Consider the following 72,089-nt stretch of genomic DNA (forward strand, 5'->3'; position numbering starts at 1 on the left):
CCTTTTTTGTGAGAGCGAAAATATTAACAACATATCTATTACTTGAACGAGTCACAGTGTTATTACCCCCTCTTGTACCTTATTCAGAGCTTGAGCATATCTCTAGAATTTTCATTTCTTCATGCTATATACAGATTTCCTATAGTATAGTTTATTTTGTGTGTTACTATAATGTAAATTTTTGGTGTATACATTATAAATAGTCACTTAGTGTGTAGATATCTTCCCATAATTAGTACATTTTCTTTCCTTCCTTGTAAATATTTCCTTTCCATAGCTCTCTTTTCCTATGCACATAAGTCACATTAAACGCACCTCCTTACGGCGCCGGTGCTTAAACACCACTAGAATGCAAATTAAAGATGGATGCCACCATGGACATAAAAACAAGATAGGTGTCAGATTCAAGAAGCAGCTGTTGTAGAGTGACACCTAAGTCACAAACGACTTTTATTTTTGTAGTTTGTGTTGTGATAGTGGAAACTTTTATCCTTGAAAATATACTTTATTATCAGCATTTTGCAAAGAGTGAGCAACAACTTTTTTCAAAATCTCGAGTCCTGATGATGAAGTAGAACAAGAAGCAGTTGAAAAGGTGGTACAGTTTTTGTAAGAAAATGTAGATCAGGCAGATCATAATCAAGGTGAGCTAGGCTGAAGCGAAATCTATCTACAGGGGAATTAGCTAAGCATTTTAATGAAAATATGTCCAATATTAATGCTATTCACCAAACAATTATTCACATTACTACAGAACTTACCAAAAGTTTCACAAGATGATAACAGAGCCTCAGCTGATCTCAGTATTTAAACAAAGCAATCATAGATACAAATACCACAATTGAAACCACAAAGTTTAACATAGTTACTTAACTAGTCAGTCACATTAATAACTATAAAAGGTGTTATGTGACCATGTGGTAGCTGTTTGCAGCATTCTAGAGAAACTAGATGAGTAGGAAATGTCTCATAGAAAAGAAGGATGTCAGCTTAGATTCTAGACTGACAGTTGTAGAACAGTAAATGAAAACGGAAATGACTGACTTAATTGGGATGGATAAAGTTGAAATAGGTGCTGTATAAACCAAATGTAAGAGTGAGCTTCAAGGTCTTAGGCAGAAAAACATGGGATTCAGTGATAGACTTAATAATAAAATAGAAAAAGTTTCAAAAGAAGTCTCATAAAAAGAGAAAACAATTTTATAAGTAACTGATATCAAGATATCAAATTTGTGTGCAAATGTAAATATACAGAACAAGGTCACCAATTACAAAAACGAGCATGTTCCAAAACATTCTTCAATACTGTGTTTTCTACGTGTTCAAACATGGTGGTGAAAAGCTTTCCTGGTCATAAAGATTTCCATCTAGTAGATTTCATGCAGTATTGTAAAGACAACACATTTTGCTAACTCTTGTTATGTGATTAATCTGTCAAAAATGGTTCAAATGGCTCTGAGCACTATGGGACTTAACATCTGAGGTCATCAGTCCCCTAGACTTAGAGCTACTTAAACTTAATTAACCTAAGGACATCACACATATCCATGCCCAAGGCGGGGTTCGAACCTGCAACTGTAGCGGTCACGCGGTTCCAGACTGTAGCGCCTAGAACCGCTCGGCCACTCTGGCCAGCAATCTGTCACCACTGTCTAAGAGTATCAAGTCTGACGAACAATATTTAGACTGGATTACATTGGATGTACTATTTGTTCCAAATGATTCATATTGAGGAGGTTATCCAGGATGTGGAAAACAAGAATACAAAATATAGGTTTACAAAGAAAAACAGCTATTGTAATGCACCTTCAACATATCCTAAGTGAAGTGGTCCTCATGGACGTGAAATAGGTCAAAAAATCTTAAACGGGTTTTCACTTAAAAGGGAATGACAGTTTTCACAAAACATGTACCTGTTCAAAGCACTAAGCTGCATGTGATAATTCTAAGGCTATTGTAGCCACACATCACCAGATGAAAAAATCATTTTATAAAACCTATTTACAATGATCTCATTACTACACCGAATTTGTACAGCAGTCAGATTGTACATAATACTTGCATTAATTAGTATTATTAATAACATATACATATCAGTTAGTTCTGCTGAGAAATTCATCAGTGGAGCAGGAGCTGGCCACCAATAGATCCTTTAGGCTCTTTGTATAATGAAATTTGTTAGTAGTAAAAATATTTATGACTGCTGACAAACTATTGAAAATGAGTGCTCCTGAATAATTGACACCTTTCTGAACCAAAGTAAGTGACTTAAAATCTTTGTGGAAATTATTATTATTATTATTATTTCTAATACTAATTCTGTGGACTGAATTGTAGGTTTCAAAAATAGACATAATTTTAATGACAAATGTCATTAATGAATAAATATATTGGGAAGCAGTAGTTAGTATCTCCAGTTCCTTAAACAGGGTTCTGCAAGATGTTCTTGAGTTCGCAACATATGTAATTCGTATTATATGTTTTGGGCTCAGAAAATTTAGCTTGACTTTATGAGTTACCCAAAAAAGTAATTCAATATGACACTGTAGAATGGGAGTAAGCAAAGTATATTAATTTTTTAAAATTTTTATATCAGCTGTGTTAGATAACAGTCGCGCTAAAGGGAGAGATCGGTTAGGATTCTTCAGCAGTTCTGTGGCATGACTCTGACACTTGAATTTCTTACCAAGCTGTAATCCAAAGAATTTAACACTGACAGTTTCTTCTATTTGATTTTCACCATGTTTTAGGCCTATACAGGTGTGAAACCTCTTACAAGTTCTGAACTGCATATAGTGTGTTTTTCAAAGCTTTGTGACATAGAATTGGCAGGGCACCATTTATTATGGTGCATGACAATTTCATTGACCGATCTTTCTAAGGCTATACTTGATTTGCTATTTATTGCAATGTTTGTATCATCTGCAAACAATACAGTCTTGGCATCTGGTGATGATACTGATGAAGGGTCATTGATGTGCATGAGAAAAAGTAAGGACCATAAGATGGAACCTTGTGACACACAACACATGTAACTATTTCTCAATTGGACGATGCCTGATAGTTTAATACACTTTTTTCCCTAAAATGTGCCAATCGCTTCTATGTGGTGCAAACTCTGAGACCACTTACAGAAGAGTTGTCATGTCTTTAACTATGTTTCCACAATTTGTCTATTGGAGTGATAAGAAAATCCAAAAGTTGATATGTAGACCTCCCTGTCACTCAAGTCTGAGAAAAGATTATAAACTGTGTTCTGTTGACATATATGTGGCAATTGTTAACCTGGATTACAATGTATGTATTGTACATAAATTTTTGACCCTAAGGAGTAAGAGTAAGGAGATTTTGGTTTCAGACATCACACTACAGCAAAGGAGCAGAACTGCAGAAAATACACAAATATTCTTTTATGAGACTTCGAGGGCTTAAAAATTGCGATATCACTGGTAGCAACAGAGTCGCTAACACAGTCGCCGCCATCATCCTCAAAGAAAACATTTACGTACAAGAGAATATTATAAAAGGGTTCTACGGATTTCACTCTTTCACACACCAGATCACAGGCAGATCAGGAGAAGGAGTCTCCATCTTCCTCAAGTCATGCCTAGGGTTAGTAAAGGAAAGAAGAAGAGATGAAAACACTATTATTGTTAAAACAAATTGGGTCGATATAACGGGCAAATATGCTGATCCACGGAGGATGGCATTAGATAAAATCGAAAGAATAGCTGATGTACTACACAAACAAAAATCGACAGAACAGTAATCATTGCAGGCGACCTCAGTGCAAGAACGGACAAACCAAACATTATATAAGAACTGATCCTGGAAACGCTTGGAGAAGGAGGACACAGAATCATCAACCCAATCTGAAAACCCACATAGCATTCAATGGAACCAGCAAGATAAAATTTTTATTATTAAGAGGCGAAGGCATAAAGGTAGTTAACCAAAACGCACTCTGGACATCAGTGGTCGCACTGATAAGAAAACATGTGCCAGTCACAACAACTTCTGAGTTTAATCACCCATAACCAAAAATCTGGACAAAGTCAAACAGAATATCCTAGAAATTAGATATAGAGGAGTTAAAAGAAAGCCTGTGAAAATAGAAAAAATAAGACATCTAATAGACCCACACCAGGTAGTGGAAGAACTGGAACTATGCTCAGCGACTCTGCAGTCCTGTCAAACAAAAATAAAAGGTAAGAAATGGCAATTATGGTTCGACAAGGAGTGCTGTGATGAACGGCAGAAGACGCTGATAGCACTACGCCCAGCCAGAACAACAATGCAACAATATGACCTGTCACAATATACCATGCAGAGAAGGTCATACAAAACACCAATAAAGAAGAAGGAGGACCACGTAGAACAAGAGGTTACACATCGAGTAGAACACGCTCAGAGAGACCAATTCGCAACGTTCAAAAAACCAAGACCACGAGCAATAAAAGGAATCTTCATGGACACATGAGAAAACCATTTTGAAGTCATCATAAATCTCCATTACAAAGAAACAGCCTACGAATACAGTACAACGGAAACGATGTAAAGCCACACCGCTATAACAAGACAAGAAATAGCCAAGCAACAACAAAGGCAAAAAGCAAAAAGGCTTCAGGGCCAGATAGCATATACACTGAAGCGCCAAAGAGACTGGTATGGGCATGCTTATTCAAATACAGAGATATGTAAACAGTAGAATATGGCACTGCGGTCGGCAACGCCTGTATAAGACAACAAGAGTCTGGCACAGTTGTCAGATCGGTTACTGCTGCTACAATGGCAGGTTATCAAGCTTTAAGTGAGTTTGAACGTGATGTTATAGTCGGCGCATGAGCGATGGGATACAGCATCTCCGAGGTAGCGGTGAAGTGAGGATTTTCCAGTACAACAATTTCACAAGTATACCGTGAATTTCAGGAATTCGGTAAAACATCAACTCTCCCACATCGCTGCGATCGAAAAAGATCCTGCAAGAATGGGACCAACGACGACTGAAGAGAATCGATCAACGTGACAGAAGTGCAACCCTTCCGTAAATTGCTACAGATTTCCATGCTGGGCCATCAACAAGTGTCAGCGTGCGAACCATTCAACGAAACATGATCGATATGGGCTTCCGGAGCCGAAGGCCCACTCTTGTGCCCTTGATGACTGCACGACACAAAGCTTTACGCCTAGCCTGGGCAAGTCAACAACAGCAACATCGGACTGTTGACGACTGGAAACATGTTGCCTGGTCGGACGAGTCTCGTTTCGAACTGTATCGAGTAGATGGGCGTGTACGGGTATGGAGATAACCTCATGAATCCATGGACCCTGCATATCAGCAGGGGACTGTTCAAGCTGATGGGGCGTCTGCAGTTGGAGTGTATGGGACCCCCTGATACGTCTAGATACGACTCCGACAGGTGACACATACGTAAGCATCCTGCCTGATCACATGCATCCATTCATGTCCATTGTGCGTTCCGACGGCCTTGAGCAATTCCAGCAGGACAATGTGACACCCTACACGTCCAGAATTGCTAGAGAGTAGCTCCAGAAACACTCTTTTGAGTTTAAACACTTCCGCTGGCCAACAAATTCCCCGGACATGAACATTGTTGAGCATATCTGGCATGACTTGCAACGTGCTATTCAGAAGAGTACTGCAACGACTCGTACTCTTACGGATTTATGGACAGCCCTGCAGGATTCATGATGTCACGTCTTGTTGCGGCACCTTAGCGTGCTCGCGGGACCCTACACGATATTAGGCAGGTGTACCAGTTTCTTTGGCTCTTCATTTTATATAGAACACATTAAGGAATTCTATCGTGTGATGGAAGACTACTGGATGAAACTATTCAACAACTACACGAGCTCAGAAAAATATCAGAAGAATGGAGAATGTCGATGATGAAAATTCTTTTCAAAGGGAAAGCAGAAACCTGCAACACGGACTCAAATAGTGGCATAGCCCTCGAAAGCACATATTTCGACAGTTTAATGGAAATATCAGCCAGCAAGCTTACCGTTGAAGTAGATGCCCAGATACCAGTTCAACATCACGACAGCAGACACCACAAACATCATTATGGACATCTCAGCAACACTCATACTTTATGCAGATGATATTAGGCTCAGAAGACAAAGAAGAGCTACAAATGGTGCTAAACAGGCTCGCTTCACCGGTCTTGGAAAATGACCTACAAATAAACAACAGAAAAAGCAAACAGACGACTTTAAGAAGAGGTGGTAAACTCTCATCAAAAGACCTCCAAAATAAATCACTAGAACTAGTACCGGAATTACTCTGCAAGCAGCATTGACATCATTCTACGCCCATGTGAAAGAAAGGCAATAGCAGCAATATAAGCAAGTTACAACATCCTACAGCCTCAAAAATTCCCAATAAAAACGTCAATGACACTATTTAAAACGACCATAGCACCAACATCAACTTACGGCACCTTCATAATCTGCGATACACTAAAAGTCAATGGCATCGTTACATTAGAGAAAGACAAATCCCGCTATACGAAACGAACCATGGGCGCTAGGAAGACAGCGCCTTCAAGACTGGCTTACGTCTTACAAGTTAGTGAAAGAAACTTTCATAGAAGACACTAGACTGCAGATGCTACCGCCAACACCAATGCCTACGAAACCACACGCCAAATAATCGTAGCAAACCACAATTCTGTCTGCTCAACCGGTGACATAGTGCCGGAAGAGTGGAAACAAGCAAATAACTAAATCAGACATGTGATAGTACGATAAGCAAAAAATGAATTTCATCACTAGTTTTGCCAAAGCAAGAGATTCCACCAGACCAATGAAGACAGCATACGTGAAGCGCTTTTTCAATTTCTCCACGCGTATTTCATGACGAAATAAATCTCGGGTAAACAGCACATCACATCACTTCGGCAATCGACCTTGTTGCCATCATCAGGTGTGCTCATCAGCACACCTGATGATGGCAACAAGGTCGATTGCCGAAATATTGTGTCCTTTGTACACTCACACCAGGCTGTTCACCCGAGATTTATTTCGTCAGCATACGTGAACTTTGCAATGAAAACTGCATAAGATACCACACAAAAAACTGCAGAAAAAACAATGCCAGTAATAAAACTACGACTAGACTAATGTTCCTCAATTTTGTGATTGTATTTGCTTTTGTATTTATCTTGTATTTTCATTAATAATAAATAAGTGTTGTACTAAAGCTGGGGAACCATTTTATATAAAGAAATATCTGGATACCAGTGGGGAATACAAAACGACATAATTTAATACTGAAAAGGCACGGCCGACTTCCTTTCCCATCTTTCCCTAATCCTATGGGATCGATGAGCTAGCTGTTTGGTCCCCTCCACCGAAACAACCAACCAACAAAAGTCAGCAAATGGAGAGTAGTCATACATTTGGGTACTCGCAGAAAAACAATGGGTCCAAAGACGTTACTACATTGTGAAAAATCTATTTATAAACCTCCATTTCCATTTGGGTCCGCTTTAAAAAGGACGGTTAAATAGTATCTAAATGTATTTGCTTCGACATTCAGCATCTGTTAATACAAAATCCATTTGCAAAATTTAAAAATTTATGGAATAACTACATATAACAATCATTTGTTTGCTAAAGCAGTAAAAACTTAAAAAGTTCTATACGCAAATTCTGCTAGAATATGTGAAAACTAAGTGGAAAATGTGGACAGTTAAGTTACTGGTACTGGTATTGGTAACACCAGTAAATATTGTAATTGGCCTAAAAATTCTGTACTACGAAATAGGAATTTACACTCATACAGAAAAATGCTCAGAGGACATACTTAATGAACAAACAGAAATTAAACATAAAAAATCTCGAAAATTTTATTGACATTATAAAAGAACAGAAATTAAACATAAAAACATCTGGAAAATTTTAGTGACATTACAAAAGAAAAAGAATAAATTGTCAAGACAAACACAAAACAACAGAGCTTTCATTATTTACGTAAAATCCTGGTTAAACCTCAAAACACTCTCACTGAAAATTAAAGATAACCACTGACCTTCCGCGATATATAATTTCCTTTGTAAACATATAGCATCGCTTGAGCTGCAGCTGTCAAATAAACGTCAAATATAATTTTACCGAGACCACACAAGCAAAAGTGTACAGAAATGACGTGATCATATCATAACAGAAAGACAAATGATACTTCCGTTCCAAGATGCAATAGGGACCGCGTCGTACCAGCTAAGACGTAAGCATAACAAGCCATATGTAGACACAGAAAGTAACATAGACATGAGGAACAATTTACCTGCACAGGTACACTTGGTAATGGCAAAAACGCCCAAAACGACCTTTTCGTGTAACTTTGTAATCACTACGAGCAAATAAATCAATAGGGCAGCAGGAAACTGTACCAAAAATAAAATATGTCGTTCTTCGACCTCATGCATGCTGCGGGCCCATTAGAAATGAATTTAAATTTGTTTCCACAAATTACAGGACTGCTTTTGTGACTGTATTTCGGCGACTATAATTTATGACTTAGTGGAATACCAAGAACAATTATAGAAGGGACGATGTGCTACGAGATATGCCCTGTGAGTGGAATTTAAAATTTGTTTTGTGTGTACATAATGAACAAAAGGTAACTAAACCAATTTTGATTTTAGCGCATCAATTTTTCTTATTGTAATTAACACTCGTCCGACTTCAAATATAAATATGGCACAGTGCATATACGGTGGTTGGATGAGACAAATGGTTCAAATGGCTCTGAGCACTATGGGACTTAACTTCTTAGGTCATCAGTCCCCTAGAACTTAGAACTACTTAAACCTAACTAACCTAAGGACATCACACAAATCCATGCCCGAGGCAGGATTCGAACCTGCGACCGTAGCGGTCGCGTGGTTCCAGACTTTAGCGTCTAGAACCGCTCGGCCACCTCGGCCGGCTTGGATGAGAAATTATTAATGACCACACCATACTGTGTAGAATCTCCTCTGACAGATAGAATAGCCCACACTATCCTAAGGATCGATTAATACATATCTTGGACATACGTTAATGTGAAACTTCCTGGCAGGTTAAAACAGTATGCCGGACCGAGACTCGAACTCGGGACCTTTGGCTTTCACAGGCAAGTGCTCTACCAACTGAGCTACGCAACCATGACTCACGACCCGTCCTCACAGCTTCAATTCCGCCAGTACCTCGTCTCCTACCTTCCAAACTTCGCAGAAGCTCTTCTGCATACCTTGCAGAACTAGCACTCCTGGAAGAAAGGATATTCATCTACATCTACATTTATACTCCGCAGGCCACCCAACGGTGTGTGGCGGAGGGCACTTTATGTGCCACTGTCATTACCTTCCTTTTCTGTTCCAGTCGCGTATGGTTCGCGGGAAGAACGACTGTCTGAAAGCCTCCGTGCGCGCTCGAATCTCTCTAATTTTACATTCGTGATGTCCTCGGGAGGTATAAGTAGGGGGAAGCAATATATTCGATACCTCATCCAGAAACGCACCCTCTCGAAACCTGGCGAGCAAGCTACACCGCGATGCAGAGCGCCTCTCTTGCACAGAGTCTGCCACTTGAGTTTGCTAAACATCTCCGTAACACTGTCAAGGTTACCAAATAAACCTGTAACGAAACGTGCCGCTCTTCTTGGATCTTCTCTATCTCCTCCGTCAACCCGATCTGGTAGGGTCCCACACTGATGAGCAATACTCAAGTATAGGTCGAACGAGTGTTTTGTAAGCCACCACCTTTGTTGATGGACTACATTTTCTAAGGACACTCCCAATGAATCTCAACCTGGTACCCGCCTTACCAACAATTAATTTTATATGATCATTCCACTTCAAATCATTCCGCACACATACTCCCAGATATTTTACAGAAGTAACTGCTACCAATGTTTGTTCCACTATCATATAATCATACAATAAAGGATCCTTCTTTCTATGTATTCGCAATACAGTACATTTATCTATGTTAAGGGTCAGTAGCCACTCCCTGCACCAAGTGCCTATCCGCTGCAGATCTTCCTGCATTTCGATACAATTTTCTAATGCTGCAACTTCTCTGTATACTACAGCATCATCCGCGAAAAGCCGCATGGAACTTCCGACACCGACACCGGAGACATGGCTTAGCCATAGCCTAGGGGATGCTTCCAGAATGAAATTTTCACTCTGCAGCGGAGAGTGGGCTGATATGAAACTTCCTGGCAGATTAAAACTGTGTGCCAGACCGAGACTCGAACTCGGGACCTTTGCCTTTTGCGGGCAAGTGCTCTACCATCTGAGCTACCCAAGCATCACTCACGACCCGTCCTCACAGCTTGAATTCCGCCAGTACATCGTCTCCTACCTTCCAAACTTCGCAGAAGCTCTCCTGCATACCTTGCAGAACTAGGTGGGAGAACTAGTTCTTTTGCAGCTAACTTGTTCTGGTAATTTAATTTTCTGCTAGCTCTTAAATCGATTCAACAGAGTTCATCTTGACATTGCACACGAAAACCGATTCACTGTTTCGTGTCTGCACTTTCACCTACACAGTATCCAACCACCTACGACACAACACAGTCACCTAACTACAGGTAAATGAAACCAACTGCACTGGTGCACTCTCCTGTTGGGAATACAAAAGGATTACTGCATGTTAAAATCCAAGTTCATCAAACTATACCCGATTAGGAAAGCTACAGCCAAAGCGGTCTATAGCAAGCTTGTGAACGATTATTTTGTTCATATTGGTAAGCCCAAGGCGATTCTACCAGACAATGGGGCACTATTTACTTCTAAGTTGTGGAATGAAGGTATGGAAAGTAATGGGGTCGAGGTGATCCATATTTCAGCTTATTGTCTGGCTGCGAATCCCGCTGAGAGGTATATGCACGAGCTAGGCCGACTTTGCCGTACCTATTGCAATCACAACCATAGGGCATGGGGCAAATATGTAGCAGTATTTGAGAGAATTATGAACACTTTGAGACATGAATCTATGGGATTTTCTCCAGAGGAAATCGTGCTGGATGACAGAAGTAAAAGTTTACTGGAAGAGATAATCAAATTCCCTCCACGGATTGACATTAGTATTGGTGTGAAAGAAGATCGTTTGCGAGAAATAATGAAGCTAAAAGCCGATGCTCGCATACGTCGTCATGACGCTAAAGCGTGTTTTGCTAAGTTTGCAATCGGAGACTTAGTACTTGTAAAAGCTCATGAGAAATCGAGCGAGATAGACAATGAAATCTCTAAATTTAAGTTTGTTTACAATGGACCATATAAAGTCATTGGTATACCTCACACAAATGCTTATTGCTTAGAGTATCCAAGCTCTGGAAAACGATTAGGTACACGGAATATTGTAGACTTGAAATTGTACCAACCTAGGATTGATTAATACCACAGAATGGGTAATTTGTACAGTATGTAAATATAGAGTGTAAGATTTAAACGATTTGCTAGATTGCTATGCTTTTGCCTGATCAAGAGGACATTGAAGAAGTTGTAATTAATAACTAATTAAATTTTACTAAATGATTTAAGAGAGAGTGATTATTTATCAATTGAAAAATCCAAGCTGCTATTTTAAGTTTTCAGCTGAATCACAGTAGATTAAGGAATGTAAATATGATTTTGTAACTAGCTGTAAGATTTCATGAATGTGTGTTTTACTAGTCATTGCCGATGTACTTAGACGCAGTTTTAAGTTTCAGGCTAGTACATGCGTGTGATGATGGACAGTGTTGAGTTATCCACTGTGATAGTATTAATGGACTCCTTGAGATTACTCGGGAGTGAGTTTTTCCAAAAGAATTCAGTGAAACGGACGTTCTGGAAATGCCGTTACAAGGGCGAGTGAGATCAAGCGTGCCGCACAGGCGGGCGCAACAATACTGGCGAGGCGGAGCCGCTGTCGGCTCTTGTGTCGCTGTCGGCTCTTGTGCCACTGTCGGCATTCTTTGTACTTGCGGGTATGGAAGGCGGAGTTGTTTTTCTTCCCGGACAGCTGATGTGAAAGAATTCTGCTGTCAATATTTCTGTTTTTGTCGATCTGCTGTATATTATTTTGTTGTTTAGCGTTAAGTGGACTCTCATGGCGAGAGTATTAATTATGAAAAGGTTATATATAATGTGTATTCTATGTAATTAATTATTAATTTGCGTATTTTGATATATCTGTTTTTTATGGCCATGTACTCTGATTAATTTTGTAAATAGTATTCCATTTCTTGATACTAATATGAATTTTTCTGATTTTAGAATAGCTAAACCACTTTCTATGTTTTCTATGAGTTTTAATATGTTGTCAACCCGTTTTCTTTTGTGTAAGATGACAGAGTGGAATAAGATTAGGAGTGTCTCCACTCAATTATTATGGTCCAAAAATTGGTTTATGGTTAATTAGCCTAACGTTAAATTTTCTTGATGTTTTGAGCATGTTCATTTCCGCTGTTTTTTTTCCCTTTTAGGGACATTTTCTGAGTCTGGTTAGGGTACACGAACATCCTCAGACAATGTGGGGCACGTGTAACCCCGGAAATGCATATCCTCCTATTTCCATCTATTGCACTGCAAATTTTTTTCCTTATCTTGTAACCTGAAGATATGACATTTCTGTCTCATTATATATTGTAATTGTTTTACTATTTGTATATATATGCATTTATGTCGATGTATAATTGGTTTGTTTTGTGAATATTATTTGTATTTATACGCTGGGTCTGGCCTAGGGAAAACTATGCTATCGAACGAATACATCGATAGGTCGTGTGGCGAACCAAAGTGTTTAGGATCTTTGGTAGTGTAAACTCTGTCGCGTGGAGTGCAGGCAGAGGAGAGTCTGGCTGGGGTGGTGCAGTGGAGCAGGTGTGTTGAGTGACGCTCCCGCTAGTAGCCGCGCTTTCGGGGTTGGGCAGCATGTAATTGCGCTCGACTTGCTATGATAGTTTCTGACACGGTGTCGCGGACGGGAAGCATTAGCTGGCGCACATCAAGAGCCCGTTTCGCCTGTTGACCGTGTCGTGAAGAAGGCGCGCCAACATCCAGCTTCTGCAACAACGACGGCCGACAATGAGTGATTGTCGCCACCTCCTCGATCGACGGCTGCAAACCTTCAATCAACCAACAAGGAAGACTGGAAGCACGTAAAGTTTTAGAACTGTATGGCAGGCCTCAGCTTTTAAAATCGTTGCATCACAAAATTACAGCAACTTAGCATGAACCTCTGTTGCTCATTGTCCCAATTGCATTACCAAGCAGAGTCCCTTCCTTTTCCGGAATGAACCCGAGTGTCGTTGAAATTCAAACGCCAGCATTAAAGTAATATAATTCGATTTCACTGCTTTAATTTCAAAGTTCAGTTAAAGTATTCATAGCTGGCTACAATATTTAGATTACACAAGCACAAATTAAGAGTGCGAGTTTTGTTAGCGTATTTTAGCTTACCTGTGACTGCAGCTCAGCTTGGTACGTACTAAATTTTACTATTGTTAATTGTTCAGAATCATTTAATTCAAGTTCAAAGTTAAATCTCTTATTTCTAAATTGCGTAGATTCAAGTAGCTTTTGAAATGATTGTTGAGGTAGTCCAAGACTAACCGTATTTTACTGAATTTCGATGTGCTTCAGAAAGAAAGCTCACTATTAACTTCAGTCACTAAATTAACTTTCGATTTTCCTGTTTTATTCATTCTTTTGCTAAATTAAGTCAGAGTGTAGCGAAATTTATTACTTCTGACAAACTTTCAGTTTTCACACTACACGTGTCAACCTTCAGTTGCCACGCTTCTAGTGCTAATTATATGTGTAATAACCTTTCTTTTTCAGTTACTATAGTAATTGTCCTTAGGACTGGCGACCGTAATTTCCCCCAAATCTCAAATATCTAATTACCGCTAGTTAATTGTTAACGTAACGGCTGCACATTTACTTTCATTATTTACTTTACCCCTTTACAAAATTAATTTTCAGTTACTATAGTAATTGTCCTTAGGACTGGCGATCGTAATTTCCCCCAAATCTCAAATATCTAATTACCGCTAGTTAATCGTTAACGTAACGGCCGCACATTTACTTTCATTATTTACTTTACCCTTTTACAAAATTAATTTCCACCAGTTTCATTTGCATTCTTCCTTTCATTTAGATGTAACCCTTTCCTCCCTCTTTACCGACAGATTAACTTCGGTGACGATTGCTTTTCCCAAATTTCCATTAGGTACACGCAGTTTAATTTTTCACTGTCATTAAGGTCGATAAGTGAGGGGGAGGTTACAAAGGGACTTTGATCGATAGCCACTTGCTCCAGTGGAGCAATATATACATATGTAATATGCTCGATATCAACATGCAGATGGTATTTGTTTATATATATATATATATATATATATATATATATATATATATATATATATATATATAGAAGGAGAGAGACATGGTAAAATCTTATAGGAGGGTGCATTACAAGACAGGCTCTCATGATTTGTTTCGTAAAGCCCAGTGTGATATAGCATCACACTGGTAAAACTAGACCTACCATAGTGCGCATAATAGCAATATCCTCTTGAATTGTAGCTTGTTGTTGTTGACTGTAAAATGATTGTGTTTTTTTTTCAAACATGTGAGAAATTGGGGTGAAAGATCGTATTCTCTAATGTTATTTCATGTGTCTGAAATGTTCGTAATTCAAACGTGCAAGAAAGTTTATTTACAGATATTGATTTGAAAGCGAGAGACGCTCTCAGGTCGTGTAATTTGTCCATCAAGCTGAAAGAAATTGCATAGCATTGACGTTTTTTTCTTCAGAGTATCAATTCTCTCTTTTTCGTCAGCCCAAAGATGGTTTCGAAATAACGTGGACGTTCTGCAGTGGTTGGTAGTTTTCACAGCAAAATAATGGAAGTTTTTTTTTACTGCCTGTCGAATCTCTGGAACAGTTCTGAAGCAAATGCCACAAAGTGGTTCCTTCACCTTCGGAATCAAATCAAAGTCACAAGGACGTAAGTCCGGGGAGTATGGTGGATGGTACAGTACTTCCCAGTCCCATCGACCGAACAGAGCAGCCACAGCTTGCGCTGTATGCGCCCCCGCATTGTCGAGCAAAATGATGGGTGGGTTGCGCAGAAAGTGTCGCCACTTCTTTCGCGAAGCTGGTCGCAGGTGATGCTCCAAAAACGAACAGTTAATACTGTGCACTGACGGTCTGCCGTGGAGGAACGTAATGCGTTAGGATAACACCATCACAGTCGTACACGAGAATCACCGTAACTTTAGACCGCTACATTTGCACCATCAACAGAACAGACTCTGCTAATACGAGTAGTATACTACGCCTTCCACATCGCTAACAACGGGCTCTACACAACGGTGGTGACTACTTTGCAGGACAGTAAAAGGGTCAAACATGTAACTCTTTTGTATCAGATGTGAATAAATAGTTGCCACTTTTTAAGTTCCCTCGTAATAATGTTTGAATGTTGTACATTTGACAGTCGGAGAAACAGTTCTTTGTTTATTCCCTGTAGTCGTCAAAAAAATACTAACTGTCTATTGAATGACGAAAAAAAAAAAAACATTTTCCTTGACGAGGCACACCGGACAAAGGAAAATTTCATGCAGTCAGGCACTTCGCAGTAACCAATAGTTTTATACACAGTAGACAGAACTGGGATGGAGTCACAAATGGTCCCGCCATTGTTCTGCATATTGCGCTGCAAACCAGGCATAATTGATCAAATTCGTAATGAGCGGCGAAGAAAAATGGTAACGCACAAATGACTGGAGTTTAAGAATACTGTTTCGCTGATAAACCTGAACTGAGAGAGAGCTATGTCTGATAATGTCCTGAAAAATGCTTTCCACTGTCGAAAAAATTCTTTATCGACAGGTTAGATCGCACTAGTAGTTCCAGGCGTAATCCACATTACATCTACAGATTTTTCGTCGTCCTCCACAAAAACAGAGGCGTCGTTATATCCAGACCATGAATCCAACAAAAGCAATGAATTAGCTTCTGTAACTGGTAGGAATACGTTTCCGAACCCAATGTTGAAAATTATTCTTTCCCATTTTTCCAGATTTTGATACGTCGATTGCAATGTTTTTGCAAATAAACAGTCATTTTTTTAAATTTTCGGTTCTAATTTGCCTTGCGGTTCTTGAAGACAGATATACAGCTGCGGAAACTGTAACGCGGAAACTGTAAACCACTCGTACTTATCACTGGCACTATCGTATAGGAATGTGTCATTTCATTCATTGATTGGGCAACCGACTCCGTCCTTTTTTCACCCCGAAATGATAAAGTGCAGTGTGCACATAGTTCTTTCACGAAAGCTGACTGATAAGCATTATAAACAGCAAGTTTCGTCTTTACGTCGGCTATGAATTTCTCTATAGCATCGTCTATCACTGGCAGCTGTTCTACACGTTTGCGTGATGTAAACTTGGTAATTTTGCGACTTCCTATTCTGTACGATTTCTTGAACTTGCGTAGCCAGGTCGACGGAGCCTGGAAATTAGCAATGTTCATGTCGGATGCAAGTCGGAGGCCCCAGTCTCGTAGATCTCCATCGGTAACGGGGCATAACCTCTCACGGGCAGTTCTAAATCTTTCATTCAGATGGTTTCGGGTTTTCGTTTGGCGCATATTTCTTACTTCATGTAATTCATTCTTCCATTTGTTCAGTACACGCTCCGATTTTACGAAACGAAAACGCCTTTGCACACTGCGTAACTTCAAGCGTTTGTTCCTATCTTCGTTTAACCAATGTTCTACTGCCTTTTCTTTGTCGCTGAAAGGTGTTACAGTACGTGTTTTTTTTTTTTTTTTTTTTTTTTTGTACTGTTACTGTCACAACTGAGGTCGTCCGAACCACAATTCATGGAATCGTCACAGTTATTTCCTATTTCTTCTAACGTATCCACAATTACAAACGAAATGTCGATATCATACGGACGAACGTCAAGGAAATTAACTAACAAATGACACATATGTACGTCGTCGACTGGAAACCACGTTCTTTATATTCCATCACTGCTAAATTTAGAATGTTAATTGGATTCCACATTACTGTGAAACTGGAAAAAAGGTACTATTAGTAGGTATGCCTTACGAAAGCACAATAAATATTAATTCAGCTTTATCTGTATTGTCAATACTTCCCAATACTGCAAAAAGCAACTGATAATTTCTAATAGACTTGAGTGGCTCATTCGAGAGAATAGTAACTGTGTACTGTAATGTCAGAGAAACTATCAACGAACGGTAACATATAACGTCATTTACAAATTACGATAGGGTTGTGTCGTGTTTCCTGTTTACAAATGTACCACAGACCTCGGCTCTCTGTGTTGTGTGTGTGTGTGTGTGTGTGTGTGTGTGTGTGTGTGCGCGCGCCTAGCTGTGCGTTCGCAGTTGCTACAGCGCCAGTAGGGGTGTACATTTCTACCGCCGCCTGACGCGCTACCCAAATAGTCAGTTTTCAGCTATTTCTTTTAAATACTCGCAGTAGCTCTTAGCAGCTAAAATTTTGACAGTGCATTTCTTGGTTGTCTTCTTTCTGTGTAAAAAATTTCAGGGTACGTTTCGACATGCCTTATTGGACCTTGTTAGAAAGGAAAAAACGGTGGATGGACAGAGAGAGAGAGGGGGGGGGGGGGGGGAGTAGCAGACGGACAGAGAGACGGGCGAGAGAAGAGGGACAGAGAATGGTGCGTGGAAGAGGTGGAGAGAAAAAAGAGGGAGAAGGAGATGGACAGAGATGTGGGGAGAGGAGATGTACAGAGAGGAAGAGATTGACTGATAGAACTGAAATAAAAACATACCCGGGAACGCCGGGTACTGAGCTAGTAGAAAATATTTCGCTAAAACAGGCTGAAAGTATGCTACATTTGTAGACCAAGTTTTCTGCTGCAGTGATGTTTCTGTCGCGCTTTGTTTACATGGCGGTACATCTAATAACAGAAGTCTGGGTTATCACATTTTTTCACCTTCCACCCTCTTTCCGAAAACTCCCACTGTAAAGATTAACAAGCTGTGTGTTACTCCCCTGTCTAGTTCCTCCTTCTCATGAAATTTACGTTCGACCACGTGTTTGACAGAATCATGAAAGAGCTCTCTGACGTGTGCTCGCCATAGACTGCGTCTGTCCGTGGCGATCCATACTGCAGCATACAAGTTGCGCAGGTTCACAACACTCGAATGTATTAAATACACACACACTGTGCAGATTCTTGAGGTGTTAACTTCAGTATGGAATCCCCACACACGTCGACGATGGATGCCTCCAGAATGCGTGTTTGAGCATATGTGTGGAAGTAGTATCGGCCCAACGAGGAACTGTACTTTATTTCGTTCCGACCGAAACGTACTTACAGCGAAAGTAGGTCCTAGTTACAGAATATTAGTCTCATCTATTATGGAGAAATGGAGAAGATGTATTTTCTCATGTAAATTGATATGAATTGTTTGGTGTTTTTCTACAACCGAGGCGGACTCGTGAATATTATAGTTTAGTTTTTATTCGCACAATTTATGAACCCGTAAAAGAGAAGAGTAAGATTGCGTTGTGTTATTGTTGCAGGCTGCCTAAGTGGTTTCGTTGCAGAGTTGACACTCAGCTCTAAGACCTCTTTCACATTGTACGATTTTGATCTGCCGGCGCAAAACCGTCCGGCTGTAGATGTGATGAAATGTATGGTAACTTTCACGTTATACGGAGACGCTGAAATGTCGCTGCCGTCTCGTGCTGCAGCCGTGTCTTGTTTCTGCAATTGACGGTCGCCGTTCGGCTAATTCCATACTGTGGCCCATGTGACTAAATGCATGCATTCACATTGGTCGGCTTAGAGTGGTGCGGCATCGACAAGTTCGTTGCTTGTGTTTGTTCTTGTTTACAGAAAAATGTTGATGAATGGATGGAACTGATTCCGAGGTTTTGATAACCTTGGTGGAATTGAGACCTCGTCTGTCGGACAAAACTCTAGAGGTGTATAATGATCGTATTGTTACAAAGAACGCTTGGCGGGAAGTTTGCTTTGCATTGAAGAAAGATTTTGATGTAATGGAAGACAAAGATAAAAATTCCTTTAGTAAGTATTTATTTAACATTGAACTTTATACGTTATAAATAAGTTCTAAACAGTATTTATTTTACATTTACATTACATTGTAATTCTGTCAGAGACAGCAAAGGACTTGGAAGAGCAGTTGAACGGAATGGACAGTGTCTTGCAAGGAGGATATAAGATGAACATCAACAAAAGCAAAACGAGGATAATGGAATGTAGTCAAATTAAGTCGGGTGATGCTGAGGGAATTAGATTAGGAAATGAGACACTTAAAGTAGTAAAGGAGTTTTGCTATTTAGGGAGTAAAATAACCGATGATGGTCGAAGTAGAGAGGATATAAAATGTAGACTGGCAATGGCAAGGAAAGCGTTTCTCAAGAAGAGAAATTTGTTAACATCGAATATAGATTTAGGTGTCAGGAAGTCGTTTCTGAAAGTATTTGTATGGAGTGTAGCCATGTATGGAAGTGAGACATGGACGATAACTAGTTTGGACAAGAAGAGAATAGAAGCTTTCGAAATGTGGTGCTACAGAAGAATGCTGAAGATAAGGTGGGTAGATCACGTAACTAATGAGGAGGTATTGAATAGGATTGGGGAGAAGAGAAGTTTGTGGCACAACTTGACTAGAAGAAGGGATCGGTTGGTAGGACATGTTCTGAGGCATCGAGGGATCACAAATTTAGCATTGGAGGGCAGCGTGGAGGGTAAAAATCGTAGAGGGAGACCAAGAGATCAATACACTAAGCAGATTCAGAAGGATGTAGGTTGCAGTAGGTACTGGGAGATGAAGAAGCTTGCACAGGATAGAGTAGCGTGGAGAGCTGCATCAAACCAGTCTCAGGACTGAAGACCACAACAACAACATTAATTTTATTCTAAAAGGAAGAAGCTTGTTAATTAATATCTTTGACATCTGCTATGAGAAGCTTCCAGCATTTGTCACAAAATATTTACAAAGCGTGTTCCTTTGGGCGTTGGCAGTCAGTCCTCATCTCAAGTCTTCCAAACCAGTGATGGATATGGTGTCCAACTACAAAATCACCTCTGTCGCGTACAAAACTGTGCAAAACAATGCAAACTTTAACCATATTTACTGCAAAGTCTGGGTGAACACTTAAAGGTAGGTGAAACAACCGCCACTTATTGGCGATGTTGCCAAAAGCACATTTCACATACCTCCTCGCTCTGCGCGAAAGGTAATTAAATATTCCTTTCTCAACTGTTAAGTTTGTTCCCCCAAAAGGTCGGGACAAATGTGTGTCTAGTCCAAATGCAGCGGCTCCCACGAAAAGTAGGGTACTTTTGGACCCTCCGTACCAGGCAGGCCGGCCGTGGTGACCGAGCGGTTCTAGGCGCTCAGTCCGGAACCGCATGACTGCTAACCTCGCAGGTTCGAATCCTGCCTCAGGCATGGATGTGTGTGATGTCCTTAGGTTAGTTAGGCTTAAGTAGTTCTAAGTTCTAGGGGACTGCTGACCTCAGATGTTAAGTCCCATATTGCTCAGAGCCATTTGAATTTTTTCGTACCAGGCTGACAATTGACGTCTGGAAATTCCAGATTTGTATTGACTTCCACAAACTGGACCGTTCGAGCACTGAAGAGTCACAGTCTTTGCCATAACTTCCTGTGTCGACATAAATGAACCTGTAGCTGGAATCCCCACCGAAAAGTGTTCTTCATAATTAAAAGACATTGATCCGCTTTTAAATGGGGCAGTAAGATGTTTTCCATCCACCGCTCCTAAGCAATGGGGGAAAAATAGCAGTAGGTTCAAATGCAGCCGCGATTGATTCCCATACTTGGTCGGTCTTTGTTTACGTTCTTGCCGCAGTAATCATTCAAATGGCTCTGAGCACTATTTGACTTAACATCCGAGGTCATGTCCCATAACCTTAGAACTATTAAAACCTAACTAACCTAAGGACATCACACACATCCATGCCCAAGGCAGGATTCGAACCTGCGACCGTAGCAGTCGCGCGGTTCCGGACTGAAGGGACTAGAACCGCTCGGCAACAATGGCCGGCCCGCAGTAATGACCTATTTATTTACTGTGCATACAACATTAACTAATTAACTTGCTGTAGAAATCCAAATCCTGTGCTGTAAATGTAAGTCAGTGAAGGAACAGCTCCTCGCCAGATACCTGAACAAAAAGGAAGAAGAAACTAATAGCGTTTAGCTTACAGCTGAAAGTTTTTGTTGTTACTGTTTTGCTTTTTTGTATACAAAGTTAAATTTTTTTCATACAGCAGTGTTTCCTTTTGCTGTAGATAAAGAAGTAATCGGAGGTGGGAAGTTTACGAGAATAGTTTGTCAAGTCAAACATTCAGATTCGAGATAAAAAAAAAAAAAAAGGCTCAGCAGCAAAGAAAGTGAAAGAGTATGTTTGTTCTGATCAGCTGTGGTTTCTAAAAAAAAAAAGACTGCATGATGCTTGGGAGCCGGAGGACAGCTTTCAGTTGGAACAAACTGCCAAACTGGAAGAAGATGCAGAAACGCAGGGCTCCGCTGAAAATATTGAGAATCTTTCTGAGCCATTTGATACAGCATATACACAACTCACATCCTGAAGCAACAGTCATACAAGCAGAAAATAAAGACAACCTGATGAAATAGAAATGAAAATATTATGAGCTCTGGAAGAAGACAAACCACGCAGCGAAATATTTTCACTTAGTCTCTAGCCTCATCTGGAAAAATTTGATGGACAGGATTATCTTCTGTTCCAGACCGAAGTCCTCAAAGTAATAGGAAATACATACACTCCTGGAAATGGAAAAAAGAACACATTGACACCGGTGTGTCAGACCCACCATACTTGCTCCGGACACTGCGAGAGGGCTGTACAAGCAATGATGACACGCACGGCACAGCGGACACACCAGGAACCGCGGTGTTGGCCGTCGAATGGCGCTAGCTGCGCAGCATTTGTGCACCGCCGCCGTCAGTGTCAGCCAGTTTGCCGTGGCATACGGAGCTCCATCGCAGTCTTTTAACACTGGTAGCATGCCGCGACAGCGTGGATGTGAACCGTATGTGCAGTTGACGGACTTTGAGCGAGGGCGTATAGTGGGCATGCGGGAGGCCGGGTGGACGTACCGCCGAATTGCTCAACACGTGGGGCGTGAGGTCTCCACAGTACATCGATGTTGTCGCCAGTGGTCAGCGGAAGGTGCACGTGCCCGTCGACCTGGGACCGGACCGCAGCGACGCACGGATGCACGCCGAGACCGTAGGATCCTACGCAGTGCCGTAGGGGACCGCACCGCCACTTCCCAGCAAATTAGGGACACTGTTGCTCCTGGGGTATCGGCGAGGACCATTCGCAACCGTCTCCATGAAGCTGGGCTACGGTCCCGCACACCGTTAGGCCGTCTTCCGCTCACGCCCCAACATCGTGCAGCCCGCCTCCAGTGGTGTCGCGACAGGCGTGAATGGAGGGACGAATGGAGACGTGTCGTCTTCAGCGATGAGAGTCGCTTCTGCCTTGGTGCCAATGATGGTCGTATGCGTGTTTGGCGCCGTGCAGGTGAGCGCCACAATCAGGACTGCATACGACCGAGGCACACAGGGCCAACACCCGGCATCATGGTGTGGGGAGCGATCTCCTACACTGGCCGTACACCACTGGTGATCGTCGAGGGGACACTGAATAGTGCACGGTACATCCAAACCGTCATCGAACCCATCATTCTACCATTCCTAGACCGGCAAGGGAACTTGCTGTTCCAACAGGACAATGCACGTCCGCATGTATCCTGTGCCACCCAACGTGATCTAGAAGGTGTAAGTCAACTACCCTGGCCAGCAAGATCTCCGGATCTGTCCCCCATTGAGCATGTTTGGGACTGGATGAAGCGTCGTCTCACGCGGTCTGCACGTCCAGCACGAACGCTGGTCCAACTGAGGCGCCAGATGGAAATGGCATGGCAAGCCGTTCCACAGGACTACATCCAGCATCTCTACGATCGTCTCCATGGGAGAATAGCAGCCTGCATTGCTGCGAAAGGTGGATGTACACTGTACTAGTGCCGACATTGTGCATGCTCTGTTGCCTGTGTCTATGTGCCTGTGGTTCTGTCAGTGTGATCATGTGATGTATCTGACCCCAGGAATGTGTCAATAAAGTTTCCCCTTCCTGGGACAATGAATTCACGGTGTTCTTATTTCAATTTCCAGGAGTGTATGAAAGCAAAAACATACTGACAGCTCAGTCTCCTCCATTTACCCATCACACACCTTCCGTGCCCCATACTGATCAGTTTCAAGCTTATTCTTATTCTCCTCCCATGTCCTCCTACCATGCGCTTGAAATTCAGCCTCCTCCATCTGCAACAAACGCAACATTTTTCCGGTCAACAATTACAAACTTCTCAAGATCACAGTTCTTATCAGCAACAAATAAAAAGTGCCATCACCACACCCCTCGTCTTCCACTAGTAGTCACGAAGGCCCACCATCAACAACGCAGATCTGCTACCTTTTTGCAGAGAGCCTGTTGCCACAAAGTGACAGTACAGTCAATCCTGTTACGAAATCTTTAGATTCAACTGCTGATATTGATATTGACTTTTCTACGTAATGACTTGGGTGGAATCGAAACGTAAAAAACAAATAAATAAGAACATAAACAGAATTGGTTTTCGTGTATCAACCTACCTTAACGTGATAGTCAGCATTTCAACAGGTTGAATGCAATTGCGGAATTGTGTGTTTTGTCGCTGAAACACATCCTTAAGTTTTCTACATAAAACATGAAAAGAGGTAATAGACATTCGTAAATAGTTACAGAATTTATTTCCGTCATTCCTTAAAAATGTGTAAAATAAACGTACTGCCTCTCTTCTCTGGTTGATGGGGTGCACACACAAAAGTCAATGTTCAACTCGTTTTCGGCGGCAACGACGAAGCAGCCACAAAGCAATAATTCATTTACGGTTCATCTTCACACACACATTAAACAAATTCAATAGATATCTGGAAGCAACATAGTCACGGCTAAAGCTCGTACGGTTTTTTGCCGCACAGCCAAAACCGTATAACGTGAAAGAGGCCTAAAACCTCGCAATGATAAGAGGAAGCCAAGGGAAGCCGCAGATGCGAACTGGAAACTGACTGTGGCTTTACCTGTAGACTGCGAGGGGCCTGTTAACCAGACTCTGCCTGACGATGATCGCAAATTCCGCAAAAAGGATGGTTACACAGACTACAAAACTATGGAGAAATTGTTAAGACAGAATCCGACAAATATCACAAATCCTGCTAAAAAAAGGGGAAGGGGTGGGGGTGAGAGTTGCCATAGCAGATTCATTTATTTGGGAAGGTAAGCGGATGGTCTTGGGCTGTTCACGCATCTGGCGTTGGCTTGGCACAGCGTATCACTAGAAAGTCGAACATTTAGTGTATCGTTCAAACGTCTGCTGAAGGCTGACATCTAAAATTATAAGATTCTTTTTGAGAAACACTAAAAGGTCTGTCAGTAATTAATTTGCAAGAAAAGAAACTAATAGTAATATTTTAAACCTTACTATTATTAAATGCAAAAAATGTAATTGCTTTAAGTGTAAACGTTCCGTGTCATGGAGTAATTATCATTAGACTTACACTACCTTGTAGCCTACTGCACATAAGAAACATGGTATCATATGAAGTACTACGATATTTATGTTACACGATTTGAACTTTTCTCATGAACACTATGGAAATTGCTATAATAAAGCTATTTTGTGAATAATAAACGGCAGCTGATTGATCACGGATATGAAAAAGTATATCATCTGCAATGTACCACTGCTGTGTGTATATTAAGAATGGAGTTTCAAATTAATAAAAAATAATTTTGGTGCTGCTTATCCAGAAGCGTTCAGAAGAAAAGTTATTATTTTTTTTAAATTCTTTATTTCCAAAACTTATTAATTATATAATTTTAACCCACTACCTTATAGGATTAGTGGGCCGAAAAAGTGGTACAATAGTTACAATTGCAGCTAATCTAAGTTATATTTAAGTAACTAGTTAGTATGTAAGCTACAGGATAAGTGCAATGGGCAAATTAGTTAAGTTATTTAATTATATATGAAAACAGGTAACCTAACTATTGACTAGTTACTAATGCCTAAAGCGTTACATATGTGTCAGCTGAAAGTATGAACCTACTTATAGAGCCTTGCTCATTGACCTAAACCTAATGAGCGTGCCCCTGACACTGGGCAGGCCAAGATGTTGATCGCTGCAGGTTCCTAGAAATAGTACCTAAAAACTAAGTCCTACAACTAAACTTATTCTAAGGTCAAATTCGGTGCGTTGTCCAGATTGGCGAAGTTGCAGCCCACTCCCCCTAAGTCCCGAAGCGCGGCGGATTCCAGACTGAGGAAGTCGGCCTTTCCGCGCCCAGGCGGTATGGGAATAGGGTACCAGACTCTATAGGTGTTTAAGTAAATCTCTCATTCTTGCTGGTTCAAGTCTCTTAGATAATCCTTTAAGACTTTTTGCGATACCACGTTAGCCAGTTTGTTAATGGTCTGAAAGGTGTCGTGTTGTCTAAGTAATCTGTATGTGTCATGGTGTGGCAGTTGGTCGCGTAACACTGAAGCCGCATCATTGAAAAGGGGGCACTCGTAGACGACATGGTCAGGAGTACACTCCGGAGCGCCACAGTCACACGCGGGTGTCGCCTTTTTCCCGAATCGACATAAGGATGTGGGGTAGGATCCATGTCCAGTGAGAAAGTGAAATAGTCCCCGGGTTGGTTCCAAATATGTCATTCCCATCCGTTCCCTAATATCTGGAAGAAAATCAAAAGTTCTGTGTCCTGTTTCTTCAACTTCCCACGATTATTGCCATAACTGGTCCCCTCTTAACCTCATCTCAGCCCTGCTGCCTAAAATCTCCTCTGTTTTCTCTATATTCCCCTTCTTTTCCCATTACCAAGCGGCCTGTTCTCGAATTTTGATGTCCAGGGGGCAGAGCCCCAGTATGACTAACAGGGCTCCTCCCGGCGTAGTCCTGTATGCCTCCACTGATCTCACTATCATATTTCTCTGGACTCTTCTCACTGTCATGGCAGGCACCATCCTCGTGAGCTTGTGTGCCCAGACTCCCGAGCCATAACCCACTATTGAGGTGAGTATACTATTGTGGTATAATTTGATGAGATGTGGTGGGAGATGAAATCTTTTGTGTCCAATGGTAATGAGGTTATTGACTACTTGAAGGGCTCTTTGAGTCAATGTGCCTTCCAAAGGACCACCTTTCATCAATGATGATTCCAAGGTATCGAGTCTCTCGTCGCCGGAAAACTGGTGAGCCCTCAATCCTGACTGTTGGATTACGAATTAGCTGTCCTTTCAGAAGAAGGTATGTGTACTTGCCAGTTGAGATCTTCATCTTAGTGTTTCGGCACCAAAGTTGTAGTGTTTCTATTGCACTTTCTATCTTGGGCTCTATATCTTCCCGGCTACGGCCGTCGACCAGTAGGAGGAGGTCATCTGCGTAGGCTATCACCTCTAGCACAACATCACTTTGCTGTAATTTGTCTAGTAAGGATTCCATATGGATGTCCCAGAACAGGGGACCTAATTGTAGCCCTGGGGACATCCTTTTGTGATAGTTTTTCTCACTCTTGTGCTAGGGGATGATAGCCAGACCTCCCGATCCTCGCAATAGCTCCTCAGACACCCATGTAGCTGCCCTGGACACTCCTTCTCCCGTAAACAGGAGAAGAGCGAAGGCCACCACAGGTGTTCGAAGGCGCCACTTATGTCTACCATGATGCTGACAACGTTCTTGTACGGGGTAGAGCCACAGACCTCGGCCGCCAGGGCGATTGCATCAGATGCCGATCGCCCAGGCCTAAAGCCGAACTGCCTGTTGCTCATCCCGCACAGCACTCGGTGTGCAGCCAGTCTGTCAGCCAGTAGTCTTTCTAGAACCTTCCCAGGCAGATCGAGCAGGCAGATTGGTCTATAAGATTTTATTTCTGCTGGGTGTTTATTGGGTCCTTTTTTGATTATTACTACATTTGCACTCTTCCAGATTCGAGGGAACTTTTTCTGCCTGAGACATTCGTTGTAGAGGTGAGTTAATGGGGCAACTATCTGGGGGGCCAGGAATTGCACCACCTCTGCCACAATGCCGTCCGATCCGGGAGCTTTCCCTGTCTTCAGGGATTTTATATGGGCAGCAACCTCCTCTTCAGAGGAGGGGTAGACTGCCGTTACATTTTCATATTCACTGTTGTTTTCATCACGCAGCTGTAGTTGTTCATCTGTCTCTCCATCCGCAGTGTCGTCAGGCAACAGGGACTGGAGAAGGACCTCAGCAGTCTACTGCCAAGACTCCGTCATCCCGCCCCCACACCTGACGGTCGACAGCTCCATAGGAGAGCGGATTTTCTCACGGACAAGCTTGTAGGGGACTCCCCATGGGTCTAAGGCTAGTTGATTCAGGACAAAGTGTTCCCAGCTTTTTGATCTTACTTCACGCAATTCTTTTTGGAAGCTGTCTTTGGCTTCCCAGTACAGCTGCAACCATCTTTGTCTTTCCAACCAGACGACACTGCGCTGGTAGGGCCTCGTGAGCCTTCTGAGAGACCGGCGCATCTCCTCCAGTTTGGCTGACCATGGTGACAAAGAGCACCTTCCTCCTAGTAGCTACAGCAGCTTTCACCACTCGAGTTATTACATTCACCAGTTCCTCGGCTCTGTTGTCCACGTCAATGTCCAGGTGTCTGTCACCTTCTGGCAGTGCAGGACTGTTGCACTCCCTTGCAAGTCGTTCCCAATCGGCTCTTTTATAGTTATATTGCACATCCCACCCCATGGCCCAGCGGCTCTCCTTGTCTCCTATAGTAAAGGTGATGAGGTTGTGATCGCTAGTGGTGGCGTTCACTTCTACCCTCCATTGCCGAATAACATTTGCTGCATTGGGCGTGTGCAGGGTCACATCGATATTTGTTCCTCGGCCACCTCCCGCCATGTAGGTCAGCCACCACCAGCTGCAAGGCCATGGCGACCTCTTCTGCCTTCTCTCCATTTGGGTCCCTGGTGCCGCTGTACCATAGGGGGGATTTAGCATTTATGTCAGCAGTTATTATCACTTTCCGTCCCCGCAACGCCGTGATCACTGTGGTAAGGTGTGCCAGGTGTCTCTCAATATCGTCTCCATACTGAAAGTACATGTTAACGATGACGATTGCTCCCATTGCAGACTGCAGCTCTGCGACGTTGCAGTGGCTGGTTGTGAATTGTGATAGTACTGTAGCCCTTAGGAGTCTGTTGGTTATTATAATTGCCGATCTTGGGTCCTCTCCTCAGCTGACGGTTTGCCAGGTCGCAGCTGCGAAAACTATTTTCCCAGTTTGGGAGTACGGCTCCTGCAGACAGAGCACATTGAAATATGCTCACTACTTTTTATTTACTTAAATGTGACATATTTCGTGACAGTACCTTTTCCGTCAAATGTTTACAAGGCGATATTTGTCTTGGCTTCAGTTGTCTAGTGGAAGTATGAGTCCACAATGCAGTTTTGTCGGTTGCAGAAATGACCTGGTTCAATGTGTTTGTCTCATTTTTGGTGCTTCAAATACCATTTCTTCGAATGTGGTTTCTCCTTAAAGTTTATATAAAAAAAGTAGTAACATAATTCATTCTTTCTGTTCACTAACAAATTATTATGACGGAGACCTGCACATTGTTCTACCGTCAACACACACCACGAGTTCACTGCCGACTGAGTACAGTCAAAGACGACTCCAGCGTCAAAGACATTTTACACAACACACAAGCTTCCACTTGTAATCAGTCTCTTTGCTATTCTTCGTCACATCTACTAATAGTAATCAATATGCTTTCACTCTCAAAAATATAAGTCAATTAGCATATAATAAGGCAAATTGCAATAAAAAATATTCTGACAAAAATATAAGAAAACATTTACAATTTGGTATCGACAAATCCGGTAAAAAATAACACATCTCCCAGATCCATTATTACTACTCCCCAGGGCTTTTGTTGTTATGAACATATACAACAAAATCCTGACCACACTCAGTAATGGATCTGTATTACACAATTAGTACATTAATGATGCAGTCTGATAACCTCTTCCAAATTTGGACTCTGAATCTGTGGACTTGTTACTGGCTGTTGTTGCAATGATACTTCCCCATCAATTTCATACACAAAAAATTCAAGTAAAGAAATTATTTAACATGACAAATATACATGGTATAAAACATACATGAGAAATTTTCTAACTTACAGCATACAGATTGAAAATAATAGAAAGGTAAAACTCATTTCCTAGAATAAGATTTAAATTTTTTTCATATTAATGTTAATTTCATTATGCTTACATATTGTACAGTAAAAATGATACTGAACATATATAGAGTAGTGTTTTTTTCTATATATTTGCCTTTTATATATTTTTACTTCTGATTTTCTTTTTGAATTTGTTTTACTCAAGGATTTTTTTTATTTTGTATATATATATTTTTTGCTTATGATTTTCTTTTTTTTAGTACAGCTAAAGATACATCAGTATTATCTAATTTTTTGCAATTATTTATGTACACTTGCCTCTCTACTACAACATTACTACAAGTCACATTCTTGTGAAGAGTACTTTTGCTCCCCACAACATCAGTATAAAGAATAAGAAATTACTCATATATCATGAGGCTTTATCTAAAATTGGTTTTGAAACATACTTTTGCATGCATGTCCTCACATGTATGCCTTCACCCACAGGGAAGACTTAGCTTCCAAAAATTAGAAAAAATTCATAAATGTTCACTATGGAGACTTTTTTTTGTAAAAAAGTAAAAATAAATTTTTCTCTCATGCTTTGTTACAACAGCGTTTTTTCATCAGTTTCAATTAACGGGTGACTTCAAATTATTAATTTATACATGCAAATATACATACTTGGTTGTACAGGTAGTTTTGTTCTAACAAGCATATTCCAGTGGAGGACTTTTGTTTTAGATGATAATAGGTTATTTAAATTTTTGAAATTATGATTTCTGTTTATATAGTTTCAAAGAGACAACATTCCTGAGACCAAATAATTTCTTTGACTTAGGGTATACCAAACGATAAGCATTAAGGTGTGGATTTTCTATGACTTCAAAAGGCCCAATATAAATATCAAAGAATTTTTTAATTTCTGAAGTTAACATTTTTGATTTTTCATGAGATTTGACCAGAACAAGATTCCCAATTTTGAAAGTGGTTAATTTTACCCTATTGTTGTCTTTTATTCCTCTTTTCCCCTTGTTTCCTCATAGTTTCCCTGACAATATCTTCTCTCTCTCGCATAGTTAAAGGTGTACATTTAGGAAAGTCAATAAGTTCTGATATAAGATTTGGAGGTCTAATATTAAACAAAATCTCATATGGTGAAAATCCTGTGGAACTATGTTGTAGGCTATTCATAATATCTTCAAAATTTCGAATGTGCTCAAACCAGGTTGGATGTTTATGGCTACAATAGGTTCTACAAAGTCTCCCAATTTCCCTCATGTATCTTTCTGCAGGATTGGTGGATGGAGAATAAACAGATATAAGTATATGCTTCAATTTTGATCTTTCAATAAACTTTTTCCAAATTTTAGAGGTGAACTGTGAACTATTATCTGATAATATAGCTTTTGGTTTACCCACCTGTGCGAAATAATCTCTTTCAATTTTTATTATAATTTCATGGCTAGTAGCTTTTTTCACTGGATATAGTTTAATTAATTTTGAAAATACATCTACCTTAACAAATATGTAACAGTGACCACCTTTACTCTTTGGTAACATTCCATATAAGTCCATAGCGATAAGATCTAAAGGTTTTTCCGGAATAATGTTTTGCATCTCTCCACCACATCTTTGATTGCTCACTTTAGCTCTCTGACATTTGTCACAGGTTGCCAGTTCTTTTCTTACCTTCCTTCCAATATGGTAAAAGTAAACATTTTCTTGTAGCTTTTGAATGCACTTCTGTATCCCACAATGACCAAAACTTTCATGTATGTAAATGATCAGCTTTTCAGTATCTGCCTCTGGCCAACACAGTTTCCAATTATCAGAATCTACATCTGTTTTCTGAAATAAAATCCCCTTATGTAATTTGTAAAATTTATGAAGTTTCTCATACCCCATCTTGCCTAAACATTCTTTGATTAATTTCCAACATTGATCTAAATTTTGATTTTTTTCTAATTTTGTTACACATAGCTCTAATTGTTTTCTCATTTTCCACCCCTTTCAAGTATCTAATTTTAAATTGCTTTTCCTCTTCTTGTTCAAAAATCTCCTTTTCTCCCCCAATTGGTAACCTTGAAAGAGAATCAGCTACTACAATCTCAGAACCTTTTATGTGTTTGATTTCAAAGTCAAACTGTTGCAGAAATATTGCCCATCTGGTCAATCAACTGTAGTATAATTTGCACTCTTGTAAGTAATTCAAAGCTTTGTGATCCGAAAATACTATGGTTTTATGTCCAATAAGGTAAATTCTAAATTTTGTAAAAGCCCAATGAATTGCCAAAAGTTCCTTCTCTGTGATTGTATAATTATTCTAATGATTGAGCAACATTCTGCTTGCAAATGCTATGGTACAATGTATCTTAACTCCATTCTCTACTCTTTCTTGAAATAACTCTGCTCCAAGCCCATAATTACTGCTATCAGTGTTCAAACAAAATGGTAAATTAAAATCAGGTCTGTGTAATAAGTGTAGCTTCCTGAACTCTTGCTTAATTTTATCAAACTCTTCCTGACAACTTTTATCTTAAACCCAAACAGTGTTTTTCTTAAGTAACTGACTTAAACATGGTGCATTCAGACTCTGATCACTTATATGTTTTTGGTAATAACTGCATAACCCAAAGAACGACTTTAATTGTTTTTTAGTCTTAGGAATAGGAATTTCTGAAATTGCTTTAATTTTTTCTGGATCTGCCAAAATTCCCTTGTCTGTGACAACATGACCCAAAAATTTTAATTCAGAAACAGCAAATTTACATTTCTCTAATTTCAATGTCATCCCCCCTTTTCTAAGTTTTTCACAAACTGACTTCAAAATCGAAAAATGTTCCTCCCAATTTTGCCCTGTAACCAAAATGTCATCTACATAAATTATCAGTTTAGATGCAAGTTCTTGCCCCAGTACATGATCCAAAGCTCTTATCAACTCGGAAACAGAAGAATTTAACTCAAATGGCACAATACAATATTGGTAACTCTTACCATTGTACAAGAAAGCAGTATATTTACTAGAATTAACCGAAAGTGGTACCTGATGAAAACCCAAAGTTAGATCCAAACTTGACATATATTTTATATCTGTAAATTTATAGAGTAACTCATCAATATTTTCGGGATGGTCTGTCTGTCTGAACAAAATTTTGTTTAAGTGTCTAGAGTCCAAAACCAATCTTAGTCCACCATCTTTTTTCGAAACTACTACTAAAAGATTATTATATGCACTGATACTCCTTTCTATTATATTACATCCTTCCATCTATTTCAGCTCTTTCTCAACAGCAAGTCTTTTTGATATTGCAATACTGTTTGGTTTTATGAAAAATGGTTCATGAGGTTTTACCTGAAGCTCACACTGATAACCCTTTACCCTACCAGGTATGTCACTGAAAACATCACTGTATTCCCACACCAGATTTTCTAACTGTTGTTTTTGCTCCCCAGATAAATTTTGTGTTTCTGAAATTTTCAAATTTACTAAATTCCCAAATTCAACTTCATCGGTATCAAATCTATGAATTTCAGTATTCTCCAATCTATTTTCTTTTAGTAAATTGATATTGTCAAAAGTTCCATTACTCTGATCACCAAGTGTGTTCACAAAATTTGTCTGAATGTATTCCCTTTCACTAGTTTCTATCAACAGTTTTCTTCCAACCCAATCAAATGCTGTATTTACTTTTACTATCCAATTCATACCCAAAAGAAAATCCTCATTAAATTCCTGAATTACAAAACATCCATTTGTAAACAACTTGCCTTCAATTAAAATGTCACTAAAGCCTGGCTTTTTACCAATTTCCTGCTCTTCCCAGTAGCAACTTTTATCTTTACCCCAACAACTGGCATTTCAACATAAGCTTTCCCCGCTTTCAATTTCTTGCTTAACCTTTCAGATATTCCCGAGATCTCACTTCCTGTATCAATTAAACATTTACCAATCCATGACCCAATTTGAACTTTTATATAAGGACTGCAAAATTGATCACTTTTATCAGAACCTGTATCCTCATGTAATAAATCATTTCAATTTCCCAAAACCTATACTTACCAGAATCATATGGTATATCATTATATGTATTATTTGTCACAGTTATAAAATTTGCACAAGATACAAAATTGTCATTAATACTCTCTATTATCTCAAATAGCCAAGAAATTTCATCCAAATCACATTGAATACTACTGAAGTACTTATCCTTCAGCTTTTCAAAAATAAAATATCTCATCTTTTCCCACCACTCAGGACATACAGTTTCACATACATTAATAAGCATCTTTCTAAAGTTCTTGTCAAAAGAAATAGTTTCACTGTTCAGCCATAGATTCATAAGAAATGTGTGTGTGTCATTAGTATCTGTAAAAGTTTCACTTAGGCTACAAGTTATACATGTGTCATCATTATTTGTGTAGTCATATCTTTACCAACAACATCAAAATTCACACTTTCACATGCACCCAGCTTGTAAGCCTTATTCATCCTGGTAACATCCCTGGGAATTTCTATAATATTCTCACTATTTAATCCATTTTCTACCATGTGTATACACAACTCCCTGTTTAAACTAATGAAACACCTTTCCTCAACATCTTCATCAATTCCATTACCATCATTATCAACTTTATCATCAATATCATTATCATTATACATGTTCAGGTCATACACATTCAAATTATCCCCTAAAATATTATTTCCCCTTTCTAAAGTTACCAGATCCCTTTCACCAATATTTTCATTTTCTCAGCATGATTCTCTCTTTCATCCACACACGTCTCTGAACTACTACAAATTACATCATCTGACAAAGTGTTGTTCTTTTCAGCCCAAGTGTAAAAGACTGTTAAATTAAATGAATCACAATTACTTTTATCTACTGTATGTTCTTGTGTACTGAAAATTTTATCTTTATCAATATCATCATTATTTTCCTCTTGAAATTTCTTCAATAAGTAATAACCTACAATAAGTAGGTTTGGAACTGTCATGTTTGGGTTTATGATAGTCACATCCATTGGTCCTTTCATCATGCTCACCTTCTGCCTCAACCTTGCGGTCCTTCAAGGGGGCATCTACTCGTTTTTTATTTCCTGAATTACAACTGGTTCCTGTTTGAACTGCTGATTGTGGTTCTGCCAATGTCTCTGATCAACATTTCTGTTCCCATTCCTATGCCAAACATTACCTGATTGTTGGTAGTTTCTGTTGTACTAATCTCTATCAAAATTTTGATCCCTAAAATGTTGTCTATTTTGTTGATTATTTCCGCGAAAATCATGTTCTTGTTTTGGATGAAAATTATGGTCCTTCTTTTGAAAATTGTTATATCCCCCTGAATTTTGACTGACACCATGATAATTGTTTTGTTCCCTTTTTTGAAAGTTGTAATTTCCCCAAGTTTGACCATTACCTTTCTGAGTAAACTCATTGTGTGTTTTTGTTGTTACACTATCCAACTTTTCAATATAATTGAGAAAATGCTCTACATTACTATCAGGACAATGAACTAAACTCAACTGCATTGCTGATGGCAATCTTCTCCTTAAGGTATCAATTTTGATCAAGTCATCCAAAGGTTTTGTTAAATGAATAAGTTTTTGAAGTTCACTTTTGCAAAATTGTTTCATGCTCCCATCTGATTCTCTATAGCTTCTCCCATTCAAAAATTCACTTTTGATTCTAGTTTGTGTAAGATCATCCCAAAAATTTTCCAGAAATTTTGATTCAGATTCTGAAAAGGTCATCCCCACAGTTACAATCTGGTTTGCCCAAGCCAAAGCTTCCCCTTCCAAGAATTTTTTCACAAATTTAATTTTCGTATCATCTGGTGAGTGAGGTAAAAAACAATCCTTACAATACTGTATAAAATCAATGGGATGTAAGGGTCCATCTACCGAAAAGTACTTCACTGGGATATTAGATACAAGATTGCATGTGTTGACATTGTGAATTTTGCTTTGAAATGCAATGTCAAAACTTTCAATTTTTTTGCTAAGTTCTTTGACAGATTTTTTTGTTTTCTTAATCATTGCACTCAACTTTTTTTTCTAGAGTAACCAAACGAATGTCAGTTTCTTGTTGTACATTTTTTACTGAAACTTGTGTGTTCTCATCCAAATTTTTAATTTCCCCTTTTACCTCATTAAAATCAATTAAATTTCTTTCCCTATCTGCCAGTAACTCATTTTTTACAGTATTAATTTCATCGATAGTTCTAGCATAGCCTTCAGCTACGTCATTTGCTACGACCTAGCAAGGCGCCATATTCAGTTACCATTGATATTGTGAATCATGTACCGTCAAGAGCGACGTTCATCATTAATGGATTTAAGTGAAGTATTCCACCAGCTACGTCCGTTTTTTCTAAATTCTAATTTCCTTGTCCTGTTCCAGACCTCACACCAGCCTGCGTGAGCTAAAATGCGTACATTTCGGCCTCCTCTAGTAACACAGTGTTGGCTCTCCTGCCAACCACAACAAAATAAGTGTATTTTTGAAATTTCTTTAATCTCTTTTGGTAATTTATTGAATGGTTTTATTCCTTGGTAGAAAATGCTGTTTTGAGTTTTATGTTTATTTTTTTCTTGGTAAATGTAAATTGAGTCTAGCTCTTGTTGCATGGTCATGGACAGCTGTTTGTGGAGTAATTACCATAGCTCTTGTTGCATGGTCATGGACAGCTGTTTGTGGAGTAATTACCAATGTTATTTTTAATGTGTACAACTGACTGGTAAATGTATTCACATGGAGCTGTTAAAATCTCCAGCATTGTTGACAGATCTATACAATGAGCTCAACTTGTATTTTTGGTTATTATTCTTACGGTTCTTTTCTGGAGTTTGAAAATTGTGTTCGTATTTTGTGTGTTTGTTCCCTAAAAAAGAATGCCATAGCTAAGAATTGAGTGTATATATGAATAATATGTAACTAAAAGACAGTGCATGTTACACACTGATGATAGGATTCTAAGCTCATAACATGCTGATGACATTCTGTTTGCAAGTACCTTTGTGTGTTCATTACTAGAAATTTTGCTTTTGTTACACAGTCTATAAAGGTGCCATCTAATTTAATTTAACATTGTCATTTTTCCTCTTCAAACTGAAACTTGTGGCATTAGTTTTCTTTATGATCAATGTCACTTTATTGCTTATTGACCAATCATAAACTTCCTTCAGAGTTTTATTTGCTTTCTCTGCAAGGAGTTCTCTTGTTTTCTCAGTGACTATAATATTGCTGTCATCAGCGAAGAGAAATTTTTCAACATGAGTAACACTACTGGGAAAGTCATTGATGTATATCACAAATAGTACTGGTCCTAATATGCTACCTTGTGGAACCCCTATATTAATGTATTTTGGTTCTGATAAGTGTTTTACTAAATGTTTAGATCTATTTGAAGCATGTGTTATCTCTACTTTGTGTTCCCTACCTGCTAGGTATGATCGAAACCAGTCATTAGCTACCCCTCTTATTCCTAATGCTTCTAATTTATTTTATAGAACTTGTGGTCGACTGTATCAAAGGCCTTAGAAAGATCCAAAAATATGACTGTGACACACTCATCTTTATCAAGAGCATCAAGTACAACTTTTGTGAATTCTACTATGGCTCACTCCATATTTTTGCACTTCAGAAACCAAACTGTGATTCGTTTAATAGATTATATTTATTCAAGTAATTCATTAATCTGTCTTTCATAATTGCTTCTACTATTTTTGAGAATGGAGACAGCAGGGAAATTGGCTGGTAATTTTCTATGTCTTCTGTATTACCTTTCTTAAGCAAAGGTACAACTCTTGCCTGTTTTAACTGCACTGGAAATGTCCATGATGAGAAGGATTCATTTATTATATTTGTTAAGGGGCCTTGTATAATCCCTATGCATTGTTTCAGTACACACATTGGTACTTCATCTAAGCTTACTGATTTTTTATTTTTCAGCTTTTGAACACTTTTATTGACTTCATTGTCTCTGGTTGGAAGTAATATCATCGTATTTAGTGCAACATATTTACAGGTGTTATATTTGGTTTGGGGAAGTTTTGCTGTAACTTCTCTGCAATACTTTAAAAATGCTTATTTACATAGTTTGCTAAGTATTGTGGATAATTTATTATCTTATCCCCATCCCTTAGCGGTATGTTATTCTGTGTTTGATTGTCTCTCCCCATTTCTTTTTTTATAGCATCCCAGACTGCTTTGCTTTTATTCTCTGCGTTATATACTATTTTGTCAATAAATGACTTTTTTCCAGCAATGAGCACCTTCCTATAGGTCTTTTTGTATTTATAATAGAAATTTAAGAATTATAGATCACTGCAAAGCTTTTACATGGAACTGAGATGTTTAATTGTTTGGGAGGACTTCTTAATACCTGCTGTTATCCATCTGTTTTTGTGAGATGTTGATACAGACGTGTATACTTTTGGAAATGCCTTTTCAAAGTTCAATTTAAACAATGTGGAGAATTTAGAGAATTTCATATTCACATTGGTTTCCTTATACACTTCATTCATCCCAGCTTTGTTTTGCTTGTTCTTTTGAAAAATCCTTATTTTGTTTTCTGAGAGATGTCGTTTGCAGGCTTGAAGTTTAGGGATGATTCGATTTATGATTTTACTGTTGTTATTCGATAGAGATGGTCTTATAGTCAAAGATCTTTTACAGCTACATCACATTTTTCCCTATCCATATTTGCGGCCATATGGTCAATTACTGATGCAGTCGTTGTAGTAACCCTTGTTGCACTATTGACCAATAGGGACATGCCAAAACTTTGAAGGATATTTATGAAGATGCTCCTGGATTCATTTATGATATTGGTGTTGATATTAATGTCCCCAGACTGAATTATGTTGGCCTTTGTACCTGAGACTTCATCTAGAACTTTTTGTTAATTTGTTGAAAAAGGTGTCCACACTACCACCAGGAGATCTATACATACATACAAAATGATTAATTTCTTGGTGATATCAAGCCCTGTAATTCAGTAGTTGATATTTCAAAGTGTTTGTCTTCACTTACTATACTGAGGTCATGTCTTGATTTGAACCATGTTCCTTTTCTGATATAAATGCATGATTCTCCGCCCCTTGAAGCAGTTCTGCAGTAAGAGTTTGCCCTTTCATACAATGAAATACTAAATGTTTGATTTCTGTGTGTCTACACCAGTGCTCAGTAACACAAACTACTGTGCAGTTCAAAGACTGGAGCTCAACTTCAAATAGTTGTATTTTATTTTTTATTGATTGCATGTTTTGATGGAGGACTGTTCAGTCTGTGAAATGCCCCATGTTACTCTTTCCAATGGTTCGTTTTTCTTTGTGACATCTGGTATGTGTGATATTTGAAGTGTTGAAATCTGTCTTATGAGTGATTGTTTCAGTATTTTCTAAACTGCTGGAGATACTCTTTAGGCAGGGGAACCTGTTGTCTCGATTTATCCTAAAAAGATCTACTTTTCCTACCCACGACAACAGGTATTTGAGCATGTGTGGCCCGAAATCTACCTCGTATACTTTCATGAATCAGCTGTTCCAATCTTCCCTTCCCAGTCCTGTTCAGGTGTAGACCATGCCTAGTGAAACCCCATATGTTGATAATCCCGACGGGCACCAGAAAAACATGAGCAAAGTTGGCTGCCCTCAGGGCCATCCCTAATCCCATACTGGTTCGCCTCACAGCTCCATCAAGGTGTGGTCGATCATGATGCCAGAACAGCTCAACAGAGTGTATGTTGGTGCCATGAGTCAGTGAAGCTATCTTGTCCAGGTCACCAACTATGTCATATGACGCATCCCTGTCCAAACTGCTTCCTGCCCCACTCACTATCACTACATGGTCCTCTTTTGTAAAGTCCTTACATAAAGACCCTAAGTCATCTATCACATGACTTAGCCCTGCATTTGGCTTGAAGATACTGGCGGCTGGTGTGCTGCCCCTAAACTTTCCTGTAACTGTGAGCTTACACCTCGCCCATGGCTACTACCTAGCAGCAGCACTTTCTTCTTCCTAACACTTTGTACATTCCTAGGCTTCTTGGCCTCAGCTGAAGTGTGGTGCACATTTCCTCTCTTCATTCTACCTGAGGCTCTTCTTCACTTACCTTTGGCAATGGTAGATACCTGTTTTTGATGTTGATGATAAAACTGTCAGATCACGTTCTCTTTCCTCCTATCCTCCTATCAGCTGCCAGTTCCCAACCACCCTCCTCCCCCCTATCTCCCTTGATCATTATCAGTGCCTTCCTTGCTTCCTCCAACTGTACCTGAAGGGCACAGATTTTCCTTTCCCGTTCCCCAATCAAAATGTTCTTACTGCATACTCTGCAGTTCCAGGACAGAGCCTCTTCTGCTTTCCCAACATTCTCCCCACTACCCCCCCTCCCCCCAGTGAAAATATTTCCTACAAGATTGGCAACGAATCCCTCTACTCACCACCCTATAACAGCTCCCACATTTCTCACTCATGGTCAGTTTCGAAAGAATAATTAAGTTTAAAGAATGTTTTAAATTTGTCAAACAAAAAGGGACACTAAGGTGTTGTTTTTGGGCTGATTTAGACATACAATAACAGAAGAATGAATTTGAAATTGCTTTGCTTTTAGAGAATTTACGTTATCAAGCGTGTTTGGTCAGGTTTTTAAACGTTAACTCGGGAAATTTAGGCCTAGATCGCGTGTTTAATTTGTAAACAATGCGAAATGTGTTAGTTAAATACGATTTAGAAACGTTTAATTACACTTTTATTACGACAATAGACACTGATGAAAGTAGTAGCTGTCTTTTTTAAACGAATTGTACACTACCAAGAAAACTTGAATAGAACTTTTATGTTTATTTCACTCAAAATTTCGGGTTATGTCGCGATTGTCGGGTTTTCAGGTAACACGAAGTTTTTTCAAGAACAAGGTCTGCTGGGACCCTAATATTCACTTGTGTGACGAGAAAGGACACTACAGCAAGTATACAAAACAAGGAAAAATTAAATTTGACACTATTTCCTCTTAAATAAGTTCTTTTAGCGGACGAAATTAATACGTGCGATCTCACTCGGCTCTTGGATTATCCAAGATGGCTTAGCTTACGGAATAGTTTTCTGGAGTAAAATTAATAGTCGATTAAATGAAATTTTTACATTACAGAAAATGGCTATCCGAATCTTGTCACATAGCTCGGCTACAGATCATTGCAAGCCCCTATTTAAGAAGTTGTGTTTGCTTAATGAACCCCCTTGTACATGTACTGTGTTGGTGACAAGAGCTAGCAATGGTGACTTGCTAACCAACTCCGATTACCACAGCAACTGTGCGTTCCTCCACAGAACAATTGAGAACAACTCCTACTCAAAGACGTGACAGTCATTCTTGAGAGTGCACTGTCAACATACATAAAGAGCTTGGAGACAGAAACAGCTTTCAGATCAGGGTTAAAATCTTTTCTCATTGAGAAGTGCTTCTACAACGTAAATGAATATGTCATCTTGTAGGATTACTAGACCCTTCTTCATTGTTGGGTTCTTTTGATTCTATCAACTGATCTACCGTCAGTGCTGCGTTTATCTTTGCTAAAAAAATTTCTGCGGTTGGTTTCCTGTTTCCTCTGTTTCAGATGCAGTGTGATACACCTCTGGTAAGTAGGGATCGGGTGCTAGCTTAATTGTGATGGTAATAGCGTCGGCAGGTTGTCATGTGTTCGTGCATTATACTTTTTATCAGTGCTACATAATGTGCTGGCATGTTTTATTTTTTGAGGGATGTTTTAAATCAAAGTTTCATGATTCGTCTACATCAGTGATTGTTGCAGTGTTGTGTAATTTGTTCATCTGTTTTCACTTTCTCAGTAGTGTTATTATTTTCAAAATTTTTTCTTCATGTATTTATTTATTGCGCAAGTTGCACTCACAATATAGACGATGTATTTTGTAATTCCACTTCCATTCATGTACCAAGCAAGGTGGCTATTCCAGTCTTAATACACTGGACTCGCATTTGGGAGCGCAGGGGTTTATTCCCTATCTGGCCATCCTGACATGATTTTCCATGGTTTCCTCTTGTCGCTATGTGAATGCTGGGATAGTTCCTTTGCCATGGATAGGACATGGCAATTTCCTGCTCTATCCTCTTCTTATTCTATCTTATTTCGTTATGTTTTATGTGTATATACTATTTCTTCAATGTTTCTAATATGTCTGATACAATTGTACTAAATGGTCTATGGGCAAATAAATATACAAAATAAATGAAATACGTTGAAAGACGCCATTTTATACTTAGGATGTGGATAAGTTCTGCCATCTTGGAGTTTTTAATTTTCTGATATTTTAGATTAGGACAACTGGGTTAGTTCTGTCCTCATGTTGTTTTTAATTTTCTGTCATCTAAAACATAGGACAATTGGTCTGGTTTCTAAATCTTCGACTGTGTTATCAGAGGGGTGGGGGAGTAATGGGCATGGAAATCTGGCAATGCTGCATAATATAATAGGAAAAGGTAGATCATCAGAAATCTGGCGACCACGTAGGATGTGCTGAAAAAGGCAATTACACACTACTAGTAGGAAGTGACTGTCAGTATAGATAATTCTGGGATCACGAACCAAGAGGATTGTCATCAGTTTGGAGATCTAGCAGGAATTTAATTTAGATAGAGAAAATTTGGATCCTAATCTTTATCAAGCCACCAGTTTAGTTGCATGATGGGGGAATATAGTGTACTTAGAAGGAATAGAGAAGATAGTGGTAGAGCAGTTATCATTGGAATATGGAAGTCTGTTTAACCTTTGTGAGTCTTTGCCAGTGACTCCTGTGACACAGCAAAGAATATCAACTGGAAATGAACTGCCTTTAGATTTTAAGCCATACCTTATACCACATGATCTGCAATCATTGCTAGAAGAATTTATGATCCAACGGTTCAGAGGCAACATAAGAGAGGAAAGTATCAGGCCCTGGGAAGCACCAGTGGTAATCTTCCCAAGCAAAAGTATGAACAGGATGAAGAAATATCAAGTAAATTGTGGGTAGTGGTTCGTTAATAAGTGGACAGTTACAGTTGCTTGCCAATTCTGAATACAATGGAAACATTCTATAATTTGGGGCAATATAGATATTTTTCTACCATAGATATGGAGAGTGGTTCTCACCAATCAGAAATGGCACCAGAATTTCGCCCAAAGACAGTACTTACGGTGCTGTCAGGAAATTATCAGTATTGTCATATGCTGTTTAGCTGAAAAACACACCACCCGCATTTCATCTCCTCTCAGAAGGGGTACTGTGAAGACTGAAATCTAGATATAGGCGCTTCAGTCTGGAACTGCGTGACCGCTACAGTCGCAGGTTCAAATCCTGCCTCGGGCATGGATGTGTGTGATGTCTTTAGGTTAGTTAGGTTTAAGTAGTTCTAAGTTCTAGGGGACTGATGACCTCAGATGTTAAGTCCCATAGTGCTCAGAGCCATTTGAACCATTTTTTTTAAATCTAGATAGTTTATGGTATGTTTAGGTGACATAACTGTTTTTGTGTAGAGCATGGAAGAGCATGTATTACAGGAGCACTAAGAGAAATGTTTAAGCATTTGAATGCATCACACTAAACACTCAGTGTCACTTTACACTGGAAGAAGTACAGTATTTAGGCCATGTTATTAATCAGGAGGGACTTCAGACAGACCGCTGGATAATAAGAGCCATATGATATCTTGCTGCAATCTTCCTTGGGCCTGGCAAATTACTACCAGAACTTTTAACCAAAACTTGCAGAAATAACTGCCACATATTCTACTATTGACGAAAGGTTGTAAATTTCACTGTTATTTGTAGGGGAGAAAATTCATTGCCATAACATATCATGCAACATTGAGATGTCTATTAGGACCGAAACACCCATCCTGTCAGTTAACGCACTCGGTTATCAAAGTTAATTTGACTGTGAGGCGACACATCGACCTGGCAAGTCACAAAAAAAATTATGCTGGCCTGAGTTGCAAAGTATGATGACAACAAATAGTTGCCACCTAGGAGATATGGCAGAAGGTGCAAGCCACTGACACGGGCTGCAAGTTACTTGCAATACATCCACAGTTCATTGTGACTAACACAGAAAACTGAGAGCTAGTACTGTGGTACCAGTTACATTGCAAAATGAAGTGTTAAAAGAGGTGCATGATCATGTATCAGCACAGCATAGAGGTTGTAGAGTAACAGAACGTTGTGTAGTCAAACAATATCTTTGGTTAGTTGCTGCAAGGAGAAGTCGTGCATTGTTGCAGCTGAATCATTTTCGCAATTTTGACTGAGATGAAATGGGGCTGCAGTGTTTAATTTCGGCACGCCCATGTAGCAGTTATCACAGATTCAGCTAAGCGAGAAAAGCCATCCAATTTGCACGACTATTTACATATATAAGCCGACTTACGAATTATCCTTTGTGTGAGGCCGCGGGTTTAGTGAAGCAGGGGATACAACCACCACCACCTAAAGAGAAGGCCGCGGCGCGCTTTTGTGACGTCACGCAAAGCGGGCCAGGGTTGGATTGGCGCTGCGCTTAAAGAATCGAGACGCACGGCATGCAAATCTTTGTCAAACGATTTTACAGAACCTATTCCGTAAAAAATAATTAATTTCTGAAATACTTTTAGCTTTATATGGCAGCTTCATGATGAAGTGCCAATCATTTCGAAAATGGTCATAACTATTGTGGTATTTCACAGATGAGTATCAAATTTGAGAACGTTGCCATCAAAAATAGAGGTCGCTATGAATTTGTGTTTGATGCATATTACACATTCTATTGCTGAGTATGAAATACAGATGAGGTTTTGAAATTTTCGTAAAACTTTGGATCAATATCTGCTTCCAATCTCGAAAAAATTGAGCATCTGCAGCAACTTCACTTCCGATCGCAACGCGCGGGAATGAAATATTCATAACGCCTGTCATATCTCGTAAACCGCTGGAGATAACGAAACGAGATCTTGGCAAATGATACCACGCAAAGAGGAGAGTACTTTGCCGAATGGTTAAAATAAGTAACTTTATCAATCGCGATATAGCAGAAACTATAGTTTATAATTCTTTTTTTCCGGTAATGTAATTGCATAAGACTTATCAATAGCCAGTGAAAACGTATGAGTGCGGGATGTAAATAATATTGCGATATACATGATAAAACAAGGTACATTTGTGAAAAATGCACTGTGATAAAGTACATTCTTTCTGGACCAGACAACTATTATTTACACTCACTTGAAAAATTCTGCACTAATACAGTGTATAATATTAAATTCCTCTGCCTTCAGTATCCTAAATAAATATTGTGTAGCTGTTTATAGAGCTCCCTCAGGAAAGCTGAGTACATTCCCCAAGCAAACAATCACTTTTAACTCACCTCACAAAAACAATTATGCGTTGTTATTGTAATGTAAATTTTCTTTGCTGTAAAAATATGGCAGATTTTGAGCATAAGTCAACAGTGAAAATCTAAAAACCTTCAGCAGACATTTGCAGCAGTTGGAATGAGACAATGTGTCAAGCTAAAAACGTCAATAATAAATTTAACCTATTTCTAGATTAATTTGTCCCATTGTTTGACACATCGAAAAATAACACAGATATGCTTCATACAGAGAGATCGCTTCTTAAACATGAAAACAGCTGTTTCAACATTCGTTAGCACTCATGATAACTAATGCGAGAGTGAAAAACAACACCCACTCACAAATAGAGAATAAAACGTATCGGTAATGCGTAACAAAATACGGGTCTAGTGCAGCAGGGGATACAACCCGTCGGCTTTGAACAATGACGTCATTCCTTAGTCATAGATAGTAATGTCTTCACTTCGAGGCATAGATAATAAAGCAGTTCTGTGTTCTTATAAGCGCTATCATTAAAATAATTGAATGTGAATCTAAAAGCGATCGCTTGATATTAGATACAGATGCTTCAGTAGCTGATAAATGTTTTTTGGCTTTAAAAAAAAAAATCTCACGAGATAGAATGAACTGATCCTAAGATACAGATGCTTCAATTTCTGATAAGTGTTTTTTTGGCTTTTTAAAAAAGAATCTCACGAGATAGTCTTTCAGCGATTCATCGGGCCAATTTCCAACCCACTGAGCACACGAAGGTATTAGACTAAAATTGTGAGCAAAAGTTCGCAGTAAGTAGGCCTAGTATTCGTTATCAAGTGGCTTTATTTTGATTTTGGAAACGAAATATAAATTTGTGGCTCCTGTTACTTTTTATTCGTGTTTAAATTTCTCTGCAGTTCGTATTTTGGGGTCTAGTGCAGCAGGGGATACAACCCGTCGGCTTTGAACAATGACGTCACAAGTCGCCAGAGACCATGTATTAGAAAGATGAAAGAGCTGAGGAGAATGTTGAGAAACAAAGGAATGCGAGAGAGATAAACATTGATCTTGTCAAAAGCCGAGAAGCGATTCTTCTTAGTGTTGTAGCTCCCTTCAGTAGCTAATAACTGTTTTTTTGGCTTTTTAAAAAAAAATCTCACGAGATAGAATAAACTGATCCTACTTTATTAAGCAATTGTGTTTTTTGGCTTTTTAAAAAAAATCTCACGAGATAGAATAAACTGATCCTACTTTATTAAGCAATATCTTGTCAAAAGCCGAGAAGCAATTCTTCTTAGTGTTGTAGCTCCCTTCAGTAGCTGATAAGTGTTTTTTGGCTTTAAAAAAACACTTATCAGCTACTCTGCCTTGGACGCTAATAGTATCCCATTCGTTACTTGAGCTGTATAGCTATACTCAACATTTTTATCTTGCTCGCGAATTGACATATATAGTGTCAGTGTGAAGGCAAAGTGAAGTACGGGATACAAATTATAGTTGTGTCGTCAGTGTAAAGGCGAAGTGAAGGATGTTGTTGTGATGGGGGTTTCGGAAGTACACATTCGAAAATGTCATGCTGATACTAGAGCTGGAAAACGAAAAAAGATCGCCAGCTCCCACCCACCTCCCCAGGAGTCGGAACTCCCGCACCCATTAAAAGATACAGATGCTTCAGTAGCTGATAAGTGTTTTTTGGCTTTTAAAAAAAAATCTCACGAGATAGAATAAACTGATCCTAAGATACAGATGCTTCAGTAGCTGATAAGTGTTTTTTGACTTAAAAAAAAAAAAAATCTCACGAGATAGAATAAACTGATCCTACTTACGAATAGGTGGAAATACACGTACGTTACATTTGCAACCTGTTTCATTTTATATGTTTTGATTGTTTATTTAACCTTTGTCTTTCACTTGTCTTTTGCTGTTATGTTTTAGTTTAGTTTTTTTATTGATTGCTTAATAAAGTAGGATCAGTTTATTCTATCTCGTGAGATTCTTTTTTAAAAAGCCAAAAAACACTTATCAGCCATTGAAGCATCTGTATCTTAGGATCAGTTCATTCTATCTCGTGAGATTTTTTTTTTTAAAGCCAAAAAACATTTATCAGCTACTGAAGCATCTGTATCTAATATCAAGCGATCGCTTTTAGATTCACATTCAATTATTTTAATGATAGCGCTTATAAGAACACATAACTGCTTTATTATCTATGCCTCGAAGTGAAGACATTACTATCTATGACTAAGGAATGACGTCATTGTTCAAAGCCGACGGGTTGTATCCCCTGCTGCACTAGACCCGACATTTCCAACGCAGATTCACATCTTTCGGAAAGGAAAACAACATTACTTTCGGTCGAGTTCCGTAATTCCCACGACACCTTGGCACACAGCACTTGTAAACCATGTTCACAGTAGCTTCACTACAGGCAAACACTGTAATCGGTAGTTTTAAGCACGAATATAGCACTCGATCCAACAAACGTGTAGATAAACAAACGCTTCGAAACACAACATGGTGGCCCGCTTGGAGTGACGTCACGACCTGCTATGAATTTCGCGCCGCGGCCTTGTCTCTAGGTGGTGGTGATACAACCCGAATGTGTGTGTGTGTGTGTGTGTGTGAGAGAGAGAGAGAGATCGTTTTCGTAATGTTGTGTTTGATGTGTATGTGGGTATGTGATTTTTGGTGTTGTCTTTATAGGAAAGCTTCGGTTCTTTTAGGAGTCCCCCGTCTGGTAAGTTCACTTTTCCATTTTCTTCTTTTACTGCAATTGACTATTCTCACGTATTTCATTGTTGGATTACACCAATACGTATGGTTTCGTGTAGTCCAGTACGCAATAGATATTTTGCAGTTGTCGTTCTTCTTTCGTTTCCCAGCACTAGTATCACTACGATTGTTTCGAATCTGTACTAGCAATATTGAAGGCGAAACGGCCGACACAACTGAAATTTGTATCCCGTCCTTCAGTTGACCGTTATTACACTGACACTACATATTCGAAAAGAACGACATATGTAACATTGATAAGATTTACCAATATACACTCCTGGAAATTGAAATAAGAACACCGTGAATTCATTGTCCCAGGAAGGGGAAACTTTATTGACAAATTCCTGGGGTCAGATACATCACATGATCACACTGACAGAACCACAGGCACATAGACACAGGCAACAGAGCATGCACAATGTCGGCACTAGTACAGTGTATATCCACCTTTCGCAGCAATGCAGGCTGCTATTCTCCCATGGAGACGATCGTAGAGATGCTGGATGTAGTCCTGTGGAACGGCTTGCCATGCCATTTCCACCTGGCGCCTCAGTTGGACCAGCGTTCGAGCTGGACGTGCAGACCGCGTGAGACGACGCTTCATCCAGTCCCAAACATGCTCAATGGGGGACAGATCCGGAGATCTTGCTGGCCAGGGTAGTTGACTTACACCTTCTAGAGCACGTTGGGTGGCACGGGATACATGCGGACGTGCATTGTCCTGTTGGAACAGCAAGTTCCCTTGCCGGTCTAGGAATGGTAGAACGATGGGTTCGATGACGGTTTGGATGTACCGTGCACTATTCAGTGTCCCCTCGACGATCACCAGTGGTGTACGGCCAGTGTAGGAGATCGCTCCCCACACCATGATGCCGGGTGTTGGCCCTGTGTGCCTCGGTCGTATGCAGTCCTGATTGTGGCGCTCACCTGCACGGCGCCAAACACGCATACGACCATCATTGGCACCAAGGCAGAAGCGACTCTCATCGCTGAAGACGACACGTCTCCATTCGTCCCTCCATTCACGCCTGTCGCGACACCACTGGAGGCGGGCTGCACGATGTTGGGGCGTGAGCGGAAGACGGCCTAACGGTGTGCGGGACCGTAGCCCAGCTTCATGGAGACGGTTGCGAATGGTCCTCGCCGATACCCCAGGAGCAACAGTGTCCCTAATTTGCTGGGAAGTGGCAGTGCGGTCCCCTGCGGCACTGCGTAGGACCCTACGGTCTTGGCGTGCATCCGTGCGTCGCTGCGGTCCGGTCCCAGGTCGACGGGCACGTGCACCTTCCGCCGACCACTGGCGACAACATCGATGTAATGTGGAGACCTCACGCCCCACGTGTTGAGCAATTCGGCGGTACGTTCACCTGGCCTCCCGCATGCCCACTATACGCCCTCGCTCAAAGTCCGTCAACTGCACATACGGTTCACGTCCACGCTGTCGCGGCATGCTACCAGTGTTAAAGACTGCGATGGAGCTCCGTATGCCACGGCAAACTGGCTGACACTGACGGCGGCGGTGCACAAATGTTGCGCAGCTAGCGCCATTCGACGGCCAACACCGCGGTTCCTGGTGTGTCCGCTGTACCGTGCGTGTGATCATTGCTTGTACAGCCCTCTCGCAGTGTCCGGAGCAAGTATGGTGGGTCTGACACACCGGTGTCAATGTGTTCTTTTTTCCATTTCCAGGAGTGTATGTCAACTGGACAGCAGGATACAAATGTTGTGTATAGCTGTATAGCTCAAGTAAAGAATGGAATACTATTAACATCGAAGGCGAAAAAAAAAAACTGTACCCCATAGTGAAGTAGGGGATACAAATTGAATATGTGTCATTCTATTGCCTCTTCGCGTAGTTCAACTGAGGTACAGGTTGCAAATGTAACGTACGTCCATTTTCACGTTTTCGTTAGCAGTGTACATATATAGAGGTCAACGGAAGTACGGGACACAAATATTATGTACGTAGCTCGTTCTGCCATCGGTAGTACTAATATCTACGTAAGAACAGCGGAGGCGAAATAAACATTACATATAAAATATGTATCCCGTGCTTCATTTGGGGTTTTGTGAAGCAGGGGATACATAGTTCAACTGAACAACAGGACACTAATGCTAATGAAAACGAAGAAATCGACGTACGTCAAACTTGTATCCCGTACTGCACTTAAGCAATACAATTCGAATGAGGTTCGAGATACAACTCATATATATGTGACGTAATTTATTCCGTGCTACCAATATTTTCCATCCATTTTTCCCTTTCATTTTCGTGAAAAATAATAAGATACAAACACGCGATATCCTTAATGTGAAAATACTACTGGCTTTTATATATGTCTACTATATTTTTCGTCTCTCGTATTCCTTTGTTTTTGAACATTCTTGTCAGCTTTTTCGTCCGTGTAATAAATGCTCTCTGGCCAATACTGACGTCATTGGTCAAAGCCCTGCTTCACTTGACCCGAGACCGCTTGCGTCAGACAGGTCCGATTCGAAATTTAAGATCCTAAGATTCTAGTGTTCAGGCCGTTTCTACATAATCTTAGATTGATCGTGTCAACACTCATGTGTATCGTGATATATTGTGTATTTTCAAACATTTGCAAGCACCACGAAAAACTTATTATTATCATCAATTGTAAACTTAACTTGTGCATTTTAGACATTATATATATTATCTGTATTTATTGTAATTTAACGTTGTTGTCGAATTTGTTGGTGAGCATGACCTGAAAAACTTTACTGAGAAACAGTAGATTTTGTAGCTACCAAGTTTTTCTAGTGTACGAGATGACTCATTTTTTGGCTTCCGTTCTAGGAGGTTGCTGGTAATACTTTCAGCATAACAGGCCTATAAATTAAATTGAAAGAGAATCAGAAAGCTTCATTTGAATTTTTTTTTTTTTTTTTTTTTTTTTTTTTTTTTTTTTTTTTTTTTTTTGCAAAATATCGCATAAGGCACAGCTTCACTGTGTGCACTGTTCTTGGGCATGGAATGAGCTAGTTGCTGTTCGTCAGCAGCCGAAAACCTCCCTGACTACTTTTGCAGTTGTGGTCCTCTTATGTTTCGTCACAATCATCTACAATGACTATCACGATAACTCAATACACACTTTCATCCAAGTTTTTACTTAACGATAATGTTTATTCATTTTCCCGGCATGCAGTATAAATCTCTGGTACAGTGCCTTGTGAAACACGGAACACTTCGGCTCCCTTCGTTACGGAAGTACCCCGATATATGAGCACCAGCAATTTGCACACGTTCGAATTCACTTATCTCCGACATAATGCACACGAAACTACACAGAACACTGTTATGACCAGGACTGGCACTTGAAACGTATTGGGAACGTTGTGCAGGCACCATCTGTGGTCAAATGCAACAACGCCACCAAGAAGAACGTGGGATGTTCTACCCATCCCGCTAACCAACTAATTTCTTTCACTGAAACCAAAACTGAGCCAGTGGGACTCAGTTCACATGTTGGGAAAAGTGTTGCGTCCTGTGTCAAGGGGAGGCAAACAGAAAAGGGTAGACTCCATTAACCGTCGACAGTTCAAACATATGGCAAACATGGACTATGTGTAGGCCCAGGGGCCTCTTTATGTTTAAGAGGCTATTCCGACAGCCTTTGAGAGAACAGGGTGTAACCAAGTGCAGATCGCGGTGGGCGTTGGAACAAACCATGCCTGTCGTCCAGGCTCCAAGGTCATTTTTGGATCACTCCAACGATTGGCAGAGAAGGTTGGAATACCAGGCTTGCTCACAGAGTTTCAACGAAGATAACTATCTGCAGCGTTGTCTCCTGGTTCTCAGTCGAGTGGAAGGCTTGAACCAGAGAGTTTAAGGGTTCTGGGACAAGCTATAGGGTTAAGAACTGTAGGGCCCCCCTAAATGGAAGAGGTATGCACTACTACTCAAGTATGGCGTGCACACAAGGGTTTTTTTCTGTTTGTTTTAGAGTAGGAGACTCTTCGAGCCATACAGATAACGACAGCTGTAGGAAACCAAGAATCATTAGTGCAAGATCTAGAGAAATACTCCCCAAACGTGAGAGTGTTTATGTCCTGGTGGTTAACTTCCCAAGCACTCAGAACAAAGTGCCAGAGTTTGAAGCACAGAAAATTCGTTAAAACCAGTAGTTGACAGTAGTGAGATTTTTGGGGAAAATTTGAGTGTATACAGAAAGAATAGACTTATGGGAATGGAGGTGATATATTTGTCGCAGAAGACAAAAACTCAAATCCACCTAGATAGAAACTGAAGCTTCGTACAAGACTTTCTGGGCAAGATTCAGGATCAGTTGCGCACGTACAATTATAACTGAATCCTTCTGTTTCCCACTAGACTCATCTTTTGATGAGATCAAAAACTTTACGGAAAACCTTAGTTTACAAGTGCTCCAGTTACTCAGTCATACTGTAATCATTGGAGAAGACTTTAAACATCCAACAATCAACAAGGTTAATTACAGCTTTGTTAGTGACGAGCGTGACGATACATTCTGTGAGACATTAATAAATGCCTTTTCGAAAACCTCCCGCACCACATAAGGCTGACAGGGGATACTGAATGTCTATAGGAACGGCAGCATGAATGCTCACAGCATTCTGCGAGAGATTCTTGAAACTAGACCTCAACTACCCTGAGAAAACCTACTTCCCGAGTTTCAGGAACTGGCTTTGAACGATGACTCTACGAATATACTACAGTCCCCTACGCATCGCTCCCATAGGGATAGAGAAGACAAGATCAGACTAATTACAACACGCACAGAGGTATTTAAACAGTCGTTCTTACCGTGCTCCATACATGAATAGAATGAGAAAGAGCCCTAGTAAGAAGTACAATGGGAAGTACTCTTTGCCATGCACTTCTCAGTGCTTTGCGGAGTATGGATACAGATGTAGACGTAGAATATTGTCGCTGGACACGTTAAGGAGGGCATATAACAGTACATAAAGATAAACGCAGCATGCGCGCTGCTAGCCGAATTATCAGCATACTGCACTGCGTGTATTATCGGAGGCCAGAAAACCGTTTGGCGTGACAGGATTGGACATGCAATATCCTTTTGGCCAGACAGCGGCAGCGAGTTGCTACGAGTTGATGATAACAGACCACTCTTTGCGCTTCATATAAATGATGACTCGCCCAAATCGACAAGCTGATACAGTGAGGCAAGCCATGTTTAATAGCTGGTTATGAATGTTAGATATAGCAGAGACCTTGATTACGGACCAAAGTATTAATTTCGTGGGAGAACTGATAAAGCAACTTTGTCGATTGTTAGGAATTCGTGAATTAAGAACAAGAACACTTCACCGGCAAGCAAACGATAGAATGGAAGAGGTACACAGGACGATAGGGAAGCAGTTGCATCACAGTGTCAACAGCCATCTTGGTGACAAGGCATACAGTTCAAAGTGCACCACAGTACGGAGCTTTTGCCACACAAGGTAGTGTACAAACAGAAGATGCCATCACTATTTGAGGAAGTGGACCTCAGAATGAGCGAAAACGGTACAACGGTGAGGAATTTTGCGAAAACCTCATAAACGGTATGGCACTATGCACAAAAACGGACACAAATGCTCTAGTGGCAGGAGCGAATGTGACAGTAGAATGCCAGGTTGCCTAAACACCGCGTAGGACCATTTGTGAAGCTGACAACCCCTTACACCTCAAAAAGAAAAACTAAAAAAACATTATGCTCGTTACCGAGGTCTGTTCCAAGTGGTCGAGATGATTTTGCTGATAAATGTGAAGCTATAGCTGCCTACTCGTACCACAGTGGTCCACATTTGGCATATTCGAATCCTTTCAGGGAAGGTTTACCGCCATAACTAGTGTAGCTGTCCAAAAAATCGGGCGGGGGATGAATCGGAAAGGTGGCACGACAAAGTGAGCACACCCCTACCACGCAGTGTGCACGTACCTCGCCGTACGTATGCACTAAGGTAAAAACATAGACCAACATAGAAAAAGAACAGGGTGATTGGAGAATAGGCACTAACTGTAAATACAAATGCTATGCGGTAAAATCATATACAACGAAGTAAAGGACGTTAAAGAAATTTGTACATCTCAAAACAAAGCAAATTTTGTTAGTTACGTGTGATAAACCATACGGGGGTAGATGACCATGGGGCTTCCTTTAACCTTCCTACAATTTCAGAAAGGAGGGCCTTCTAATGAAACCATATTACATTTACATTTCTGTAGTGTGTTGACAATATCTGCAATAAATTGTTAATGATTATTTCAATGTGAATATGGGGAGAGGGATGTTATGACTGTAAAAGTGTATTGTGATTAGCAGTCGAACATGTCATAATTTTTATGCACTTTTTAATTCACGACTGACGACAGAGATATATGTGTAGTCTGGTATCTTCTTGAGGAAGAAGTAATGTATTATGTTGAAGAGAATAATAGTCAGCTAACGAAACTGGGAAGCCATCAGGCCAGTTAACAAACTTTTTCCGCTGTCGTTTCCGTTTCTGACACGTCTTTTCTATGGGCGGAACGTACAGTGTACTGACACAGAGGAAAGTGGCGGTGTAGGGTTGACAGATGGCCTTGTCTCTGTCGTTTCTGGAACGCATCTTCCTTGGGACGAGGAGTACGGCGGTCAGACTGAGGTGGGTGAAGTAGCCGGTCAGGTAGCAGTGGTTGAGAGAGGTCATGTAATGGTGCAGTAACATCGGTGCAGTTTATGGAGGAAGGCGACAATTATACAAGGTGTATCAAAAAGAATCATCCAATTTGGCACTTTTATATTTCTGAAACTGATAAACATATACAATGAGTACCGCTACGATCGCAGGTTCGAATTCCTGCCTCGGGCATGGATGTGTGTGATGTCCTTAGGTAAGTTAGGTTTAAATAGTTCTAAGTTCTAGCGGACTGATGACCTCAGAAGTTAAGTCCTATAGTGCTCAGAGCTATTTGAACCATTTTTTTTATACAATGAGTTTTGTTATTTTATCAACGGGAAACTCAAAAAGTTTTTTTTCATACCTTTTCATATGCCACCCTTGAGATGAATGCCATATGTCAATGCGGTATTCAAATTGTTCCCGCACTGCAGCGATCATGTCTTGAACTACAGCTTCCACAGTCGCTGTTTTGCGATGTCTCAGTTCATTCATTGCTGTTGGTAATGGAGCCACATAAACAGAGTCTTTTATAAACTCCGACAAGAAGTAATCACATACAGTCAGGTCCGGTGACCTTAGAGGCCAGTAATGTAAGACTCAATCATGTGGTCCAGTGCGACCGATCCATCGTTCAATAATCCTTTGATTTAAAAATTCCCCCACTTCCAGATGCCAGTGTGGCGGAGCCCCATCCTGTTGCTAAATGAAGTCGTTCGAATCATTCTCCAACTATGGGTAAAGAAAATTCTGATGCATATCGAGATATGTGCTTCCTGTAACATTGTTCACGACAGAGAAAAGTGGACCATACACCGTTTCCCGTGAAACTGCACAAAACACACTAAATTTTGGAGAGTCCCTCTCATGTTGTACAACTTCATGCGGTTGTTCTGTACCCTCCGGTTCACCTTTCCATTTAAATGGATTGTAGCCTCGTCACTAGACGCTATGTGAGGAAGAAAACTGTCATCCTCCATCTTGCCAAGAACTAAATCGTAGAGCTCCACACGTCGTTGTTGTTTGTCACCTCCACTAAGAGCTTGCAGTAGCTCAATTTTGTATGGTGTAATGTGTAAACGTCGACGCAACACACGCCAGACGGACATCGGGGGCATGTTGAGCTGTCTAGTTGCACGGCGAGTGGATTTCTGCGGACTCCATGTGAAACTATGGCGGATGCGTTCGACTTCTGTGTCAGACACTCTGGGACGGCCCGGCCATTTTCCTTTACACAAACAACCTCTTCCTCGGAATTGTTCGTGTCATCGTCTAATGCTCTGTGCTGTAGGAGGATGCTCACCATACCTAGTACGAAAGTCACGCTGACCAGTTATTACTGACCCGCATTGCGCAAAACGTAGAATAAAAAACGTTTTTTGTTGTCCCGACACCATTTTTACTAGAACTGAAGTGGGCGCAAACTGCTGCTACCTATCGGGAACCGTGTAAAATTAGAGAGTTTGTTCTTTCTAACAGTAGGTTGTTCACGTACATATCTCACATAACATAATTATTATGATTTTCTAAAATCGGATGATTCTTTTTGATACACCCTGCACTTCGATTTAATTAACTTTGTGTCTGGCGTATCCGCGAGCCGAGAGGTAGGCGCCAGCCGCTAACCACAGGTGGATCTTCCTCGAACACCACACACTCAAGTGTTGCCTGCTCTGTAGGCGGAGCACCCAGAACCTCGTCAAGCATGGCTGGCGGCGCCCCAGCAAAGCTGCCAACGGCCACTGCAGTCTGGCAATCACAAAGCCATTTCAGTCGAAGTACAGCACTTCCAGCTGTAGTGATTCGAGAATTTCTGTGTAAATTCTAGAACCACTCAGCTATCTACCATGTCGAACACGCAATATTCTAGATATGAGTGTGGGATGGTAGAATTCTACCCACGGCGCCTTCACATGTTTGTGTGTGCAGGTTTAGTTCGAATGGTTCTGAACACTATGTGACTTAACTTCTGAGGTCATCAGTCATCTAGAACTTAGAACTAATTAAACATAACTAACCTAATGACTTCACACACATCCATGCCCGAGGCAGGATTCGAACCTGCGACCGTAGCGGTCGCTCGGTTCCAGACTGTAGCGCCCAGAACCGCACGGCCACTCCGGCCGGCGTGCAGTTTTAGTCAGTCGCGAGAAGAAAGTAGACGCGGCGGTCGAACGGCACCGACAAGGAGCTGTCGGACAATCCATAGATGTGTCAGTGAGTGTGTATGGAAGAACCATGGAATCTATATGGAGCTCTGTGTCTATTGAGTCACTGACTATTGCTGTGTGAAAGATCAGTTGAGAAAGTAATCTTGCAGACTCTTTCTTAATCCAGCCTTGCTAGAGGCAAGACCTATTTTACGATTCATGTAAAGTAGTCATGGTTATTAAGCCAACTGTTTTCTAAATGTAATTAAATTTGTTTCTGACGTTGGACGAAGCGAGTGACTTACTGGAAGTCATATATGTATGTTGAAAGTGAGAATTTTATTTTCTATGGAGTTCAAATATACCGTTGGCTGACGAAACGTAAAGTTCGCGTATCTACTTATTTCACGAGTAGAGAGAGAGGTTTAAATATTCCTGTACCTAGCATCAGTCTACGGAGAAGAAGTCTAGCGAGTTTTCCAGCAGCCAACTAGCCAGCAAAGATCGGCTGCGAATCTCAAGTAAGTCACCTCGTATTAGAAAAGTGGGAAGTTTGTACGCCTGCTTCACGCTTTAAATCGGCGTAAAAAAGTTAGAGAATCGATGTATAGCACTTCTTGCAGTAGTAAGTCGTCTCGCGTAAACTGTAGTAATCGATGCAAGATATTTCCAGACAAAATTATTGTACTGCAATAGTCGTACCATCTTAGTTCAAGAATGGTTCTAAAAGGTAGACAATATGGCATGTGTGGTGTCGTCCATAGAACGAGATTCCAAGTCAAGCTTGATAACTCGCGACGGAACCACAACGACGCCGGCGTAGACAAGCCACCAAGAATTTCCGTTCAGCACTGCTGGATGTCAGAACGGAGTGCCGCTCACTGCAGTCATCGTGAAGACGACAGCATCGTCTCACTACAGCCAGCAGTACGAGAGTTGTATCAGACAGAACTGTGCATAATACTTTAGATTGATCTGTACTTTGAGAGAAGAAACCATTGTATTGTAATGTATCAAGTGATGAGTTAATGTTCAGTGGCACGACGAAGGACACGTGACATTCCTATGGCAATGGATTGTTTCGAAGTTAAATACTTCATGTTGTTCAAGCTATAAGAAAGTGATCTATTATTTCCTATGTTTTATGGTATCAATTCGGCCTCCTTCAGAAGTAAATCTAAGAAGCAACCATTGTGCCGTCAACTGTTCTTTCGCCTGGCACAACAGTATGTTTGCTCTATCTAAATGACACCCGAAGATACTATGAGAGTAATTTTACAACATATTCTCAACTGCATTTCTTCTCACAAGGCAACCTATCGCCAACTTATTTCGTAATTATTGATGTAACACCAAGCCAGATTTTCGTTAACGGAAACTGTAGTGATTGTGTTTTCGAATTAATGCAGTAACAGTTAACTCTCAAAAATTTTACCTTCTCATTTCAAGTACCTTATATTTACTTTGCTTGAATCTAATCTTAAAATGGTTATTTGTTAAGTGGAAATGCAACTGCATCTAATGCTATGTTTGTGGAGACGCGCACCTTTGATTGGTATCAGGGGAAAGTAGTATCTAGAAAGACACGTTGCTTTTTAGTAAGTATTTCAGTCTAGTGACTCGTTTTAGGACCACAAGAGGGAACGGGCACTAAGAGCCACCATAAGCAGTTTCCACCATTTTCTACAGTTTTTGTCGTTGATAGACATGATGTTCTATTTTGTGAAGCACTTGTAAATTTTTCGCGCTCTACACATTTTGTAAGTAGGCTGTTTAGGTTTTTATATTGGTAACGCCACGTAGCGCTCTGTATGAAAATCACTGGCTGTGCCGTGTGCAGTCTGTGGCTAGTTTGCATTGTTGTCTGCCATTGTATAGTTGGGCAGCTGGATGTTAACAGCGCGTAGCGTTGCGCAGTTGGAGGTGAGCCGCCAGCAGTGGTGGATGTGGGGAGAGAAATGGCTGAGTTTTGAAATTTGTAAGACTGGATGTCATGAACTGCTATATATATTATGACTTTTGAACACTATTAAGGTAAATACATTGTTTGTTCTCTATCAAACTCTTTCATTTGCTAACTATGCCTATCAGTAGTTAGTGCCTTCCGTAGTTTGAATTTTTTATTTAGCTGGCAGTAGTGGCGCTCGCTGTATTGCAGTAGTTCGAGTAACGAAAATTTTTGGTGAGGTAAGTGATTTGTGAAAGGTATAGGTTAATGTTAGTCAGGGCCATTCTTTTGTAGGGATTTTTGAAAGTCAGATTCCGTTGCGCTAAAAATATTGTGTGTCAGTTTAAACACAGTCATGTATAATTGTCCTAAAGGGACGTTTCATATGTCGACACTTAGCCGAGGATACTTCACTGGAATCTTCTGATTTTTTCTTGTAGTTTGTGTAATTATTGTAGCTTTTGTTTATTGCTAGCACGTAATTATAGAGAGAATTTCCTTTTTAGTTGTAGTTTTTCATTGTTGTACAGTAAAACAGTTGTGGCATGCATGTAGATTTGCAGCAAGTATTTCGCAGCTGCGCTTGCAATTAACGAGATATTATTTTCAGTGCTACGTTAATGTGTTCTCTTATTTTTGCTCTTCAAATTGTGCTTTTCTGTGTTGTCGTGTGAAATATTGTGACAATAATGGCGTGTGAAAAACGTAACACTAGGCTCCAAAGTAAACTGAGAAATAATAGTGACGACGAGCGTAGCTTATCGGCACCATTGTGTAATGAATTAACAGACATTCAAAGTAGTAATTTGGTAATTGTGCATAGGGAAATGGAGCGGGCTGCAAATAATGGCGTAGACAGTGAAACAATTAGTGAACAAGGAAGCATTATCGATCGATCGGCAACAGCTCGCCTTAGGAATCCGAAATGACAGGACACAATCTCGCAAATACTGTAGACTCAGGTTTTGGGTCCTCACCGTTTTCTCAAATAAGTCAAGACACATTTTCTGCTTGTCAAAATGTGAATGTTGCCGGTGCAAATTCACTGCCGAAAAGCACTGAGGAACATGTTTCAGACACCAGTGCATTGTTATTACAGTTAATGCAACAAATGGGACAAAGGCTACAAAAGTTAGACACAACGCTTGAACAAAATCAGAAACAAATGGGACAAAATCTTCAAAAGTTAGACACAATGGAACAAAATCTTCAAAAGTTAGACACAATGGAACAAAATCTACGGAAGTTAGACACCACGCTTGAACGAACACGTGAAGATTTAACTACTGAGTTACATAACATTGAATCGAAATGTCAAAAAGTCTGTAATGACGTAAAAACACAAATTTGTGAGCATTTTCAACCTATTTTTTCGCGGCATGAAAATGCATTACAGAATCACGAAGCAGCCATAAAAGAACTGCAAACTATTGTTCATGAAAATCATGAGACCTTGCAAGCTAAAATTGACTCAGTTGCATCTACCGATTCGGTTACAACTTGCAAAAACTCAGGAAAACTTAAAGGACACAGTAGATACTCTGAAAATTGGTTCAGAAAGACACATGGAGGAAATTAGTTCAATTTCAGAGAAAGTAGTTGAACTTTCGGATCAGCTAAATAATTTATCTACGAAGGTAGATGATAATCTGAATGACACGAAACCGGTAGTCTTTAATGACACAGAAGAGTGCGAACAAATTAGGAAATTCACACAAAATCAGAATCAAATTAAAACGCAACACCAAACAGAAATCTGGGAAGTACAAGATCAGCTGACACAGGTAATACAAGAATTACGTATTTCAGAGGACACTCGCGCTCCAATACAGGAAGAGGGACATAGAAATACGGAACAGCCACAAAATAATAACACAGCGCATCTCGGAAATTATGAAAGAAATTGGCAAGGTGCAACGAATTTTGAAATGGAACCGCCAAAACGACCTAACAATGACCGATATGCGACTCGCCGACATGATGATTTTGACTATAAGCTGTTTATTACTACACGTAAATTTAAAACATTTAAGAATTCTGCCAACGACATTCATCCACAAGCGTAGCTCCATCAATTCTCTCATTGTTTTCCTCCCAACTGGTCATTATAGCACAGATTAGAATTTATGTGTGGCTATTTAGAGAATGAACCAGCTATAAGAATGCGATCGGTCATCCACGATTGCCACAGTGAAGGAGAATTTTATCATGCCTTCCTCTCAGCATATTGGTCTCAAGCTACACAAGACCGAGTAAAACATAGCATCATAATGATGAAACATTTCGAACAATCTGAATTTTCCAGTCTCATGAAATATTTTGAAGACATGTTGCATAAGAATCAGTATCTTTCAAACCCAAACAGCCCTTCAGAACTCATCCGCATTTGCTTAATGAAATTGCCTGAACATTTAAGAAATATTATTTTGGCAGGACGTTGCAAAGACGACATTGAAGCTTTTCAGGGACTCTTACAGGAATTAGAAATTGACACAGACAGTCGCGGGATGCGAAAACAGGAAAACAATCTCTACAGGTCACATCCGTCACAATTCCGTGATGACAGAAACAATAACTGGACACGACAAGTCTATTCTTACAACGCAAATCGTGACCAAAACAGACACCACTCATATGACAACCACTGGCAGAGTAATAATAGTTACAGAGAAAGATCGCATTTCTGTAGTAATGAATATGACAGAGATTACCATAGAAACAGACAACTTGGGAACCAAAATAATTATTATCAAGGGAGACAGAATAACTTTAGATGCAACGGTCCAGCGCGCAGTTACGATTCAGGGAGAAATTCTCCACCACGTGACCGACAAGAAAGAAACTATGGAATCTTTACAGCATTATGAAATGCCATATGGCTAGTGAATGACGTTTCACGCCTTGCTTTGCCTATTTTGTTTAATATCTAGTTTCTAGCTGCACTGCAGCATTGGTTAAAATAAAATTTAATAGATGTACTAATATAGATATTTTATGCCTACAGATCCAGTAAATAATCATTTTATAATCTACTTAAAAAAAACGAGGGAGCACAAAAAGACATTTCCCTTCACAGGAATTGCATACATAATTTTTGTCAATGACTGGGTAACCTATTTAGTAGTGTAAGTTAAGGTGATGCATCACCCTAGTGTTAAGATGTGACATAGGTATTAAACATGGCCATTTTTACTGTAATATTTTTTTTGCTTGAGCTTTGTCATGTTTAGATGTAAGTTATTACATTTGCTGCTGCTGTTTGCCAGGCATAGTGCTACTAAATTTCACTTTACATTACTCTGTTAAGCCAGTTTTACTACTGATTTATTTTTCTTGTTTGCTGCTCATTGCCATATATTAGTTGTAATATTGCTGCTTGCTTTGCCAATTTGCATTTTTTTGTCATTGCTGTTTGTGTTAATTGTTTTGTGCTGCTGCATAGCCTCGTCCCTTAGTTTAGCATCTGAACTCAGTAGATTTAAGTTAGCTTAAGATGGGGTAAGCCATATAGGAGAACAAGTTGTGATGAATTGGAGGAAATGCATTGAGAAGCTATAAGAAAATGGTTTGGCCAAACAAGTATTTTGAATGAGGATATGAACAAAAAAAGTAGGGTTTAGGGACAACAGGTTTAGGTAGGATTTTCTTGGAAATAAATGATGAGGTAAGATAATGGAAAATAAATAATGAGGTAAGAAATATGGGAACATATAAATACAGAAAGCATGCTTGAGTAGGATTTTTTTGGTGGAAACAAATGTTGAAATAAGATGAAAGATCTATGGAATGAAGTTTTGGGTTGGACTGCAGTAACAAATGTTACACTGAAAACAAACCCTGTCCTGTATTTTTGTGTTATTACACTACGTGAATTTGTGTTTTTCCTGTCTGTATGTGTCTAGCTAATAAGATTTATGTTGTAGAATTTTTCAGATAATATGTTATTTACTTTGTAAAGATGTTTAGACATTATTTATTCTGTTTTGTTTTAATACTCAAATGTGAAATTAATGTTTCGAAAACTATTCTCATTATTTTATATATTTACTTATGTCATAATTCCTGTAACACTGATGTTTATGTTTATTTCTATTCTTTTGTAAAGCCCCTATTACTACAAATGTTATCTGCATTATTATGTTTTTAATGATGTATTTTGTACCTTTGTTATTGCATTTTTATGTTATAAAATTGTAATTGATACCAGTTCATCAAATTAAGTAGTTTTTAAGTTACATTTCACTGCACACGTTTCTGTTGGTCATAGTATATGGACAATATGTGAGAAGTAGGGACTCATAGTGTTTGCACGTGTGTTAATAATTCAGCATGGGACTGGATAACAGCATTGCTGGTTCTAGGGACAAAAAAAATTGTGAGTGCACAAGTGGTGGTTTATGGACTTGCTATATTATCCGCAAGACTCTTCAATGGCGATTGTGCACCTGCACAGTCACAATAGATGGCTGCTGGCTATCTCTACAAGGACTACAGTGGGTCTGCATCTTTGATGACCCACCAGTACCATTATTTCTACAAGGACTGCAGTGGGTCTGCACCTCTGGTGGCCCACCAATACCGTAATCTCTACCAGGACTACAGTGGGTCTGCTCTGTGATGACCTACCTACCAATATTCTTCAAAACGTCGAATGACTCTGCTGTGAGTTTGCTCTGTTGTCGCCCATTACCTGTCAGCATATCAAGAGTCAGCACTGTCTTTCCGTTGGAAGGACAACACTACTTCTTAAAGACTGCATGGAAATCCACTACTTCCGTGTGCATTGTCTTTTTCTGCTCAGACTTTGAGAAAAGAAACGGCAGTTTTACTGTGATGAATGATCAGGACTGTCTTTATTGACTGTGAGAAAATTTTAGCTTTTGACCAACATTGTATTCATAAGTGTGTGGATTTGATATTTTTCTTACTGTAATTATGAAAATTTTTTTAAAATCTGTATTAGCCAGTGCCCAAAACAATTTGTAAAATTTTTTGTTGGGAGCATGGGGGCTATGTAAGTAGGCTGTTTAGGTTTTTATATTGGTAACGACACGTAGCGCTCTGTATGAAAATCACTGGCTGTGCCGTGTGCAGTCTGTGGCTAGTTTGCATTGTTGTCTGCCATTGTAGAGTTGGGCAGCTGGATGTTAACAGCGCGTAGCGTTGCGCAGTTGGAGGTGAGCCGCCAGCAGTGGTGGATGTGGGGAGAGAAATGGCTGAGTTTTGAAATTTGTAAGACTGGATGTCATGAACTGCTATATATATTATGACTTTTGAACACTATTAAGGTAAATACATTGTTTGTTCTCTATCAAAATCTTTCATTTGCTAACTATGCCTATCAGTAGTTAGTGCCTTCCGTAGTTTGAATCTTTTATTTAGCTGGCAGTAGTGGCGCTCGCTGTATTGCAGTAGTTCGAGTAACGAAAATTTTTGGTGAGGTAAGTGATTTGTGAAAGGTATAGGTTAATGTTAGTCAGGGCCATTCTTTTGTAGGGATTTTTGAAAGTCAGATTCCGTTGCGCTAAAAATATTGTGTGTCAGTTTAAACATAGTCATGTATAATTTTTCTAAGGGGACGTTTCATAATTTGAGTGATGTGTAGTATATCAAAGCATTTGGAATGCATTGTTAATTCCTCAGGTAGAGAGTCTTATGGAGCAGGAAATGCTACATATTTTGAAAATTATTTATAGAACATGCTGACAGTTAACCCGTACTCTGTCAATCATGCACCATTATGTACATTAAAACAGAAGAAGGTCTTTTACCGCGCAACATGTAATAATTGCAAATGAAGTGAGCTTCTTTAATATCTTAACAATTTAACTGTCTGGAGAATGAAAACTTGTGTTGCTTTCCAATAATTTCTATTTCAAAATGTATTTAACTTGTAGCTGACTTTTTATAATACTTTTGCTTGATTTGCTTCCACTTATTGATTATAACTTTGTAATAGCGTACTAATGTAACACAGAATATTACACTCCGCGTTGATAAGACTTTGTCGACTGTAACATTTTCAGGTTTCAGATGAATGTTTGTTCGTTGGTACATGGCCATGTTGTACCTTGGGAAACGTTTTCACATTTAGAAAAATCTTAATTTTTAAGAGTAACTTTTGAAATTTCTGAAAAACACCGTAATATATAAAAAGTGTGTGCCATCGTTTAAAAACTGAATGAAAAATATGTTGAACTTCTGTTACAGGTCGGACTAGAAGAGTCTGAAAAGTATATCAACGTGCAACACTTTCAACTGCTTGGTTAAATTCACATTCGTAGTTTCTCGAGACTACAGCAAATTTTACCCAGAAAATTTTTATAAAGTGATTGTTGAAAAAAGAAGTCGTTAAAGATCTCGTGAGTTACAATCTGGCCCTAAAAGGCACTACATTTATTAAAAGATAAATTCGCAACAGTTTCAAGTTTAAGGAACAGAATTATTTTAAAAATTCATCCGCTAAGAATTGGCGAAATTGGGTTTACACGTGGTTAAGAGTTGTAAGAAAGCTCAGTTTAAGCAGAAACAGTGCTCAGAGTATACATCTTATTATTCTTTGCCAGTGTGTAGTTAGATGCTACGAAAGCCATTTAAATTTGTAGCAAGTTCAGGCAGTTAGCAGGCGTGACTAGCCACTCGTAATACATAAAAGATGACGAAAGTACTCTAGAATACAATTTACGAAAAAAGTAGAGCTGCGCAGACTACGTTTTAAGTGGCGCGTAGTGGTGTGTAGGATCGTTATACATGGCGACTGGCGTGAGACGACTTTATCAAATATGGTGCAATAATATCAACTGCAGCGAGTACAGATCTACAGATGCATAACCTATCGACTTTCGATAGATTACAAAGAATCGTCTGATAAAACAAAGAGGCGGAGGTCGGAATATTTACTAAAAACAAACAGCATGACTGAGTTTCGCTTGCAACTTGCATGACTGCAAATGCATCTGCAGCCGCCGAAACTGCTCGAGTTATCGAAACAAGACAGCTTCAAATGGTTCAAACGGCTCTGAGCACTATTGGACTTAACATCTGAGGTCATCAGTCCCTTAGAACTTAGAACTACTTAAACCTAACTTACCTAAGGACAGCACACACATCCACGCCCGAGGCAGGATTCGAACCTGCGACCGTAGCGGTCGCGCGGTTCCAGACTGAAGCGCCTAGAACCGCTCGGCCACCGCGGCCGGCAAAGACAACTTCATCTCCATCTAAAACTAAATAGTCTTTAAAGGCTGCTGATCGTTCTTCTTAGCCTGGTAAACAAATTTCCGACGCTTTTAGCATTTTCCGGTATGTGGAAGGTAAAAATAAGATAGAAAAAAGGGAAATAGAATACAGTGCTTGTGTTTATCCGTGATAGTGTAAAGCTTTGGCTGCTGAAGTCGCTGTTATCCGTCAGATATAGGTGCCATTGAGACTATGACACAAGTTCCGTTGCAAACTTTATTCTACCACGTATCAAGCAGGACTATTTCACTGCAAAGCAGTTTAATTCAAACATCCATTCATGTCCACTGTGCATTCCGATTGATTTGGGCAATTCCAGCAGGACAACGCGGCACCCCACACGTCCAGAATTGCTACAGAGTACCTCCAGGAACGCTGTTATGAGTTTAAACACTTCCAATGGCGACCAAACTCCCCAGACATGAACATTATTGAGAATATCTGTGATGCCTTACAACGTGCTTTTCAGAAGAGATCTCCACACCTCGTACGCTTACGGATTTATGGACAGTCCTGCTGGATTCATGGTACCAGTTCCCTCCGGCACTACTTCAGACATTAGTCCAGTCCATACCACGTCGCGTTGCGACACTCCTGTGTGCTTGTGGGGGCCCTACACTGTATCAGGGAGGTGTACCAGTTTATTTACCTCTTCAGTGTATATTTAACTTTTTATCTATGTTTTATTTATTTAATAGAAAGTGGAAAACTTAGATGAGTACCATATGGATGTTTGTCTACGTCGGAATTCGTGTTTGTATGCGCACTCACCTCTTTTTTCTCAAGTAAAAGATATGTATAGTGATCAACATAAATTAATCACTTTTCGACGAATCCATGTCTACGATTATATGTTGTATAATACGCTCATCTGAATGCCCTGAACTGATATTACTGGATGCTGTACAATAGTCCTGGTTGATATGGTGCTGCGCGGTCGACTGACTTTGAGCACTGAAGCCAGGACTGTATTTTCCCAAACGTGCATCGATCAAAATGTTATTAATGTAATATTTAGCCATAATTACACTATGTCCGTCCTTTATTTCACATAACTCTGACCCTACATTTTGTCCACGAACATCAAATTCATCCTGGGCCATCACTCTGCTTATAGCAAGATGTGTAACTTCATAAGCCTTCTCCAATCTGTCATAATTATGGAGGGTATTTTTGCGAATTTGTCGAGACGATGACGATTTTGATGGCGACGTTGTGGGCTGTGGCATCTGTTGAATAGCAGACCGCAATTCTTGCTGCATAGTAGAGCGAGATTCCTGAATATTGGTCTGCGATGCCAGTTGAACAGTAGGGTAAGATTCCTGAACAGTAGGCTGGGGTTCTTACTGAATGACATCTTCATTTGGACGTCTAGGAATCTTATTTTGGTTTTGTGGTCTCTGAAAAAGTATAATTCAATAAATCTGTATTATTATTATTATAAATCAACATCTATCTATTTAAACATCTGCCAAAGAAAATCTTGTGACAGTGGAGCGTTCGAAGAGACTGCATTTTATAAAGCTTTGACTGACAATCAATTTAACTGGCCAGATCCAGAGGCAATACAACAAGGTGGGGGAAATATGCCTTTCGTAGCAGTAGGACAGTGCTTTTGCACTGACAGCAAACGGGATGGAGCCATATCACAATAATCACGACGTGGGTAGTATATAGCGCGTTTTCAACTATCGACTATCAAGAGCTAGAAGAAGTGCTGAAAATGGGTTCGGAATCTTATGGGCTGTATTTCGTGTATTCCGAGTTCCCACAGCCATCCACCATTCTAATTCTGATATTGTAGTGTATATGTATATAATTTTTAAGGCGAAGTAGTCAATCGAGATCACTGTGCACGCCAGATGGAACCTTCGCTTCTAAAAATATGGATCACGATATTGTGGAAGGATCCTGTCGCAGAGAAATTGGAGCTCATAATATGTTGAATTTAAACAGTATAGGAAGACACTACCCTCCGTCTTCCTGGGAGATAAAAAACAATTTCACTTAATATGTCATGTGTGAAAAAGGAAGTGATCCTTGGCAGAATAATTTTCAGAGAAATAAATATGGTATATATAACATGATTAGTTAAAGGAATGGGCAGAGTCGTTCCATAAGTGTGATTGGTGCATGTAAGCTAATAAATAGAAATACTTAATTTTTTGTGTTAAAGTGGGGAGAAAGGCAAAACAAACAATAAATTATTCGATATTTCAGTCACAGAATGAAAGAGAGGAAAAATGCGTCTTTTCAGGGGTTTGGTTCAAATGGTTCAAATGGCTCTGAGCACTATGGGACTTAACTTCTGTGGTCATCAGTACCCTAGAACGTAGAACTACTTAAACCTAACTAACCTAAGGACATCACACACATCCATGCCCGAGGCAGGATTCGAACCTGCGACCGCAGCGGTCGCGCGGTTGCAGACTGTAGCGCCTAGAACCTCTCGGTCACTCCGGCCGGCAGAGGGTAGTTTTATCCACACTATGTCTAATACTTCCTTGGAGGGTAGGTGAAGAAGTTCTACCTACACTGATCCTGGACATGATCCACTCTATAATTAAACACTGTTGTAGCATTGTTTACGTATAATTCTGACAATAAATAATTAAAACGTGACCCACGTGTGTGTGTGTTGTCGCTGTTTTCAGCAAAATCTTCATTGCATCGTACGCAAAATAAGCACTGCACTTAGCTTTTGAAGATATTATTTACCTTTTCTAGCTGATAAATTGTGAACAGACTGTATGCACTTTGGCTTCTGTTTTTTTTTCCACTGTAATTTAAGGGCCTTGGCAATATCCTCCCACATGTCATTTTTCCTTATTTCAATTCGATAATCGCGAAGTGAAGTATCCCACGGCCAACCATGACTCTGGTAAAGCTGAATACGTAAAAGCACGGTTTCGTTTCCCCACTCTACAGGCATACCGACAAGCGAAACTCCCCATCGCAGCCCATTCAGATTTAGTGGCAAGAGGGCCCATTGGACAGCACGTCAAAAACAGAACGCAGATCAAGCATGAAAACAGGAATGTTGTCTGCTGGAGTGTGAAAAAAAAGGCAAAATAGAAACACCTAACGGTCCAAGGTTAGCAACGGCAATATCGATAGAAGTTAAACAGTTGCGGCGCTGTGGCTGTGTGGTCACAGTATTGGACTGTAAGCCGGATGATCCGTGTTCGTAACGGCCTCGCGCCGTTTTTATTTATTTATTTTTTTCAGAACATTATGAACTGTCCGTCGGGTCACTGAACTTACTGTAGTTTCAGCAGTTGCCATACTATACATTGGTTATAGAATATGAGTCATGTGGTAAGAATACGTTACCGTCTCAAGTAAATGTGATGAATAGTGAGAGCAGGCGAGATACCACACTGACGTATCACAGAAATGAAAACAACAAATAAACGGTTGTGAACTATGTTACAATAAAGGAATTCTAGAATCAAAACTTCCAAAACGGAACGCAACTTCGAAAACGTTAAAAACACATTTTTTGACAGAGCACAGTTGCGTGGTTGTGAATCTGTTGCGTTCTTTTGTTGCAGCTTATGTGACAAACTATTATGTTTTCATCATCTGCTTGGCAGTGATCACACTGAGACCTAAATCGGGCCGGCCGGTGTGGCCGAGCGGTTCTAGGCGCTTCAGTCTGGAACCGCGCGACCGCTGCGGCGCAGGTTCGAATCCTGCCTCGGGTGTGGATGTGTGTGATGTCCTTAGGTCAGTTAGGTTTAAGTAGTTCTAAGTTCTAGGGGACTGATGGCCTCAGAAGTTAACTCCCATAGTGCTCAGAGCCTAAATCGAGCAAGGAGGCATAACTCATCCGCTTACCAGGAGTACAAATTACACTCCTAGAAATTGAAATAAGAACACCGTGAATTCATTGTCCCAGGAAGGGGAAACTTTATTGACACATTCCTGGGGTCAGATACATCACATGATCACACTGACAGAACCACAGGCACATAGACACAGGTAACAGAGCATGCACAATGTCGGCACTAGTACAGTGTATATCCACCTTTCGCAGCAATGCAGGCTGCTATTCTCCCATGGAGACGATCGCAGAGATGCTGGATGTAGTCCTGTGGAACGGCTTGCCATGCCATTTCCACCTGGCGCCTCAGTTGGACCAGCGTTCGTGCGGGAGTGCAGACCGCGTGAGACGACGCTTCATCCAGTCCCAAACATGCTCAATGGGGGACAGATCCGGAGATCTTGCTGGCCAGGGTAGTTGACTTACACCTTCTAGAGCACGTTGGGTGGCACGGGATACATGCGGACGTGCATTGTCCTGTTGGAACAGCAAGTTCCCTTGCCGGTCTAGGAATGGTAGAACGATGGGTTCGATGACGGTTTGGATGTACCGTGCACTATTCAGTGTCCCCTCGACGATCACCAGTGGTGTACGGCCAGTGTAGGAGATCGCTCCCCACACCATGATGCCGGGTGTTGGCCCTGTGTGCCTCGGTCGTATGCAGTCCTGATTGTGGCGCTCACCTGCACGGCGCCAAACACGCATACGACCATCATTGGCACCAAGGCAGAAGCGACTCTCATCGCTGAAGACGACACGTCTCCATTCGTCCCTCCATTCACGCCTGTCGCGACACCACTGGAGGCGGGCTGCACGATGTTGGGGCGTGAGCGGAAGACGGCCTAACGGTGTGCGGGACCGTAGCCCAGCTTCATGGAGACGGTTGCGAATGGTCCTCGCCGATACCCCAGGAGCAACAGTGTCCCTAATTTGCTGGGAAGTGGCAGTGCGGTCCCCTGCGGCACTGCGTAGGACCCTACGGTCTTGGCGTGCATCCGTGCGTCGCTGCGGTCCGGTCCCAGGTCGACGGGCACGTGCACCTTCCGCCGACCACTGGCGACAACATCGATGTACTGTGGAGACCTCACGCCCCACGTGTTAAGCAATTCGGCGGTACGTCCACCCGGCCTCCCGCATGCCCACTATACGCCCTTGCTCAAAGTCCGTCAACTGCACATACGGTTCACGTCCACGCTGTCGCGGCATGCTACCAGTGTTAAAGACTGCGATGGAGCTCCGTATGCCACGGCAAACTGGCTGACACTGACGGCGGCGGTGCACAAATGCTGCGCAGCTAGCGCCATTCGACGGCCAACACCGCGGTTCCTGGTGTGTCCGCTGTGCTGTGCGTGTGATCATTGCTTGTACAGCCCTCTCGCAGTGTCCGGAGCAAGTATGGTGGGTCTGACACACCAGTGTCAATGTGTTCTTTTTTCCATTTCCAGGAGTGTAGATGCGTCAGTAAGAAATTCCTCTCATATGACACACGTACTGTCACCAAAGACGAGTATGACACACCAGGCGTGTTTTCCGGTGAAGGATTAGGTTGATTTGTCACCTTGTCATCAAATGTTTGCGGTTCCCATTCGAAAGCCACTCTCTTTTGACTGCTAATAAAATAACTGTGCAGAATCAACTGTCATTATAGGTCCCTACCTTACAACTCGCTGTTGCACATGGACTTTACACTACACACGGACGCAGATTACGATAGGGCGAAGAGATAGAGAAAAAAAAAATGGGGATGCGGGGGGGGGGGGGGGGGAGGATTGAACAGGGCTCTTTTGTTTGGCAGTCCAACACAGTGAAGACTTTTTTTTTTTAATCTCATTTTCGTTCGATTGTGTTCGTTGCATCTGCTCGGGGCGGACGTCGTAAGACATCCGTTTAAGTTCGTTGTTGATCGATTAACTCAGTTTTTTTTATTATAGAGGGAGCTAACCCTCTGACCGAACACGCTGAGCTACCGTGCCGGCAGTTGACCACGCCGCTGTTCCTGTTTCAGGTTGCTAAATATCTTACACTTCTTGTTCTTGGCTTATTCACTGTCCTTATTTTGCTTTTTGTTTTTTACAGTTCAGTACACCTTCTGCCTGTTTTGATGCTTGATCTGTGTTCAGTTTTTGACTGTCTGTCCACTGGGCCCTCTTGCCACCAAATCTGGGGGGGGGGGGGGGGGGGGATCAAGTTGGCACGCGACTACGCTCCGAGCGGAAGCATACATGTTCCGTATTGCGTAAATGCGTCGCAAATATTGCGCGGAATATTGTGGGACACTGAGTGACGTTGCAGAGTCACTCACATTGACGTCTTGTCCCCGAATGTATCCGTGCCTTACCCGCTACGGCACAGCCCGATTCCAGCAGCAAGAAAAAAGGAGCCCACGCGTCATTCGCCAGTGAGCAACAGCCGTTGTAAGCAATGTAAGAACAACACACAACAGCACATTTCCACACCCTTCAACGTAACAGCCTATTATAGTAAAGTTACCACTGGTTCCGCCTCAAGTGACCAATCACGACAGCGACCTTTTAAAATTCTGACGTAACGTCATGCTCAGTGAGCAGCAATGAGAAAATACAAGTGATTCCACACAGCTAAAGCACAGCAGTAGACACAGAAGAAGGCCACCGTGGTCGAACTCTTGGCTCCTCCAGTAGAGTTTACATTATGACGCAGTACGATACTCAGAAAACTTTTATGTCACCTAGAAAGCTACAGTACTTGCGAAATTCTTCTAGAGAAAATACAATGTCAGATGTTCTAAACTGGTCGCTTTTGTCA

The sequence above is a fragment of the Schistocerca cancellata genome, chromosome 5 (assembly GCF_023864275.1).
Source record: "Schistocerca cancellata isolate TAMUIC-IGC-003103 chromosome 5, iqSchCanc2.1, whole genome shotgun sequence".
NCBI classification, from domain to species: domain Eukaryota; kingdom Metazoa; phylum Arthropoda; class Insecta; order Orthoptera; family Acrididae; genus Schistocerca; species Schistocerca cancellata.